The sequence below is a fragment of the Marmota flaviventris genome, chromosome 5, assembly GCF_047511675.1.
Source record: "Marmota flaviventris isolate mMarFla1 chromosome 5, mMarFla1.hap1, whole genome shotgun sequence".
Classification (NCBI taxonomy): Eukaryota; Metazoa; Chordata; class Mammalia; order Rodentia; family Sciuridae; genus Marmota; species Marmota flaviventris.
In genome coordinates this window covers 68544246-68616334 of record NC_092502.1, presented here as the reverse complement: position 1 = coordinate 68616334, position 72089 = coordinate 68544246, and positions in this window count along the sequence as shown.

The following is a 72089-nucleotide window of genomic DNA, read 5'->3' as shown; positions in this document are numbered from 1 at the left end:
ATTTTGTATTTTATTTAGAGACAGAGTCTCTCTGAGTTGCTTAGCACCTTGCTATTGCTGAGGTTGACTTTGAACTCATGATCCTCCTGCTTCAACTTCCAGAGCCACCTGGATTACTCTCATGTGCCACAGCTCCCAGTTTATACTGTATCTATTCCCCCCCCCCCCCCCCCAGTGCTTGGGATCAAACCCAGGGCTTTGTGCATGTGAGGTAAGCACTCTATATATCCCCAGCCCCATATACTATATCTTTTAATTAAAAACAAAATAAAACAAACAACAACAACAAAACTCAAAACCCCCAAAACACCATGACTTCATTTTTTTTTTCTTTTTTCTACAAGTATTTATTGAGTAGCGCTATTGCTATGGATTCCTAGCCCTCATGCTCAAAATCTAGTGGAGGACTCAGAAAAGTAAATAGGAGTGAATATATTGTATAATAAGTGAATCAGGAGGATAAGCAGTGTATGTTGTGGAGCTCCTAGGAGACATATCTACAAGACCTCAGAGGGTAGGTGTCTAGGCAGGAAAGTTTGTCTGATGAGGCTAATGTTTATCAGGTTGTTCTCATAGGTGTTAACTTCAGAGAGATGTCAAGGAGGATGGGGACATGTGTTCCATGGCAAAAGAAATGTTTAGTTCAAAGACTGGGCACTGGAGAAGCTTAGGCTTGAGGAGTAGAGGTGGTGGTTTCAGGGAGTCATTTACAATCTAGAATTTTATACCCAGGAAAACCATCAATCAATGTGTGAGGAATGCCAGATTTGGTGGTACATGCCTATAGTCCCAGCTGCTTAGGAGGTTGGAGGCAGAAGGATCACTTGAGCCCAAGAGTTTAAGCCTGGCCAACATAGTGGGAAACCAAGCTCATCAAAAAGTCAAAAAGAAAAAAAAAAAAAAAAAGTTCTACCTATTCAGGAGTTCAGGAGTTGGAGATAGGACCATGAGAAGTTCATTCAAGTTCAAGGTCAGCCCTGGCAGCTTAGCATAACCCAGTCTCAAAATAAAAAAGGTTGGTGGTATAGCTCAGTGGTAGAATGTCCCTGGGTTCAATCCCCAGTACCAGGGCAGGGGTGGGGGAAATGAGAAAGCAATAAAACTAAAGACATTTTTGGATATGGAATGTCCAAAAATTTGCCTCTTGTATATCTCTTTCCAGGAGTCTAGTGAAGGATCTGTATCAAGAAAACCCCACCCACTCAGATCTGTTTGGGGGTTGGGGACATAGCTAGTGGTAGAGTGCTTGCTTCACACATGCAAAGCCCCGAGTTCAGTTCCCAGCATCGCCAAAAAAAATCCCTAGTTTCTTTATTGGGCTGGGGATGTGGCTCAAGCGGTGGCACGCTCGCCTGGCATGCGTGCGGCCCGGGTTCGATCCTCAGCACCACACACAAACAAAGATGTTGTGTCCGCCGAAAACTGAAAAATAAATATTAAAAATTCTCTCTCTCTCTCTCTCTCAAAAGAAAAAAAAAGAAAAGAAAAAGGAAACCAAGGTGTAAATCAAGAGAGTAGACAATGTAAGAATAATGGCGTGAGCTCAGTTAGGCGGGGCCTGGATCAAAGAGGGTTTATTAATAAGCTTACACTTCACTGTAATGTCAATTTTTTCTCTTTTTTTGAGTGGTGCTGGGGAACAAACTCATGACCTTGCACATGCTAGGCAAGTGCTCTACCCCAGCTATAATGTCAAAGTTACTTAAAGTAATAATAGAATAATATCCTAAAATAGAGACTTCTTTCCCCAAGTTTGAATCTCAGAGGCCCTTTTGAACACAATGTGGTTTACTTCAACTAGAAACAATAGTTTTAATCAATTTCTGTGTGTATGTGTGTGTGTGCGCGCGCGCCGTGCATATATATTTTATATATATATATATATATATATATATATATATATATATATCCTTTGAAAAGGGTTCTGCTGCTTTTTCTTTTTCTTTCTTTCTTTTTTTTGTGGTGCTGGGGATCAAAGCCAGGGCTTTGTGCATTCGAGGCAACCAGCATTTTCTTTTTAAATTTAATTTTCTTTCTTTCTTTTCTTTCTTTCTTCCTTCCTTCCTTCCTTCCTTCCTTCCTTCCTTCCTTCCTTCCTTTCTTTCTTTCTTTCTTAGTACTAGTGATTGAACTTGGACTTGGGGTGTTCTACCACCTATATCCTATATCCTTTATTTAGAGACTGAATCTTGATAAGTTGCTTAGGGCCTCGCTAAATTGCTGAGTCTGGCTTTGAACTTTCGATCCTCCTGTGTCAGCCTACAGAGTTGCTGGGATTACAGGCCTGCAAAATCACACCTGGTTGTTACTTTTGAAAAAATGTTTGGAAGCCCCGATACTAGAAAAACCAAAAAAAAAAAAAGTCTTAACTACAGATGTTTCACAATTTATGATAGGGTTATGTCCCAACAGAGGCATCATAAATCAAAAATGCATTGAATATACCTAAGCTACAGAACATCATAACTTAGCAACACAGCACAATGTGGAGTACTGGGTTTCCTCTGGTGATTTTAAGGCTGACTGGGAGCTTCGGCTTACTGCTGCTGCCTGCACCACAAGAGAGGATCATACTATATATCACTAGCCCTTGAAAAGATCAAAATTCAACATTTGAAGTATGATTCCTATTAAATGCATATTGCTTTTGCACCCTCTCCCAGTTGGAAAAAATCACAAGTCAAAGAATTGGAAGTCTGACCATCTGTACTACTTAAGTAGCCTTGCGCAATCTGGCAGAGCCCTGGGAGATCCTGGGTCCAGAGGTCATAGGAATTTTAAGGTTTATGTAGGTGGCTGTGAGCTATTGAAGTCCCTGGAGCAGTACACTGGAGAAAGGCTTGGAGAGGTGAAAGGGCCAGCTACTGCGTTTTAGGCACATTTTGTTGGTCAGTCTCTCTTTGGCAGCAAAGGTGATCCCTGGAAGAGCATCTCTCCTAGGACAGCTCTGCTCACCACTTAAGTAAGCAAGCTGCCTCTCCAAGGGACTGCCAGCCAGTAAATTTTTCAGCTGCAATCATGGGGTGGGGGAAACACATTATGGCCAAGTCTCTTGCCAAACTTTGGCACAGCTGGAAAAAGCAGTGTGTGCCTGCATGCGCGTGCGCACATTCGTTTGGTGGGCTTAGAAGAAATTTATGAGCATGTTATATTTTAGCAAATCATGGCTGAAGCCAGAACAGGGATCCAGGTGTTCCCTAGATCTGAAGCCAAAGAGAACTGTTTATTTATGGTTCCAATAGACAGACATTTTCTTTTCAAAATCTGCATTTCAAGCACAATGATAAAAGATCTGCACACAAACTACACTGCTGCGTGTTATGTTTACTGGTTTTGCGGGCCATAAAAAAGGGTGTCCTCCAGTTCCCCATCATTTAAGAGGTCTTTCCCCTGCCCTCTCCAGACCTGCCTTGTCCCCCCCTTTCCTCCCAAGCAGGGAGTTTTAAATAGTGCTGCTCTAAAGTTGTTGGCTGGTGACCTGGAAAATTCCTTTTGCTTTGTTAAGCTGTTAATGGCCCATCAGTTCAAACCTCCTATCCATCCCAGAAAGTTCCTTCCTCCTAACTAGATTGGAGAAGGAAGGAGAAGTTAAAAGGGAGGAAGAAATGCTATTTGAAGAAGTTGGGGAAGGGTGGCCTGGTCCAGATGGAAGGGAGGAGTTTCATCTATCTTGATGTGTCTTCAGAGCGGCGCTAGCTCAAGGGCACAGATAAGTAGGGGCTTATTGAATGATTTTAATGAAGGTGATACTTTTGAATGAAGTAATAGCTTAGCTATGTAGGATGTGAATGAACACAGGTCTTTTGGAAGACCTTTAATCCCGGAAGCCAAGAATCAGATTTACCTTGGCCATATGTAAACTAGTAGGTGTATGAACTCAGATGAGCTGCTTAGCTCATTTTCCTTTTTCTCACTTGTTGGGAATTGTTAACTGCCTTGAATCTTGTATTTTTAGTAATAAAACTAGCAATTACTAAACACTATGTGTGCCAGAGTACAGGGCTGGGGACTTTTCATGTGTTTGCTTATTTAATTCTTACCATGAACTCTATAAGGTAAGTACTAGTATCATTTCCATTTTAGAGAAGAGGAAACTGAGCCTCAGAGAAGGAGATGGAGTCTGACCCCAGTTCTCTGTATTCTTAGTTAATTCTCTGAACCTTAACATGATGCTGCTTATAAACTACAAAGATCTAGACAACATAAATAAGAAGCAGCGTAGAATGGCCAATCAGTTCTCAGAGCACACCTGTCACCTTTCGCTGGTGACCCAGGTTATGTATTTGCTAAGTTTTCAGGTCCTTCTTGGAGGAGACTGTTCTGCACTTGGCATTATAAACAGACACATGTCCCTTGCCTTCTGGATTTCTGGACCAAAGTTCTGACCACAAAGCCCTGTTTCTCTTCAGGACGTGGATGGTTACATTCTCTTTCTCAGACTCCAGAACAGGACTTTAGGAAATGAGAGCCTTTGAACACTAGTGCTATTCCCAACATCCACCACTGTACAGCATGGCCATCGAGAAGCACCTGGGACATTTTTCCTTCTCCCATGAGCTTTGTTGTATCATTTGGAGCCAGCAACTCTCAAATCCACCTTCTGTAACCCAGAAATGTCATGGGACACTGGACAATTGGAGAAGAGACGGCTGACCAGGTAAGAGACTGCCACTGGACTAGCCGACCCAGGAGAAACAACCATGAGGGAGGAATGGGGCTGCTGACATCGCTGGAAACCCTAAAAGATGACATGGCCAGGGGTCCACCCAGCATCAAATTCCCAGGGCCCAGCGTCCTGCCTCTGGGAACTGCACAAATGGGAAGGTGGTCAAAGGTGAAAAGGGCAGGGGAGGACCCATATGGGAGAGTGTGGAGGGGGTAATGTGCTCTATCCGGGCTGTTCCTGTGGTGCAAAGGAAGCTCTTTCTCCTCCTTGCCCTGCCAAATGGTTCTTCTGCCTGGCTAAGGCAAAATCTCACGCTTTATGGGAATCATCTTTGAAATGGCCAAGAGGATCAGAAGGGATAAACACAATAGTCTGTTTTCTTTAGACTGTACTCTTGAGACCCCCATCTTGGGCACCCAGGCAAATCCCCTGCCTCGGTTGAAGATGTTCAAATTGTCTAGGTTATGGCATCTTTTCTTGGTAGCTATTTCCTATGTGTTTAATGACCCCATCAGGTTGAAATTTGTTCCTTGTCCCCAGCTAAGATGATACAGGCAAGACCACTTATTAACCATGTGCCCTTAATCAAATTCCACATCCTCTCTGTACCTCAGTTGCATTATCTGCAACATCGGAATAATAATAAAATGCCTCTCATTTAGCAGAGGTTTTCTTTGTAACTTAATTTAGATGAAAAATATATGTTGCCTATTTAGGGTAGCCTGTGGTAGATGCCACATACTCAGTGCCTGAGCTGCCTTCAAACCCAAACTTCAGATCTAGTTCTTTGGCTCTAAATCTTGCCGGAAAACTAAATCTCCTACCCCTGGAGCCTTGCCAGAATGCCGGTGCCTGGGCCCTATTACCAGGGATTCTAATTCCCTTGATCTATGGTGGGTCCAGGAGTCAGTGTTTTTGAACCACTTCCCGGAAATTCAATTTACACCTAGAGAACCACTGGATTTTGTGGTGTTCACCTTTTCCAGATGGGAAGCTCTGAGGCCTGGAAAGGGGAAGAGACCTGCCCAGGTCTGACAGCCAGACCAGAGGAAACCAGGTTTTTTATCCTGGATGCCAACCCCCAGGGCTTCATGGGGGAAATCTGGCCCTTGAACACCATTCAGGTCTTTGGGATGGGAAGAGAACTGCTCCCTTTTGCAGGCTCTTTCCTGAAAATATTATTTGGACCCTTCGATCCAGTTTTCCAGGACTCAGACCTTTTACCCTGCAGGCCTCCCGTCAGAGGGCCACCTCCTCAGAGAGCTCTCCGGTTAGACTGCTGCTGATCTAGAATAAGATGCTCTTTGATGACTGCATTTATAGATGTAAAATACTCCTGTTCATTCATTCATTCCTTTACTTTCGAAATTCTAAGCCCCCTGGGGTCAAGGACCGTGTCTATCTTGATCCTGCTGCACCCGGGCTGAGCAGTGACCAGCACTTAGTAAAAAATACTCATTAAATGACTGAATGAACGAAATCCCGGGAGGGTAGTTGAGTATTTATTTATTTTTTTTGGTCCTAACCATCTGATTCTCATTACTCCTACAGCTCGGGAAGTCTCTCTCTCTCTCTGCCTTGGCATTTTATAAACCTCGTGTGCGTACGTCGACATTTTAACCATAAATCCACAAGAGTTTTCGGGGCTGAAAAATTCGAGGCGAGGGGACTGGGGGAGGGAGATAACGACGACCCGGAGGTCCGAAGCCAGGGCGGCGCTGCCGGGGTGGGGGAGGGAGCGAGCAGTCGCCGGGCGCCCCTCGGCTCCGTGCCCGCCCCCTCGGCGGGAGATGGCCCCGGGCTGCGACATCTATCAAGGGGTGGGCCGCCGCCGCCGCGGTCTCCGCCCGTGGTGGTGGTGGTGGTGGGGCGCCGCGGGGGAGGGGACGCGATCCGGGTCGTGGCCTGGGGCGGCGGAGCAGTAGCCCCGCATTCCGGCCGCGCGCTCCCGGAGGTGGCGCCTGGGAGAGGCTGTATTTTTTTTTTTTTTTGAGCCGCTGGGAGGGGTGGGGGAGGGGCCCTGTGTGTGTCTCTTTAAGAGCCGAGCGCTGCCCCCGCCTCGCAGGCGCCCGGAGCCTCACAAAAGAACAGGATGTTGTTGATTTGTCACCAAACCACAGAGAGGAAATGATTGTAAATTTCCTTTAAACATCCCCACCGCGCTCAGGCCGCCCCCGCTTCCGCCTCCGCCGCCCCCGCCCGGCCCGGCGCAGCAGGGCCTCGGCGCTCCCGCGGGGCGCCCGCTCCGGCCTCCGCCGGCCTCCCGGGCCAGGACAGGCCGCGGCCCCCGGCCCCGCGAGAAGCCCGGGCCGCCGCGCCCCCCGCCTGGCCGCGGTGGCTTTAGTGTGATTTTTTTTTTTTTTTTCCAACTGCTGCAGCCGAGGAAGGTCCTCGGCCCCTTGGAAGCGCGCCGCCCTTCGCTTCTTGGACGGAGGGGAAGCGTGCCGGCTGCCCGGTGCCAGGCCCGGGAAGAGTCGGCCGGTGCGCGCCACCCGCCGCAGCCTGCGCCTCCCTGCAGAGGCAGCGATCCTTAGCTCGGAAGTCCAGGGGGAAACTGAGGCCCGGAGAGGTCACTGCAGTAGGCCAAAGTGACCAGCTCTTGGAACTCGCTGGGGGCTCTTGGAACACTCCCCTACCCCTCCCTTAAGTAGGCTAAACTGAACTGTACTGATGCAGGAACATTCTAGAAATCCCAAGTCTTAAGCGGTGGCACTTTTCCTTGGGAAGCCAAAGTAACAGTCCCTCAGTCCAAGGAATGTCATGGGGAATATCCCTCCCTCCTCCAACGTGCACCCTCCTCCTCAGGAGCTGCCTTTCTGCACCCTTACATATGCTGGGCTCCCAACCCCAACCCCAACCCCACCCACTCACTTCCTAAGATTTCTGGAAGCCTCCGGTGGAGTTAATGCTTGCTCCAACCTGTGGCCCATGGCGGAGTGGTCTGGTTTGGTCTGTGGTCTGGGAAAGAGCTGCCTTTGCTGTACACAGTGTTCTTTTGGAGCTATTAATGGGTATGCCGGCGTTGACTTCACTGCGCTTCTAGAATATTAAAGGCAGCTGCTGATGTCCTAGGCACTGTGCTGAGCCGAATTCTCTCTTTTAATCCCTTAGCCCCCAAAGGTAGACTTCGTTATTCTGTCTATACAGAACTAAGGTTCAGAGAGGTTGAGGAACTGGATCAACTCACAGCCTAAGCACCAGATTCATTTAGTCACCACGTTCACCGGCCTCAATATTTTAGATTTGATTATTTGGTTAGTGGAATGGACACAGGATATTTTTGTTGGGTATATTATCTCCTCAGTCTGCAGTGAACTCTGGTCTAGACCTCACTTTCTGGAAATAGACTTGGGTGACTGGTGCACTCAAGCTGAAATCTGCCTTTTTTGGGCATGTGAGGTACTGAAGGGCCATGTGAGGTCCTGAATGGCCATGTGAGGTCTTGAGTGGCTTGGGGCCTGTTATTTCTTCCCACTCTACTTGAATGAAATAATGGGGAATCTTTGAAATGTGTGTGGTGCTAGATTTCTAAGGCGGAATAGCCCCATCCTCTGCAAGACCCTCTGTTTAATAACTCTAGGGGGCAGTAGTTGGAGTGGAGAGTAGATGGCGGGGTTGACTCTGATTATAAGCGATGTAATACATCAGTGTTGTCCTGTGCTTGCTAGGTACATGTGGCGTGTCCAGCTATATCCTAAGAGATGAAAGTTGGTGCCCGGGGAGATCGTGCACCTTGGAAGAGTAAAGTTGGGGGTGGGGTTTGTTCCTATGGACTTACACAAGAGCAAGTCATCCAGGAGCCCCAGAAATAGGACTGCAGTTGCTTGCCTTCAATCAGTGCAGGAAGCTAAGAGGTTTGTGATGTCTGTGGGTTTGAGAGAAACTGAGTGGCCTTTGCCTCCTTTGTGCTGCAGCTGTCTGTAGATCTCCAACTCAGAGCGTTTGTTGATGGAACTGGCTTTAGCATCTCCACCTGTGCTGTTTTGCTTTTGTGGAATGCCAGTCACAGGGGCACCCAGGTCCCCAGCACTTGGGAGGGAGGGCTGTCTGGTTGTTTCCATTCCTCAGAGGGGAAGCACTGGGTACCAACCTCTATGATTGGTCTATGGTCACCCCGAGTGGGATGGCTCAAGGCAGAGCAAAGTCACCAGGAGTCAGGGTCCCCAGCCCCTGCCACTCAGTTCTGGGGAAGCAGGAACCAGAGGGCAGATCGTCTGATGTCTCTGGTCTCTATTTCCTGAACTGTGAAGAACTTTGCTCTTTGCTGGCCCTTCCAGCCATTATATGAAAAATAGCTTCTGTTTATTCATTGCCTTAGCATTTATTGTTAGCCTTTAGCATTCCTTGCATTGCCATGCACCACTGTTACCAGCATTAAAGATAACAGCAGTCAACAAAACCAAAGCTGTGCCTTCTTGGAGTTTACCTTTAAGGTGAACAAGACTCCCAAATTAAATAAGAATCTACTTTAGGCATATATAAAATATGTGTATGTGTATGTTTGTGTATATGATGTTCCCTGTGCGTATATGTGTAAAATATCAGGTAATGCTTAGGTTATGGACAAAAATGAAGAGTGTTAGGGGAGACACAGTTTTATGGGTGGGGGGGCTATTATTTATTTAGGGTGGTAAGGAAGGCACACTGATAAGATAGAATGGAAGGAGTGAGCCACACAGCTTGCAGGAAGAAGCTTGCTGTAGGTAGTTGGAATGGCACAGATAAAAGACCAGGGAGGCGAGTGTGCTGCATAGCACTTAGTATATATCGGGCAATGTGCTAAGTGCTTTATATTGTTATCTATTTAATCCTGTCACCGTTTTTTTAAGTATGAGGCTCAGAGAGGTTAAGTGATTGACCCAAAGCCACACAGCTAGTAGATAGAGGAGGTGATATTCAAATGCCAGTCTTAATCATGCTGTTTCTGTCTAGGGACTCTTAGAGCTGAAGCTGGTATTTAATTCATAACGTGGTTCTTTTGATTTCTTGAGGATTAAGTGTCCACAGTGGCCAAGGTGACTCTAGGCCCCTGAGTAGCCCGGTTTGGACAGGAGCTCAGGGACTGAAGTTCCTTTTTGTGAGTGGGGGAAGGTAATATGTTTGATGCTGAAAACCCCATGTTGTGTTTATGGCATAAGGGGGAAAACACCTTCAGATTAGCGTAAACAAGAGAAATGGGGAACCGGGGCAGCCTGCGTCCCTCCACCCCACTCCTTTCCTTTTAATTTCCCCATGATAGGTCCAGCACAGCATGCCATATTATACAGCGATAATTAAAACACTTGGATTAGTGAACTGAGATTTATAGGGCAAACAGGAGCCAGAGGAGAAAACGACAGTCATCTCTTTTATTTGCAGGCAGATATCCAAATTGCCAATTGCTTGCATTTTCTTCCTGACACTATCACCTACTCTGCTTAATTAGATCCTTTTTTCTCCCCATATCCTTCCAACCGCTGCCCGCTAGCTCAGCCTGCTGCATAGCAGAGCTGGTGAAGCCACATACTCAACACTTTCCCACAGCCCAGGGAAATGTGAGTCAGAAACACAGCAGCAGACCTGAGGGAAGGAGGGTACCTTTGCCTGGGGCCATCCAGCTGGCCTGTCCACCAGCATACTGGAACAGGGACAGGAGCTAAGCACAGGAGCAAGAAGGGCATGCCAAGCCTCTTCCAGCCTCCCAAGACAGTTTTCCACTAAAGGCTAGTTTGTTGTGGGGAAAGGAGAGTGAGTTTTGAGTTTCCCAAACATCAGGCCACCCCCAAAGCACCTTCAAAAAGCAAGTATTGTATTTTTCTACTGTGTTCAAAGTTATCATTCTCAACGCTGGCATTAGGGATGGTAGGGACTGAAATGAATGAAATGCTGTTAAATTTCCAGGCTAGTAGAAGGAATAGTAAAAAATGGCTAATGAAAGTTTGGGGCCCAAATTAATTTGTTTTGGCCAAAATATTTATTGAGTACCTACTATGTGCCAAACTTTTTTTCTAGGAACTGAAGGGATACTGCAGTGGTCAAATACCAAGACATCCCTGCTCACATGGGTTTACTTTTTACCCAGGTGAGAGAGGGTTGTGACAGCAAATTTGTTTGTAAAGAGTAGAAGAACTATGCAGAAAAATGAAGTGGGGAAGGGACTGGGGAGTGCCGGGACCACTGGGGAGTGAGGTGAAGAGGACATAGTGTGGAAACCCACATCTGGTCTTGAATCACATCTGGACACCTACTGATCTGAACCTTAGTTTTCTCATAAAGGATAAAATGAGGAAAAAATATGAAATATACACCGAATCAGGGCTCCACGAATGAGAATCATTATTAACATTCAGTGCTTCTGATGGGGGAAATGTAGAAGTGATTGCATTGGTAAAAGGGTGGCTATTCCTGTTGCCTTTCTTTTTCCCAGCATTCCTGGTTTGACTGTATTTGGAGAAGGCAGCAGGAGTGCCCTGGACTCTTGCAGCTGGAGTTCCCACTGGAGAGGATTCAGATACCGGCTTGGTATATGGGCTGTAGCTTGGAGTAGAGAATTGTCAGCATTTTGCATTTGATTTTCAAGATTATTTTCCACTTGCTTTGTGTTCACCCAGATAGTCCACTGTAAGCTTGGTGGGAGGCTGGGGCTGCCCACTTGACAAATGGGAAAACAGGCACCGGATGTGAGTGCCCAGCCAAGGTCACCTCCAGTCTCCAGAGGAGGACTCCTGCCGGCCTGGCGATGAGTCATGCTGGAGCTTGCTCCGGGGTGAAATCACAAAGGAAGGGAGGCTTGGATTGATTGCAGGCGGCAGGGGAAGTTTCCTGTTCTGGAGCCACCTCAGCAACGAGGCCTCCTCCACCTGCGGGGCCTTGCTGTCCCCAGGTCAACCTCCTGGGTGAAGATACAGGGACTGCTTTGGGGTGAAAGAGAGGAGATCAGAGGGCTTTTGGCATTTAGGGAGGAGAAGCAGCAAAAGGGAGAGACGGTGCGGTGGAGAACTTGGGGCGCTGGGGCCAGGCAGACTGGCTGCCGCTTAGCAGCTTGGGCAGATCCCATCACCCTCTCTGAGCCTCAGTTTAACAGTAAGTGCCAGGGTTGTTGGGAGAATAAAGTTCCACGGTGTGTGCAATATGTTGAGCACAGTTCCTGATGATAGGAAGCTGTGAACATTGGCTGTGGTTCTGAGAGAGGAAAGGGGAGTTAACCGGTTCAAGAATCAGTGGAGGGGAGAGGGCTTCCTGGTCACTCTGCTGGACCACTCAGATGAGATTTCTAGTCAGCCACACAGGGGAGTTGATCTTGGCTTCTAGGAGTTTACTCCGGGACCAGCAGAGCAGGGACAGACCAGCGTCTGACATCTCCCTGTCCCGCCTCATCTTCCTTGGCGGCATGCTTCAGTGGGCCCTGCGGGCCTGGGAGTGCCCCCCCAGTTCCCTAACTCCCCCTCATCTTAACCTTTGCCTCTCTGGCGGAGACTCATTATGCCTCCCATCTCTGTTGCCTCCATATAATGAAAATAATTGAGCCTGTCTCCACCGATCACTGTCCAGGAATGCATCAAGCCCCGCTGCAGTCCTCTCTGCAGGCCAGTGCACCCGGCACAGCAGCGAATGGCCTGTGGGACGCTTGCTCCTAAACCCTGGCAGGGGAGCCTGCAGGCTGCATGCACACTTAGAGTGAAAAACAAACTTGGGAGGGAGGGTTGCAGACACCCCAGTGGGCGTCTAAAGATTCTGGGACCCAGGCTCAAAAGCCCCTGAGCACCTCTTAAGTATGGATGCAAAACATTGCTGATGGTGTGTTTAAATTTTGAATCTGTCTTTCCTCTTCCAGCTGGGCTTTGCTACCAAGAGCAAATGTTATGCCTATAAGAATAGCACCTCCCAGCCTGAGTGACCAGATAGGGCTGCAGATAAGAGGAAACTTACTTAGTTAGAATCTTAAATTAAAAAAAAAAAAAAAAAATTAAACTATCCATAATCTTCCCATCTCTAAAATAACCCGACCTTTTGCTTGGGATCCATCTGCATCTTTATCCTTTATGTGTTCTGTAGGCCTGAATTGTGCTAAATTTTTCACTAAATCTTTGTAGTAACTCTGGAAGGAAAGAATTATCTCTGATACTTTGATGGGAAGACTGAGGCTGTGAGAAATCATGTGGTCACAGTGAGCAAAGCTGGGATTCAGACCCAGGTCTGATTCCATTCAAAGTTGACCAACTTTGAGGTCATTGTGATTCTGTGTCTTTCTTTTTTTTCCTCTTAGCATTATGTTATATATATTTTCCTGTGTCCCTCTCTAGTTATTATTATGAATAACATTATCATTATTAATTATTATTATTATTGTTTCTGTTTGTTTGTTTTGTTTGTTTGTTTACTGAGGATTGAACCCAAGGACACTTAGAGCTATATCCTTTTTGAGACAAGGTCTCACTAAGTTGCTGAGGCCGACCTTGAACTCATCCTCTGGAATCACTGGAATTACAGGTGTGCAGCACCATGCCCGCCTTCTTAATTATTGTCTAAAATGGGAACATAGAATTCCCTAAACCATAATTTGTGTCATCATTTTCTTCTCTGGGACATTTTCGTTATGTTCAGATTTTCACTGTTACGAACAAATTTGAATTTAAAGCTTTTCTTCTCCCACTTTCTCTGCCTCATCCTGCATGTTGAGTGACTTTGCAGCCCAAGTTCTTGATTCCATTCCCAGCCCCAGGCCTGGGGACCAAGGGAGCACATGGTTAAGGTTCAGTTCAAGTCTGAAGGTTCAAGAATCAAGAGTATAGTTGTTAGAGGACAGGAGAAGGTGGATGCTCAAGAAGACAGAATGAACTTTCCCATCCTCGTTTTTTTTGTTCTGTTTAGGTCCTTAACAGATTAGATGCCAACTCACATTGATGAGGGCGTCTTTACTCAGTCTATGCATTAAAATCTCATCCAGAAACACCCTTCCAGACTACTCAGAAATGATGTTTTACCAGCTATGTGGGCATCCCTTAGCCTAATTAAGTTGACACTAAAATTAATAATCACATACACCCTAGTTCCCTCTATAGGAGCAGCTGTTTATTACTAAAAATCTGTTATCTTTTCAGATACCCTGATGCACACAAATATTTAAAATTCTTTCTACCCCTTCAAATTCAAATAAGAGAAAACTTGGGCTCATAGAAGCTACACAGTGAATTATAATAGTAGCATCTATTCCATGCATGAAGAACTGCCCTGGTGCTTGTGTAATTTTGTGTCCCTGCTGTAGTCCTGCAGAATGAGTTTTGTTGTATAAATAAATGCTTCAAACCCTAGTTTACCTCAGTGGGTTGATTGGAGATTAAATTAGATAATTCATGTAAAGACTTAGATCTTGGCACATGATCCAGGTTTTATGGGGGTCCAAAGTTTATACAATTTGAGGGCCATCTTTAAAATAAATACTACAGAATCATGAATCCAATACTAGAAGTCTAGTGAATATTTAGAGTGAGAAAAGAGCTCTTACAATTCACACATTTAGTTTCTTGTGGTGCTGGGATTGAACCCAGGACATTGACTTGCCAGACAAGTGTTCTACTACTACTGAGCTTCACCCCCAATTCCATTTTTATTAACTGCCTAATACACCTCTATAATACTCTTTATTCTTTTATCTTCTGGCTTCATACTCTTTGATCACTTTATAATAATGACAATGATCCTCTAAAATAATTTTCTATACAGAAAATAAAAGATTATTTATTCTTTTCTCTACCGTGTGTTTAGATTGTAAAAATGAGGAAATTTACACATAGATCCAAGCACTATTTATAGATTACTACATGTTTGTGTCTCATGGAGGAATTTTTGTAAATTTTATTTTGTACAATCCTCACCAAAGACGAAAAAAGAGCCTGTGGTGCAACATAATTGTATGTATGTGCTCACAAGTATATTTCTTTTTTTTTTTTTCTTGGTGATACTCTACCACTGAGTTACATCCTTTTTATTTTATTTTATTTTTTTGACACAGGGTGTCACTAACTTGCCTGGGCTGGCTTTGAACTTGCGATCCTCCCGCATTAGTCTCCTGACTTGCTGGGATTACAGGTCTGCGCCATGTGCCCGGCTCCTGATAAGTATATTTCTGACAGAGGAGAACTTCCATTTTGATCAGGGGAGCTGAATCTTCCGTTTTCAATTTTGTGAGTCTAATAAATGGAAGCATTTCTCACAGGAAGCATCTGATCCTACACTTTGAATCTTTCTCTTCCTCCCTCATCATGTACATTGGGGCTGGCAGTATAGGACATGTCCCTGCAGCGACACAGCTGTGGAGGTGGTCAGGACCTAGGTGGTGGGCACATATTCCCGGGACCTGTGCCACCTTCTTGAAGGTGACTGTGAACCACATAGATGTGACCCACTAAACTCAGACTCAGTGTCACCATCACGGCTCCCGTGCATGTTCGTTCCCAGAATGCCCTTGGCCACTTCACCATCACACAACAGGAAGGAAACCACAAAAGAAGGGAAACCAGAGTGGAGAGAAACAGTGGTCCTTCCAGCGTTGTTTGAAAGACTTCACTTTGGCAGATCTAAAGAAGCAAAAGTCTGTGCAAACATATTTTTTTCCAGGCCCCTGGTAGGTAAGGACCCTGAAGCACCAGTTCCACAGGTTTGCAGTGGACCTGGACTGTTAACATTTGTGGTTAGGAGCATTGTCTTGAGAGAGCCACAAAGCACATTGAGGGGTGGCCTGTCCTTATTGGTGTGTTAGCAGCCTCAGTTATCTCCGGTTCCTCGGTAGTAAGCATGACACTAGTAACTGTTACGTTCCTCACTAGGAATAAAAACTTCTCAGGGACAGACACTGATCTCTTGCTTATTGCCATATTGTTGGTGTCTAAGACATAGGCCTCAGTTAGCACATGCCAGGTGTTGTCTGGGTAGCCCCAAGCTCTTAGAGAAAGGGAAACTGAGGCAGAATGGACCAGGTGCCTTGACTTGAAGCATATTGGGAGCTGCCTGTAGTCAGGCCCAAGGGGGACCCTCCGGCTGCCTTTCCTTCCCAATGACCATCTCCCATGAGCCGATGAGAAGGGGAAGCTTAACCCACTTTGAGGTAACCTACAGAGTCCCTTCCTTTCTTAGGATGTGAGCCAGGGTTCCTGGGTATCCCCGCTGGAGCTCACTCTGATTCGTGGAATTCACCATTCCAGGGACTCCGGCCTTCTTGCCCTCCCCAGCCTGGGTCCCTGGGAATGGCCAGGAGACAGTGGGAAGAACAAAGGTGAATGATTTTGAGCCATAAAATAGTGATCCTGAAAAACAAGTTTGGAAGATGAATGGCTTTGTGCCTTGTGGAGCTTAGCAGGGGCAGCCCTCAGAATTACTGACATTCCTGCCTGAGAATTCCAGAGGCCCTCGGGAGCGGAGGCCTGCTCAGCTCCCGTCCATTCCAAGGGGGCAGTGAGTGAAGCGAGAAACCACTGTACCTCAGAACCACTGAGATGAAGCCAGAGGGGCAACCTTCATCAGTCATTGTCTTATCATTACGTATTAGTTGCTGTGGTCGAGGACCTAGTTAGTGGCTGCAGAAGTGCAGAGCAGGTGACAAAACCTCAGCCTGGTCTCCCAGACTGAGCTCACCTCCTTGTCTTCTCTGACTGATGCAGGTTTCCAGCTGAGCTCTGTACATGCTTCCACCTTGGTTGATTTTGCTTCAAAATTGCCCCCATGTGCAGGCCCCAGGCCTGGGATACTTCCCCCACCGAGCTCTGGGACAGGCTGCGGGTACTCATGTCTCCCCTGATGTTTAACATCACAACTGGGATGGTGCAGGCTCTGCTTCTAGCCTGATTTTCCCTCCAGCCCTGGGATAATATTTATATAAAAATGTTGGCTCTGATCTCCACTCAGGAAAACACCAGCTGCTATTGAAAAATCTTTTTGCGTGTGATAGAAAGCAGAGCGGCTGGGCCTCATGCAGGCCTCCTTGAGCTTCTCTGGAGAGTGTTAGGAAATGGCAAGTGTGTTTTATTTACATTTTTCAAAGTCATCCCAGAGCTGTGTCCAGGCAACTGAAGGCCTGTCAAAGAACTGAATGCTTAATTCTATTTAGAAGAAACAAAGGGATTAGGTGTCCCTGGGACTTTAACAAATGCATTGTTGAACCAGTTGAGATGGCCCACGCCTGTAATCCCAGCTACTCTGGAGCCTGAGGCAGGAGGATAGAAAGTTCGAGGCCAATCTCAGTAACTTAGCGAGGTCCTCAGCAACTTAGATCCTGTCTCAAAAAGAGCTGGGGACTTAGCTCAGTGGGAAAGCCCTGCCTGGGTTTAATCCCCAGTCAAAAAAACAAAAAAACCCCAAACACAAATACATTGTTGGTTTTGCTTTAGGTTTCATTTAGGGAAGGCAAGTGCAGAAAGCAGGATGCCAAGGATCCAGGCTGCCAGAGCTGTGAAGATTCCTGGAGACGGGCATGCACAAGCTGTTGGCAGGGACGTGAATCAGTGCAGCCTTTGGAGGGAACGTCAGCAACTTCTTATAGCAAATGAGCCTGACCTTTGATGCAGTTCTTCCATGTTTTGGAAACTATCCTACAATAATAGTTGCACACGTATACAAGGACCTGTGTTCAAAAGTGCTCATTGGTGCAAAAAGTAGGAAAACATCTTCGAGTCTATCAGTAGGGGACTGGCCAGAAAGTAATAGTTCATCCAAAACGGACTACTCTATGGCTATTAAAGAAAAAAGAGGGGCTGGGGTTGTGGCTCAGTGGTAGAGTGCTCGCCTAGCACACTTGAGGCACTGGGTTCGATCCTCAGCACCACATAAAAATGAAATAAAGATATGTGTTCACCTACAACTAAAAAATAAATTAAAAAAAAAGAGGTATATAATAACAATGGCCAGCACACATACAGTACTCATTGTGTACACATCATTCCAAATGTATATTTATTGGTATATTTGCACATTTACAATATTAATTCAGTTTTCTCAATAATCTTTTTGTTACTATGAGAATACTTTTTAGATGGGGAAAGAGGTGTTAAGTAGCTTGGCTATGGTCACGTTGCTACTGAGTCAAGGCCCTCTGGGTTCAAGTCAGTAATCATCATATTACACCTATGTACAGATATGGAAAAGATGTTTATGACATTCAAGGAACAGAGAAATAGGGGATGATTTTGTGAGCATATGAAGACATACCATTAATTTATGAAAGTAATAGTGCAGAATACATATTCAATTAGCAGGTCTCTCTATTTTTAAGTAGTCCCTTAGAAGAGATTTCTACCAGACATGTTGGTGCCTCAGCCTCCCAGCAACTTGGGAGGCTGAAGCAGGAGGATCACAAGTTCAAGGCCAGCCTCAGGAACTTAGTGAGGCCCTAAGCAACTTAGTGAAACCCTGTCTCAAAATAAAAAATAAAAAGAATTGTGGATGTAGCTCAGTGGCAGAGTGTCCCTGGGTTCAGTCCTCAGTGCCCCCCCTCCCCTCAAAAAAGAAGAGGCTTCCTATAATCATGGGCTTAGAGTGACACTCATGATAACTCCATAGCAACAGATGTGGAGCCAAGCCTAGTAGCGAGGCATTACATGAGTTCCATGAGGGTAAACTGAGGAATTGCTCTTCTGATTGGCTGAAAGGCATTCTTAAAGAATGACTCCTGTTCTTATGACCTTCTGAAGTCTTACCCCCTCTTGGAAGCTTGGCCCCTTGTGGGACCAGTAATGGCGATTTTCTTGACACACACAGAGGTGTGTGTCATATTCATCCCCTGCCCCTGTGTCACACGTGTTCACTTAAGTGCATTATTACGCATTCTAAGTGCTTCCTTCAAGTACTTTACCGGGGCCTTTGTTGAAAGCCTTCTTCCTTCTTATTTAGTAAAAATGGACTCCATTTGTAGGTGCTTTGCAATTTGCAAATCTTATTCCCACGTGTTATTTCAGTTAACTGGGGATGGGGCCTTGACACTTTAATGACTTTGTACAATACCTCTTTCGGAGTTAAACCATGCAGGAGCTTAGGAGAGGTTTAGATGAAGAAAATGAGGGTGATCAAAAATTTAACCCCTATTTTAATTTCTCTCTCCTATGGTGTTGGGAATCAAACCCAGAACCTCGAGCATGCTAGATAAGCTCTCTACCTCTGAGTTATACCCTGAGGTTTCCTCCGCCATCAGTCCCAACTTTTAAACCCCAGTTCTCTAGTGTTTAAACGAAATGTTGCCCATCATAGAGAATATAGAAAAATAACAATAGCCAGGTGTGATAACCTACACCTGCGATCCCAGCAAATAGGGAGGCTGAGGCAGGAGGATCAGAATTCAAGGCCAGCCTTAGGAATTTATCAAGACCCTATATTAGAATAAAAAGTAAAAAGGGCTGGGGGTGTAGCTCAGTGGTAAAGTGCCCTGGGGTTCAATCCCCAGTACCAAATAACAACAGCAACAACAATAATAATAACAACAATAATGATAATAATAATAACAACAGCTGGACTTACTATGTCAGCTCAAAAAGCACTCAGTGTTTCCAAGGAATTTTTCATGTTTATTATCAAAGCAAGTTTAGAGGGTAATATTTTTTTAATCTCTCATTATCTTCATATGGAAACTGAGGACCAGGAAATTACAAAAAGTTCTCTGTGTTACATGAATGGAAAGAGGGAGATGGATTTCTCACCCAGGTCTATCAGTCTGTCTGTCTGCAAAGTCCCAGTGCTGAGCCTCTCTGCAGAGGAAAAAAAGTCTCACTTAAATACACCTCCTAACATGCTGTTAGCAATTTAGGTTTATTTCCTTTGTCTTATGTTTGTATCTAAACAAAACGAAATTAAAGAAACACTTTGGTCATCAGAGGATATTAAAATGTTTATATCGTGTTTTGTTTGTTTCACTCACGTCATTGTAAGGGCTTCTTGTGACTGTTTCTTATAACCATCTTCCTTGATGTTCCTCGTCATCATTTTAAATGACCACACACTATTTCAAGGGATTGGTGTCCTGGGAGTGGGTGAGATTCCCTGACGTGGAACTGGCAGGTCCAAGTGTATGAATGTTTTTGTGTTTTTTAATACATATTGCTAAATTGCTTTCCAAAAGAGCTGTATTAATTTGTGCTTCAGTCCACAGTTTTGAGAGTGTCATTTTCATCAAATGCTTGCTGATGTTTGTTATAGTTAAACAATGAAACCAAACAGGACTGGTGGTATAGTGCAGAGGTACAGTGAGTATTTAGCATGTCTGAGTCCTGGGGCCATTTTCCAGAACGCCCCCCCACCCCTAAAATATACCAAACTCTTCATGGCAGGAAGCTTGGAGTGTGCAGTGGGGCTTGTGCGGGGGAGGGTAGTTTATTTTTCACGTTATCTAAAGTAAAAATATTTTACTATAGGCACAAATTATTTTTCTAATATTTGTTTGTTTATTTTTGGTACTGGGGATGGAACCCAGGGCCTTGTGCATGCTAGGCAAGTGCTCTGCCACTGAGCTACAGCCCCATTTTGGATTTTTATGTTCAATTCTCTCCCACCCACCACCCCATACTAGGGATTGAATCCAGGGGTATTCGACCACTGAGCCATATCCCCAGCTCTTTTGTGTTTATTTTGATATAGGGTCTTGGTAACTCCAGCTGAGGCCACTTAGCCCAGCAAACTTTTTATGTTGAGACAAAGTCTTGTTAAATTGCAGAGGCTGGCCTTGAATTTGCCTCAGTCTCCTATGTAGTTGGGATTACAGGTGTATGCCATCATGCCTGGCTTGTGATACGTATTTTAAATATTTTATTTTGAAATAATTTGTCTTTTAGAAAAGCTGCAGAAACAATACAGAGGATTATCTGTATAACCTTTGTAACACGAGCACATACATATATATTTTGTGGTGCTGGGAATTGAACTCAAGGCCTTTGCAACTGCTAGGCAAGTGCTGTACCACTGAGCAACACCCCAGCCCCCAGTTAGGTTTCTTAATTGGTTTGCCAGGGCTCAACAGCAACTTGGGCAGTTTCTTATGAAAAAGGTAGACTCTTAGGCTTGAGCAAAATCTATTGAATTAGCTGGGCACAGTGGCACATGCCTGTAATCCCAGCGGCTCAGGAAATTGAGACAGGAGGACGGCAGTTCAAAGGCAGCCTCAGCAACAGTAAGGCGCAAAGCAACTCAGTGAGACCCTGTCTCTAAATGAAATACAAAATAGGCCTGGGGATGTGGCTCAGTGTCCCTGAGTTCAATCACAGGCACCTGCCCGCCACCACCTTGCAAATCTATTACATTAGAATATTCAGGGATGAGCCTGAAAAATCTGCATTTCAACTGCTGAGGCAGGGGGATGGCAAGTTCAAACCCTGTTTCAAAAAAATAAAAAGGACTGGGGATGTAGCTTAGTGGTGAAACATCTGTGGGGTCAATTTCCAGAACCAAAAAACCAACCCCAAATCGTCCACCCTCATGGCTATTCTGAGGCTCCAGAGGCCCCTTAAAGGCTGAGAATCACTGTCAAGTAGACTCTGAGGTGCTGGGGATTACACCCAGGGCCTTGCACAGGTCAGGCAGGTGTCCTATCTCAGAGTTACACCGCCACACTTAGAGTCCTCTCTTAATGTTTTGATTTCCTCTGGTGATATTGTATCTTTACTTTGAAAGCCCTCCAGTATGCAAGGGCTGGAAAGTGCATGAAATCCCAGCAGGTGAGCATCTTTGTTGCAGCCTTTCACACTAAGCTGTCTGCAGTGACTTGTTTCCCTGCAGAGCCTGGGGTCTCCAAGAGACCCTGCCACAGAGGGAGGGGGGACTGCACGTCCTCTCCTCCTTGGCTCTCCAGCCCTGGACATCCGGGGAGTGGAGATGAGGAGGGCGAAGAGAGGCCTCCCTGTGTCCTAGCTTCCGTAGAGGAGCAGCAGGAGGCCCTGAGATGGGGAGGAGCCCACGTTCTGGCTCCAGCCTCCTGCTGTTTCTTTGTTGGATTGGGGCGGTTTGTTGCCCTTGGACAAGCTGGGCCCAGTTTTTCCAGGAGTGTGAGTGCATGACAGTGGGCATCGCTAGGCCCTCTGTTTGTCTTTTCTGTGGGGACCCTGGGGTTCAGCCCTCACCTGTCCCCTCCCAGCACCCCCCAGGCGTTCTTTCTGAATAACAGATGTGGCAGTGTCACCTCATAACTTTGCTTATTGACTTAACAACTATGGAAAAAGAGTGGTGGGAAGTGAGCTGACAGCTGGATTGTGGAGAGCTTTGGGTTCAAGATGACTGAATGCTTTTTAAGTAATTTTGTCCCAAATGTATTGTTTTGTGGTTTTTTTTTTTTTTTTTATAGTGAAAAGGTAATGTGCCTCGCACCTATGAATATATCACAACAAATTCCACTTTTATGTGTAACTGTAATGTACCAACTGAAAAAAACAATCGATAAATGGAAGGAAGACCTGTAGGATAGAGGGAGAGAATGGGGCAGAGAGGAGGGCAGCGGAAGGGGACGTGGAGCAAGTTATTTTGTGCATTTCTATGAATATGTCAAAATGAATGCCACTATTATGTATAACTATATTGCATTAATAAAAACACTTTTAAAAGAGTTAATGTGACACATAGAGTGTTATAAGCCTGTATTCCTTTCAACATGGAATTAAAATAAAGTTCAAACCAGGGGCAGTACCTGACGTCCCAGCACTCAGGAGGCTGAGGCAAGAACCCAGGGCTTGAGACCAGTCTGGGCAATATAGCAGACCCTCATCTCAAGGGGGATAAAAAGAAGAAGCTCAAAAAGGCACAGTGGCAGTGGCACACACCTGTGAGTAATCCTAGCTATTTAGGAGTCCAAGACAAGAGGATGGCAAGTTGGAGGCCAGCCTGGGCAAATGAGCAAGATCCTGATCCTGTCTCAAGTTTTTTTTTTTTTTTTTTTTTTAAGGGGAGGGGGCTGAGGATGTAGCTCAGTGGTAGAGCACCCTTACTTGGGTTCAATCCCTAGTACCTAAGAGGGCATGATGCAGAATATGGCTAGTATAAACAATTTGGAACATTTGGAATATACACAACAGTACAAACCAGCCGGGGGACAGTTAGTTGCCAGGAGTCCCACCAGCCAAATAAAGCTGCTGTCTGCAGGTGGGTGTGGTATAGTGTGGGCACAAGCCCTGAATTAGGCAAATCTGTGTTCAGCTGTCCTCTTTCCTCTCATTAGCTGTGGGCAACCATTGGGCAGCTTAATCTTGAAGCTTGGGGGGGGGGTATGTATTTACTTATGGCAGTGCAAGGGATTGAACCCAGGGTCTCAGGCATGTGGGGCAAGCATACTATCCCTGAGCCACACCCCAGCCCCTGGGTAATTTGTATACACATAGCAAGGGGAATGTCAGGTATTGTTCTTGTCAATCTCCCTCTTTTTAAAGGAAAGCCAGTGAGAGTGACATGAGGAAGCACGTCAAGGAAGCCTGCCCCTGCCTGGCTAGGCTACCTTTCCAAAAGATGTTCGTGTCCTGAAACCACGGGGAGACAGGGAGGGAGGCTCCGGGGGTGTTGGATCCACCATCTCGGTTGTGGTACTTAGAATGCTAAAACCAGGACAGCCCTTGGCAAAGCAGGATGGTTAGTCACCCTTGCAGCATGTGACAGGGGGTGACAGGATCTGGTAAAGTCGCTTAAGGGAGAGAGAATAAGATTCCAGAGCATTTGAGGAGGGTCTACTTTCCCTGGTAATTGTTTGGCAAATCTACCTGGAAGCTCATTTTACCTGCAACTTTGGGAATGAAGTGGCTGCCAGGGATCTGACCGTGGGAGGCACGGGCAAGGGCACGTTAATGTCTCCCAGAGCTTCTGGAGTCTGCTCTTCTGATCTGGTCAGGTTTATGCTCCCAAGAAGCCTTTTTCCAAAGTTCAGCAGGAAGAAGTCAGAGGAATCTCACGGGACCTCAGGGGATGAGGGCTGATTCTCATATCTGCCCAGGTACCTTCCCGTCCTCCGTATTATATCCAGAGACAGAGGCTGAGGGAGAGAAATGGACCACACTGTACTACAGGCCGGCGGGTGTCAGTAGCTGGCGCTTCCTCTTCCAGCTCTTTGAAAGCATTTCTAATCGGCTTAGCATTTCAACAAACACTTGAAGGTTTGGTCTCCTTGGAGAGGCCCAAAGGCCAAGGAAAGGCCTTCATCTGTATACTTCTCCTTTATGTGGAACCGACTTGGACTCTTTCTACAACCAGTCACCCCTTCCCCAGGTGGCCCCTTCCCCCAGGCTTCTAAACAGGCCTGAATTCACTGGCCATCAGCCCCCTGCAGCTTTCTGGGTCAGCTGAACCCCCATGCCCTCCGGGAGCCCATCTTAGAATGTTAGGGCCCAGGCAACTCTGCTGACCTGAGCTGGGACTCCATCTGCCTCCTGGGGGGCAGCCAGCACCACCTCCTCTGGTGGTAGAGGAAGCTAGGAACAGGGGGCAAAGCTGGACTTGGTCCGTGCCCCAGTGCTGGGGATGAACCCAGGACCTCGTGCATAGTGGGCAAGTGCTCTACCACTGAACTGCGCCTTCCAGTTCTTGGACTTGGTTTTGGATAACACAGAGCTGGCTCTCAGCCCCTCCAGGACTCCTCTACCCTGCTAGGATCCAGGCAAGGTGATACAGATGTGCACACAGATGGATGTACGTAGAAAACAAGACTGGGCCAGGGTGTCATGAAGGTGTGGAAGGGAAGATAGCCTTGTATGCTTTTTTCTATATTTTAGTGTATTATATAGTTAACAAATTAAAAAAGCACGTGTTAAAGTAGAGAATTGGCCCCTGAGATAAATAGGATCACTGCTAGCTGAAGGCCAGGGTCGGGCCTTGGAAGATTCAGAGAGCCTCCCAGAGGAGGTGACAGATAAGCCAAGTCCAAGAACTGAGTGGAGATCACTGGATTTGTTCATTCAACTGATATTTGTTGAAGATCTGCTATGTGCTAGACACAGTTCTAGAAGCTAAGGAACTAGGGGAGGGTAAACACATAAAGATCCCGCCCGCGTGGAACTTACAGTCCACGGAGGGAAATGGATGAATAAAAAGACCATGTGATCTGGTGATATTCAAGAAAAATTACTCTGATGCTTGTCAACATGGCAAGGAAGACTTAATTAAAGACTGTTGAAATAAGGAGCCCAATCTTTTGGAACAGAGAGGAGAGATCGACCTCATCTCTGACTACAGCAAAGACCTGGCTGGAATTTATAATGAACGAGCAAGAGTGAGGGGCTTTAGTAGAAAGGAAGTTTATTAAACACAGACCCCCAAGGGTAGGGGTGTTCGTGCTGGACCAACGTAACAGGATTCTGTGGAAGGCAGGACAAGGACTTACATATCAAAGGCAGAGGATGAAGAACTTGATCAGCTATCAAAGACAGGCCAAGGTGGGTGCTTGCTGGAGAAGAGGCTTCAGAGGAGCCCGATTAAAGTCTGGTCCAAGATTGAGTCTGTCAGTATTGTGAAGAAAATAGGGGAGCCGTGGGATAGTGAGGCCACAGAGAGATGGGGTGCTTTTTAGTAGACAGTAGTAGTAAGGTCTTTGGGGGCAGAAATCCAGGTGATGTGAGAGAGCCAGATTTTCAAATCCCCCTGGGGTAGGTGTTCTAGGTAGAGGGAACAGCCTGTGCAAAGGCCCTGAGGTGTCTGAGCAACAGCAGGGAGGAGGTAATTCCCAGGGGAAGAGCAGAGGGTGGGGTGCAGGTAGATCATGCAGGGCTTTGTAGGGTGTGGGAAGAAGGAGTGAGAGGGCTGGGAGTGAGGACACTTTGGAGATAACAGAGAGGGTAAGAGAGAGCTTTGCTCATCTGGAGGACCACAGGGAATCTGTATTGTAAGGGGATAAGAAGGAGTAAGATACCAAGGAGCCTGTGTGGGGAGGGAGAAGATGGAAGGGTAGGGAAGAAGTGGAGCCAAAGAGGGTGGGGCAGGGCATGCAGGTCCTTTTCCATCTTTTCAGTCGGGGGTTTCTCAATCATTTTAATGAGAGTCTCAGTCCTTGCGTAAAAATCAAGCCATAAAGGGAGGAATGGCTCTCTGGTTAACTTGAAGGAGAACTACAGAGAACGGAAAAAGAGGGTTGGTTGAAATACAGCTGGAGCTGGACTTGCTTGGCTGGTTGCCCTTCCTATAAATATCGCCCTCCCAGTCCTGGAAGTGCAGCCGTCAGGGCTGTTGGGAGCTACTGGGGAACATCCTTCCTGTCCCCGTGTCCAGGGGTTGGCTGCCTGTGCACATCTGCACGCAAAGTGCCTACAAGCTGCTGGGAGGTGGGGGGAGTGGGCTCAATACCAGAAGCGGGGGATTCTGAGCCCACTCCTTTTACCCTGGGGGCGGCCTCACTTCTTCTGGGGGCCCAGGCAGCTCTCTGGCATGTCTTCAGCTAAGAAATCTGCAAAAGTCATCGGCCAGCCTCAAGAAAACTAATCCTTTGTGCCGAAGGGGCTGGTGGTGCGGAGGGGAGGGGAGCGCCTTGCCAGAGCTGGGATGGTCCTCGCTGCTGGGGAGCCCTGCTGCCACTGGGGGGTTTTGGGGAGAGGGGGAAGTGGGTGGAGGGGCTAGTGTAATTTGGCAACATGTGAGTTAAAAAGCAGATGAAAACCCACGGAGTAACCAGACATTCTTCTTTTTGCATGCAAGATCCTGCTGAATGTTGGAAGAGGAAGGAATATTTTTCTTGCTTTTTAGACATGACATCCTGCAAGGGGAAGATTTGGAACAGATGGGGGCCAGGGGAGCTTCACTGTATTTGCTTGTTCCACGTCTACTTCCTCCCTTCCCACAACCAGAGATGTCTTTTCTCCCCTCTAGTGAAATCAAGAGAGGAAGAGGAAAAAAAAAAAAAAAGACCCAGGGATTAGGAAAGCCAGGTATCAGAGGTCAGGGAGAAAAATCCATAAGGTTCCAGAAAGAATCAACTTTTTATTACAAAGGCTTCCTTTAGGTCCCAAGATAGATAACTAACTCAAAATTCCATCTTAGATTTAATGGCTGTTCCAGTTACGTGTGCCCTAATGAGGGGGAAAGAAAGGACCCCCAGATAGATGGAGAAAGAGACTGACTAGCAGGTAAGGAGAGTTTCTGAGATCCTGGGAACACAATGTGGGAAAGAGCAGAACCTGTGACATTTCATGGGACTAGCTCAAGAGTGCCCACCGCTTTGATTCCTACTTCTGTCAGATGGGGTACACATCAAAGAAGGCCATAAAAGCAGTGTTGTGAAAGGGACTGTGTTATACTTGATTGGCTGTGGCAATGTCCCTGGGGGACCGTGTCCCTGAGGCAGCTACAGGTCGCTGGACCCTGGTGTGGTTAGCCCCAAATCACAGCTGGTTGATTTTGCTGATGAACGTCTGGAGCATGCGCCTCCTTCTCCTGAACCCCAGGCGGGGGCTCTGCCAGTGGAGCTGGCTGCCCAAAGTAGCCAGAGGGCCCGAGCTACTGCTTACTGCTGTTTTATCTGTTCCCCAAAGAGAACTTGGGTTGACCTGATGTGAAAAGGAAAGAGCAGGAAGGAAGGAGAACATTTCTCTATGTTCCTTCTGAGTGTGTGTGTGTGTGTGTGTGTGTGTGTGTGTGTGTGTGTGTGTCTCTAGGTTAGGGTCCCTCTGTTACTTTTGGAAGGGGATTTACAGTCTGGGATCTGATGGAGGAGACAGATGCCAGCTTCCCTCGCCCTTTTTGGCCAGGCTAGCCAGCTCTGGCATGCTGTTTCTGAGGGATGTCCTGGAGACTTGGGGTTCTGAGGCATCTGCTACATGCTAAATGGGAAAGAGAAGAGAAAGGCACCAGGTGGCTGGGTGCTCAGGACCCCCAGCTGAAATGCACAGAGGCACGTCAAGGGAGCAAAATCCAGTGCATCTCCCTCCTCCCCATCGGATGTGTTCTTCTGCAAGAAAGGTGGAGTTTATCACATGACAAAAAAGTAATGTGACCCATGTGCCTAGCCAGGCTGCCATCTCCCACCTTGGCTCTTTATGCTCAACTTGTAGAACTACAGGGTAACTTGGTTTTCTCTCCCTCTCTGTTGTTAAAAACTCCGCATCCATGCTGTCTGGGAAGGGTGCTGGAAAAGTAACAAACATCGCTAGAGTCCTGTCATGTTCTGGGCATGTCTAACCTCAATTCAAACTTCAGAGGACATATCTGTGAATAAAATATAGGTCCCACTCCCATAGCACCTAATCAAACACTAGAGCATTTCACTCATAGTGGGATCACCAGGATCAGGGAAGGAGGTAAGCGACAGATAGGACTGGGGATGTGTCTTAGTGGTGGAGGACCTGCCAAGCATGTGCAAGACTCCGGGTTTATTTCCCAGTACAGTGGGTGGGGGGAGGTAACAGATATAACTACTTAAAATTAGTTAATTCAACAACTATTAATTGGTTCAACATCTGCTGTTTGCTAGTCCTCTGGAACAGGGGCAGATATGGCCCCACCTTCTGGATCTGTAGCTGGGTCAGATGGGTACACTTGGAAACAGGCTTTTGCTTTCCTTGTATTTTCATAATTGCTATTTAATATTGTTGTAAGTAAAGAAAAATTAAAATTTTGAATTATTAGCATGAATTTTACCATTTATCTTTTTAATGTACAGAGATACAGACAGACAGAGGACACAGAGCTGCCGTGGGTAACCTTTCACTGGGAACTTGGGAAGATCTCACCAGAGGAAGTGATATTGAAGTTTACCCTTAAGTAAGAAGAGCTAACATTGATTGTTTACTCTTCATTGGCCCTGTATGAGCATTGGGTCCTGGCAGAGTTTTTGTTTGTTCCATCGTTTTCTCTGAAAAGTGCTCGGTTTGGATGTGAATTCTATGGCACCCTGACAAGGTCCCAAATTCTACTCCAAGAGTTCCATCATCAGGTAAACACTGGCTCATGGGAAATGTGCAAAACTGAGCTATTTACTTGCATCTTACCTGATCCTTCTGACAGTCCTGAACTGGGTGAATTTTTAAAAATACATATTTATTTTTAATTGTCAATGGACTTTTATTTTATTTATTTATATATGGTGCTGAGAATCAAATCCAGTGCCTCATACAAGCAAGGCAAGTGCTCTACCACTGAGCTACAAATCCCAGCCCTTGGGTGAATTTTATTAGTTAGGAATGCTTTTGGCTGCAAGTAAGAGAAATTTCACTTACTACAGCTTTAATCAGAATGGTATTATTATTATTATTATTATTATCAGTAGTAGTAGTAGTAGTAGTAGTAGTAGTAGTAGTACTGGTGATTGAATCCATTGATGTTTAACCACTGAGCCACTTCCCAGGCTTTTTAAAATATTTTATTTTGAGACAGGGTCTCGCTAAGTTGATTAGGGCCTCACCAAGTTGCTGAGGCTGGTTTTTGAGCTTGAGATCCTCCTGCCTTAGCATCCCAAGCTGCTAGAACTATAGGAATGTGCCACCATGCCCAGGTGGTTTTTATTGTTGACTAAACAAGAAATCTGGGTGGTGGTTCACCAATGGCATTAAGGACTCAAGATGTCTTCTGCTGTCCCATTGGGGCTGGCCTACATAATTTGTGGGACCCCCTTGCAAACTCAGTGGTAGAGTGCTTGCCTAGAATATATGAGGCCCTGGGTTCAATCCCTAGAACCATAAAAATAGAAAACAAAAACAGTAGAATAAAATTCCATTAAACATAAGAAAACACAGTTTTTAATTTCTTTTGCAGTCTCTCTTTTGCTTTCCTAGTATTTTCATAATTGCTATTTAATACTGTTGTAAGTAAAGAAAAATTAAAATGTTGAATTATTACCATGAATTTTACCATTTATCTTTATACTGTACAATGCTTGTTTTAAAGCAAATATAAGAGCATTTAACTTGTATAAAGATTACCAAAATTATCCAATTATATTAAAATTAAATAATATTAAAATAATCCTTTAAAAGGGGTTTTCTTCTACAGTGCTCAAGTTTTCATTGGGCATAGTGCTGCATACCTGTAATCCCAGCTATTTGGGAGGCTAAGTAGGAGAATGGCAAGTTTAAGGCCAGCCTTAGCAACTTCCTGAGACCTTGTCTCAAAATAAAAATAGAAAGGCTTGGGATGTAGCTTGGTAGTAGAACCCCTGGGTTCATTCCCAACTTTTGTCCCCCCAAACCAAACAACAGACAAACAAAAAAGCTCAAATTTATCTATTAAAAGTAGAAGACTGGGCTGGGGATGGGTGGTAGAGCATTTGCTTATCTTGTATGAATCCTTGGGTTCAATCTCTCATACGGCTCCCCAAAAGAAAGGGTAGATACCAGGGAACAAAATTGACCAAATTATGTTATGTGCACGTACAAATAAGAACAAATCCCACTATTATATATAATTGTAATGCGCTAATAAAAAGAAAAAAAAAGTAAAAGGCTGCTTGTGTGGTGTGGTATACGCTGGTAATCCCAACTACTTGGGAACTGAGGCAGCAGGATTGCAAATTTGAAGCCACTCTGGGCAACTTAACAAGATCCTGTTGCAAAATAAAAAATAAAAAGGGCTGGAGGTGTAGCTCAGTAGTAGTGTTTACCTAGCATGTGCCAGGCCCTGGGTTTAATCCTGAGTACTGGGGAGAGAATGGTAATACAATGTATGGTTAATGTTAACATCTTTTTTTTTTTTTAAATTTTGTAGTTATAGATGAACTGCATGCCTTTATTTTGTTTATTTCATTTTTATGTGGTGCTGAGGATCGAACCCAGTGCCTCACGCGTGCTAGGCAAGTGCTCCGCCACTCAGCCCCAGCCCCAGCCCCTAATGTTAACATCTTAATCAAATTTATTTAAAAGTTGAAAAATATCATTCAAAAGTGTGAAGATTAAATTTATTTAAAACTAAGAAATATTTAATATCTAAAGTTCTAGTGCTCAATATCTAGTGCTTAATTTACCAAATAAATAATTGGTATTATGCATCATGAAAGCTGTCTTTCACACATATATATTCTTGTCATATGTGCGTGAATGTATATATCCATATGTATATGCAATCTGATATCATTTTTCAAAGTGTTCCTCAGCTGCCATGTGCCACTGTTGCTAATTTAGTAGCACTGATTTCTGAGGACCTTTGGAATCATAAATAGAAATAGAAGCCAGAAAATGAATATTTGGCATTCCTGGTTTTCTAAACTTCATTTTGCAAGAATTCATTGCATTTGTGCTGGGAAGAAGGCTTTGACAAGCTGATTGGTTTTTTTCTCTTACTTAAGGGTTTCTGCTGCTCAGATGTTCTCCAAACCACTGCATGTTGGTCTCTCCTGGTGGCAGCCACCTGAGCCACAAACCTCATTTGGAAGCAGCTACCTTTGTTTTGAGAACATAGGGCAAGAGGTGCAAAGTGTTTCTCCAAAGCCTGAATGGTACATTAGGTGTTAGTCACCAAAGTAGATATTGAGGATTATGGGTCATACTGTGTGACCCTCAATGACAGAGGTGTTCTTTAACCTTTACTCTGTGTTTGTGATAGGCAGGACCTTCTAAAGCACAAAGCCCAGGGCATACTCCTTTCTTGCTTTGTTCTTAAGACAGTATTGTTTTTCCAGAAACCTTTAGTAGACTTTCTCTTTTATTTCATTGGACAGAATTAATCACTGGCAAAAAGAAAATTGGTTTCTGTAACTCACCAAACCAATTGTGATTCATTCCCTGGAATAAACTCTTGGCTACTTAACAAAATAGGGGGTTGAACCCAGGGGTACTCTATCACCAAGCTACATCCCCAATCCTTTTTCTTTTTTATTTTGAGACAGGGTCTCACTAAATTGCCCAGACGGGTCTTGAATTTGCAGTCTTCCTGCCTCAGCCTCCTAGAGTTGCTGGGATTACAAGTGTATGCCATAAGGCCTAGCTGTTTCTATTTTTCTGAAGGGGAATTTGTAGCTTAGAAATGTCTTACACCTAACAAATGGGGGAACTGGTTTGAGCTCAGGGAGTCTGAATGTAGGATCTCCATTGTAACCGTGCTTCTTACTGCTTCCCAGGGCTGATGTTATGGTTTGGATATGGAATGTCCCTCAAAGTCTTGTGTGTTGAAAGCTTAGTCCCCAAAGCAGCAATGTTTAGAGGTGGGGCTTTTGGGAAGTGATTGGCTCATGAGGGGTCTGACCTCATCAATGGGTTAGTCCATTGATGGATTCATCATTTTTTATGAACTCTTGGGAGGTGGTGGAAAGGGTAGGAGGTGGGACCTAGTTGAAGGGAGTGTCAGGGAGTGGATCCTTGGGGATGAGCCACTGAGATTACTCCCCATGCTTGGCTGCTTTTCCTCTCTCCCCCACCCCCTTTCTCCCCCCCTCCTTTTTTATTCCAAGTCTATCCCATACAACATTTGGGATATACTTAGATGAAAAATTATTCATTATGTATCTGAGATTCGGTTTTAACTGGGTATCTTATATTTTTTCTCACAAATTCTAATAGCCGGGCAAATTATGTAGCTAGTGCTGCTGGGGAGACAGGGGGACTGGAAGGTGGTATTACAGGCCCAAGAGGGTTTCCTCTGTGAAGCATCCTGGAGTGGAGATGGTCATGTGGACACCGGGCTGGTGTAGCTCTAGCTTGTGAGGTTGGACACAGCCTCTGAATGTCAGTGCAGGAAAGGCAGACGGCTTAAGACAACAGGGTGGGGGGTCCCCGCCTTCCCTCCTGCCCTCTGCTTTCCTTGCTGTTCCTCAAACACTCCTTGGTCCTTTAGGCTTTGGGACCTCTCCTCTGGCAATCCTGTCTTCCTGGAGTGTCCTTCTTCCTGGTGACCCCAGGCTCATGCCCCTGAGCCTTTCTCTGACCACCGTACTATTAAGTAGCTGCCCCCATTCTCTATCCTGCTCCGTTTTCCTCGTGTCACTTCTCATCTCCTGATATGTTTATTTATTTTGTCTCTTCTCATTAAAATGAACCGTGAGAACAAGGACTGTGTCTTGGTCACTGGTGTAACTCCTGTTCTCAGGCATACACGGGAAACAGATACCTGTTGAGCTAATATATAAAATATCGATCCATTAAGAGTACCCTGTGAGTATCTTAGAGCAAGCTTTTGTAGGTAAACTTTAAAAACCTTGGTTATATGTATCAGTGCTGCTCAGGGATAAAAGGAACATCCATGTACCAACATAGAGGAGTCGCAAATGTACTCTCAGAAGTAAAGGAAGCCAGCGTCCACTGAAGGACGCACCCACACCCAAGTGGTTTCCAGGGGAGGGAGCTTGGGGAGGGGTTGATTACAAAGGGCACCAAGGAATTTCTTGATGTTATAAAAATGTTCTATATCTTGAGTGTGTTGGTGATTTGGTATGTATTTACTAAAATTCATATAACTTTTTACTAAAAAGGATGACTTGGGTACTGGGGATCAAACCCAGTGCAACTTTACCACTGAGCTACATACCCAGAACCTCCTCCTCTCCTTTTTTTTTAAAAAAAAAAAACAAAAACAAAACAACAACAACAAAAAAAAACTTTGAAACAAAGTCTTGCCAACTTGCCCAGGCTGGCCATGAACTTGCAATTCGCCTGCCTCAGCTTCCCAAGGTGCTGAGATTACAGGTATGTGCCACACACCTTGGCCAAAGGATGAATTTTACTTTATGCAAATAAAGTAAAATTATACAAGGACTGTGTCTTGTATAGAGAGGACAAGACTCTAGCACGTGAGCTCCTAAGATCCACCCATGTCTGAAGCTACCTTTGTGCCCTGAACTCCCTGTGATATGAGCTATTGAATTCTGTGTTTTCCCACAGAAGCCAGGTTGACTTGGGTTTCTTGTCATTTATATCTGAGCAAGTTCTATTCCATGCACTTTTATTTTATTTTTTGGCACTGGAGATTGAACCCAGGGGTGATCTACCACTGGGCCATATCCTCAGCCCTTTCTATTTCTGTCTTCAAGACAGGATTTTCTAAGTTGCCCAGGCGGCCCTCATTCTTATAATCCTCCTGCCTCAATCTCCCTAATAGCTGGGATTACAGGAGTGTGCCACCACACCTGGTTCTGACCCATATAGTTGATGGAAAAATTAGAAATTCTTGACCTAAGAAACAACAGGACAGTAGAATGTTAGAGTGAGGAGTGGTGAAAGCAAGTTCTCTGAATTTCCCTGAGTCTGTTTATTGTTGGAGTGGGAGCAAGGGCAGAGGGTTGGGATGGGGATGAAGGCAGAAGATTGAGGGTGGGCTGACAGGCATGGCCTTGGCCAAATGGGGCTGAGGATGCCAGGGCCCCAGCCCCTTCCTAGCTATGGGCTACTGGCCATGACTGAAGAGGGCCTGGAGTCAACAGGCAGCTGGAGTCAACAGGGAGCCAGCTCATCTGCAAGCCAGCTCTGGTCTCCCGCTCTGATTCTGTGTGTGACTTCCTGAGCCTCACTTTCTCTTTCATAAAACCAGAGTGCTAATGGCTGCCTGCCCATCTCACAGTTTGTATGAGGCTTACAGAATCTGACACATGCATCTCCGAAACCGTTATAAACACCATCAGCCCTCCATAACTGCAAGGTGACGGGTCTCTTTCATTAGCTTGAGGGCTGTACTAGACAAGGGCTGGAAAGACCCTCTGGAGATTCAGATGGACTTGGGCAATGATCTGAGGTATACTGCACACTACAGATGTTCCTCGGTCAAGAGGAAGCCTACAAGGGGTGCTGAGTGGACTGCTCTGCTCTGCTCTGCTCTTCCTTGGGGGGTGTGGGTGAGGATGTCAAAGTTTTCTCAAGGGCCATCTGGGCAGGGCAGTCTCTGGCCGGGGGCAGGTTTCTGGCTACAGTTATTAATCAAATGCCTTCTCCTTATTGAAAAGACAGAAAAACGTGTTTTTTCTTTAAAAAAATAATACAGTTTTTCTTAATGTAAGAGAACCACATATCTGTTTAAGAATTTTGAAAATACAGAAAAATGCATCTAAAGAAATAAAAACCACAATGATCATACAACTTCCAGAGAGAGAACATTGGTAATATTTTTGTGTGTCACCTTCCAGTATGTATCTCATTGTGCCTATGCATATATATATTTATCTGTAACCATACATATATCTGTAAATAAATATGTATACAGATTATCTGTATGTGTGTACACACATACACATGCACGTATATGAGAGAAGGCTTATGAAAAAAATTGATTCTTCTGTACAAAAATCATCAGAATCTGTTTTTTGTTTTTCACTTACTATATAATATAAAAAATTTTCTCTATCAATCTATCTTTTTTTTTTTTTGGTACTGGGGATTGAACCCAGGGGTGCTTAACCACGGAGCCGTATCCCCAGCCCTGTTTAATACTTTTATTTAGAGACAAGATCTCATTGAGTTGCTTGGGGCCTCGAAAAGTTCTGAGGCTGGTTTTGAACTCTCAATTCTCCTGCCTTAGCCTCCTGAGCCACTGGGATTATAGGTGTGTGCCACTGCACCTGGCTATATCTTTACCTTTACCTGTAAAAATTCTTTTGGTATTGGGATATGAACCCAGGAACATTCTACCTCTGAATTATAGTCCCATCCCTTTTTGTTGTTGTTTTTATACGAGGGATTGATCTCTAGGGCACTTGACCACTGAGCCATATCCCCAGATCTTTTTATTTTTTTATTCTGAGACAGGGTCTCTCTCGATTGCTTACAGCCTCACTAAGTTGCTGGGGCTGACTTCAAAACTGCCATCCTCCCACCTGAGCCTCCAGAATGACTGGAATTACAGATGTGTGTCACCACACCCAGCTAGCCCCAGCCTTTTTAAAATTCTTTATTTTGAGACAGAGTCTCACTTAGTTACCTAGGGTGGCCTCAAACTTGCAATTCTCCTTCATCACCCTCCAAGTAGCTAGGATTACAGGTGTGTGCCACCACACCCTACTCTATATCTTTACTTTTGGTGTAGCCTGATTTCTCACTGTTACATAACAGTTTCGACTGTTATGTTGTGTTCAATGTATCCCAGAAGACTGTTTCCAATATTTTAGGATTATTAAATAATAATTGTAATTAAAGATATACCTTTGTGCATATCCTTGAATAATCTTGTAGAACAGAGTTTTAAAATGTAGACTTACTGGCTCAAATGGATATTTGTGTAATACTTTTTGTTTCATCTGTCCAAACTGAACCTAAACAAGTAATACTAATCTACCTTCTTACTATGGTGCGTGCGGTGCATCTGAGTTCTCTGAATCCTGGCTCTTGCTATGCATTATTGGATTTTTAGGACCTTGCCAATTGACATGTGGGAAAAACTATCTCATTTTTATTTGAATATGTCCTTTTTCTAGCTAGGCACAGTGGCGCATGCCTGCAATCCCAGGTTCTTGGGAGGCTGAGGCAGGAGGAATGTAAATTCAAGGCCAGCCTAGGATACTTTTGAGACCCTGTCTCAAAATAACATAAAAAGGACTAGAGATGAAGCTCAGTGTTAGAGCACTTGTCTTGCATGCTGGAGGACTTGGGCTTGAGTCCCAGTACTAAAGAAATTATTTTTCTTTTTCTTCCTTTTTTTTTTTTTTTGGTACTGAGGGTTGAATACAGGGGTGCTTAATCACTGAACCACATCCCCAGCCCTTTGCATTTTAAATTTTGAAACAAGGTCTCACTAAATTACTTAAGGCCTTGCTAAGTTGCTGAGGCTGGCTTTGAACTTGTGGTCCTCCTGATTCAGCCTCCCGAGTTGCTGGGATCATAGGTATGTGCCACTGCATCCAACTGAAAAGAAATTAAAAAAAAAAAAAAAAAAAAAAAAAAAAAAATATATATATATATATATATATATATATATATATATATCCTTTTTCTGACTACCAGTAAGATTGACCATTTCTTCCAGATTATTTTAATTATTTGTGTGTTTTTATGAATTGCTTTTCAATTTACGAATTGCCCAGGCTGGTCTTGAATTCCTGGGCTCAGTGATCCTCAGTCTCCTGAGTAGCTGGGACTACAGGCATGTGTCACTGCTGCCAGCCCAATACATTTTTAATAGTGGGATGAAATATTTTGATAGTGGAACTTTAACTGAGAACAGAGGCCTGGATTCTAGATGAAAAAAATTTAAGCTGCTTACCCTGCTACCCACACGTATTTCCAGAAACATGTAGGGTCTTGGTCTTTAAGAACTTGGTCTTAGAGTGTAGCTGATCCCTTACCTTTGTTTAACGGATGGATTATCTGTAGCCAGAGAGAGGTTGCCTACCCACCCCCACAGAGCTGGTCGAGGGCAGAGCTGGAGTGGGAACCTGGTCCCACCCGTGTATGCAGAGGCACTGCTTGTCATGGCCTGGAACTTCTGGCTCCTCTCTCTGGCTTCCTCTTGAACACTCCCTGGAGGCATCCGGTGCCTGGGTGCCATTCGGCTAGAAAACAAAATCTGTTTGAAAGCTGCATTGCAGGTTTTTCCAGAACTTCCAGTTTTTCAGAATCCACCTGCTTCTCTTGCCCCCAGCAATTACCATTTGAATTTCCCAATCAAATCCCTGCTTCCTCTGTACCAGGGCTCACTAGGTGGGTCCACAGGAACCTTCTTCTGGGGATGTGGTTCCTTGGGTAGAGACCTTCCTGTGACCTCAGGGCCAGGTCCCCAAATAGCACCTTCTCTACAAAATAACATCAGGTCAGTTGGATGTGGATTCTAAAGTTTCTCAGAAGTTCTTTCATTTAAATGTGTTCATACATTTTTTTCCCCTCTACTCTTTCTTTCTTGAAAGAATGAAGTTAAAGGATTAGGTTACTAAATTTAGTTCTTGCTGACGCACTCTCCTGTGTCCCAGTGTTTCTCTTAACCTCACTTTTTTGCCGGTAGGACACCATCACATCCTACAGAATGTTTAGCTCTGAGGCCTTTCCAGATGGGAGATGTGTTCCTGTGTTCTCATAGCTCTGTCCTCTGTGTGTGTGATGCTAGGAGCTGGCAGCCACTGGGGCAGGTAGGGGGCCTGGCAGGCAACCCAGAGAGGCAGAGAGCCACAGGGTAGTGATGGTAAAACCATTGTAAGCTTCTGGTGGAGAGGAGAGGGAGATGGCTATTTGATCTGGGGATGGTGTTTGACTGGGATCTGAATGGAGAATCTTCAGGCAAGGAGGCACCCCTACTGGAAGCAACCCCTGGGTATGGTTAAATAAGAAATTATTCTGATACTTGTTAAAATGTTAAGGAAGACTGTTCAAGACCATTGCAATAGGGTTATTGTAATAGAAAGATTGGGTTCAACTCTGATTACAGCAAAAAGAGCTGAGTACTGATAGCCAAGGAGCAGAGTGAAGTGGTCAGTGGATGGAAAATGATTGAGAGGAGAGAGACATCAAAAGTAAGGGGAGCAGCCAGGTGTGGTGGAGCACCTTTAATCCTAGCGACTAGGGAGGCTGAGGCAGTTCAAAGCCAGCCTCAGCAAAAGCAAGGCACTAAGTAACTCAGTGAGACCCTGTCTCTAAATAAAATATAAAAAAGGGCTGGGGGTGTTGCTCAGTGGTTAGATGCCTCTGAGTTCAATCCCTAGTACCCCCACCCCCCACACACACACAAAAGTAGGGTTATTCTTGCTAAAAGCAACTAACAGGATTCTTGCTAAAAGCAGACCAAGGACTTACATATTGAAGGTGGGGTGCAGAACTTGACCAGCTATCAAGGGCAGGGCATTCTGTCTAAACTGATTCTTGGCAGGCTTCTTGCTAAGCAGGTGATGCAGGCCTGTCAAGACAGGAGAAACTTGGAAGGACCAGGACTGAGGCCTATCTGAGAAAAGGTCTCAGAAAAGCCCGTCTAAAGTTTGGTCAAGGAGAGAGTATTTGTCAGTGCTTCCTTTTGTTCAAGGAAAGAAGATGAATTCTTCTGTCCTCTTAATATAGTTCATTTCTTGTCTGGCCACTTTTTATTCGTTAAGGAGCTAAGCCATCTGTTGAGACTTGGAAGAAGAGGACCCTTGCTGGAGGGGGTCAATCAGCAGGCGTTTCAATGAAGGGGATTGTATGGTTTGGTCTGAACGTTAAAGGCTTCACCCCCGATGGCACTTTTTAGAGATGGTGGAATTTCAGGAGGCCAGGCTATAGGTCATTGAGGGCAGGCCCTCAAAGGGAATTATAGGCCTGGTTTCTTTTTCTTTTTTTTTTTTTTTAAGAGAGAGAGAATTATTTATTTATTTATTTAGTTTTCAGAGGACACAACATCTTTGTATGTGGTGCTGAGGATCGAACCTGGGCCGCACGCATGCCAGGCGAGCGCTTTACCGCTTGAGCCACATCCCCAGCCCCGTATAGGCCTGGTTTCTTAAACCCTGCCCTCCAGAGGCAGTACTGCCTACCCTGTGAGGCCCAGGCTGCCATGACCTCAGCACCTACCTCACAAGGAGGAGGCAAGGATTAAGTGCCGATGCACTCAAAACTCTCAGCCCAACACGTCACACGTATTGAGTGCCCACATTTTAACTGTGGCTCATTAACTTATTGATTTGAGTACTGTTTCTTGTTTCTTTTTGGGTACTACTGGGTGTTGAACCCAGGGACTCGTGCATGCTTGGCAAGTGCTGTACCACTGATCTGCATCCCTAGCTCTTTTTATGATTTTAGAGACAGGGTCTTGATAAGTTGCCCAGGTTGGCCTCAAGCTGGAGATCCTCCTACCTCAGCCTCCTGAGTAGCTGGGATTATTGGACTGTGCCACCACACTTGGGTTCAGGTACTGCTTTAGATTCATAGATTGCAAATATGAACACAATAAGGTCCCCGTCCTCACCCTCACGGAGGTCCCTTTCTAGCGGGAAAGAGACAAAAAAACAACAACAACAACATGTGAGCAGACAGATTTGACTATAGCATTAGAGAGAAGAACAATAAAGTGGTGAAGGTAACAGAGTCCCTAGTGAAGTAAGTGTGTCATCATGAGAGTGTTGGAGGGACATCCAGGCAGAGACTTCGAGGTGGGACTAAATCTGGCTTAGTGAGACGCCCCACCCCCATGAGCAGGGTGGTAGGTCTGTGGTAAATGAGGCCAGGATGGAAGCCAACAGACCACATAGGCCCTGCTATGAACTATTCTAAGTGATCATTATTTCTAGATTCTTCCAGACAAGATCAGCTGCTCACTCCCTGGTGCTGTTCTGTGTCACATGTACGAGAGCCACTATAGCAATAATCACACTGTGTTAGGACTGTTTGTTTTACTGCCACTCTGTAAGCCCTTTGGGCCAGGGACCATGTCTATTTTGCTTTTATTAGCACCTAGCAGGCAATATATGCGAATGTGTGTGGTACTGGGGATTGCTCTGCCACTGAGCTGCACCCCCAAGCCCTGTTTGTGTTTTATTTTGAGACAGGGTCTTACTAAATTGTCCACACTGGCCTAGGCTTTCTATCCTGCCTCAGTCTCCTGAGTAGCTGGGATTACAGGTATGTGCTACCATGCCCGGCTTGTGCTTCACATTTTAAATGTAAATCTTAGTGATAATAGGTCCTGACAATTGGTGCAGGGGTTCTGTGGATCCATCTCATTTCAATTACCATAATAACTCCCCTCCCCAAGGTGGTGTCCCCCCTTTAATAGCTGAAGAAATAAACCCTAGAGATTGTGCTGTGCCCCAAGGATACACAGCCAGGAACTCATAGAGTTGGGACTGGAAGCCAGGACTTGAAGAGCCTCGCTTTCTGCTATGCCAAAGCTGGAGCCCAGCTGCACCCAGCCACTTGGGGGTGGTGGCCCTGGGCCTGCCCTTCCTAGGGTGGTGTGTTTCCTGCCAAAGGTTTTGGCATCATTTGGCTCTCTTGCCCCTGAGGGGTCGCCTTGCATCTCTGTCTTCTTGTGTAGCATCCCGTAGAGCCCGAGGGGCTGTCCCTCAGAACTCCTAACCGCTTTGTACGCCACAAATGGAAAAGTGGCACTTAAAATGAATTTATTCAGGTGGGAGCTGTGTAAGACATGAAAATAAGGCTTTTGAGCTGCTGCACATAAACTTGAGTGTCAATGAAAAGCTTTTTATTTGGTTTCCGAGCCAGACTTTGAGAAGCCAGTGGGCCGTGCGGTCTGGAAGCACGTTATAGGCAGTGGGTCGGAACAGGGGCCACTTTGAATGGCCAGGAGGGAGAATCACTCTGGTGAACCTGGAGCGGCCAAGAGGCCGGGATGTCAATAAACACAGGCAGGACACAGAAAGCCTTTTCTGGAAAAAAAAAAAAAAAAAAGGAAGGCAGAGCCTCTCTCCTTGTGCATTTGAGAAGGAAAATGCTTGAGGTAACCATGTTGGCAGCTTTTATAGCTTCCTCTGGGTAATGCGCCGCGCAGACCCTGAACAGGCCGGTGTTCTTTTACTCCCGTGTCACCAGGCGACCGGGGCAGCCCTCCAGTGATGCTTGCCTGAGGCTCTGCCCACGTGAGCCGGCATGGCCAGGGTCCTGGGGCAGCAAGAGCAGACAGCCTTGCTGGCTGCTGGGCAAACCACCGTGAAGGCGGGGAGCAGGGTTCCCAGCTTCGTCGGGATGCTTGCTTGGCAAGCTGGTGCCAACGGAGGAGGTGGCAGGCGGCCGCAGAAAGGCAGCCGCTCTGGGAAGGAAGGTGTGAGTGCATGCTGTCTGCAGGTTGCTGCTTGTGAGCCGCATAGGAACCTTGGCGTGGGGAACCCACAGACCGGTCTTTGTGCCCTGGGCTGCCTTTGCCAAGGCACTTTCCATGGCTAGACCTAACCTGCGTTTATAATCTCTTCTCTCTGGTAACTTGCACACGCGTGTGAAGTATTTTTGGACATGGGATGTGTATATGGTTATAAATATACATCTACTACATTGGTGACCTGCGTGGGCACGGTATGCAATGTTTTTTGAGAGCAGTGGCCTGGAGGGAGACACCCAGATCGCTGCTCTGAAACATTAACAAGGCTCAGAAAATTTCCATTAGGCGAGACTTGGATAGACTGTTTTACATTTTCATTATAGACTCTCCTTGTTATCTCCTTGTATATGGAAACAATATGTGATTTCTGAGAATTTTTAAACATTTTCAATCCTAAGAATTCCAGGGTTTTTTAAAATCCATGTTTATTGTGGAAAAATTAGAAAATATCAAATATCAAAATAACAGTCCTCAGTCCTCTACAATCCCATAATCCAGGATCATTGCGGCTGCTATTTTGGTATTTGTATGCTTCTCCAGGCTCCTTCCTAGTAAATATATGCTAATGTAAAATAAGATGTAATAGTTGATGATTAACATTTGAGTGTTGCTATTTGATAGCACTTTACATTTGTAGACTCATTTCACCCTCAACAATGCAATGATGTTTTTTAAGAATTAAGCCCACTGTACCGATGGGAAAGCAGAATCCCAAAATGATTAGGCACCTTGCTTAAGATGTCATTGGTAATTGTCCAAGCCAGGATTTGGACCCAGGCAATTGGGTCCAGAGCCTATGTTCTTAGCCATTCACTAACTTTCAAAAGGATAGGATAAAACTATCCACACCATTTTGTAATCTGCTTTTTTGTTTTCTACTGAATACTATATATTTTGAAGGCAGATATGGTGGTACATGTCCATAATCCCAGCTGCTTAGGAGGCTGAGGCAGGAGAATTGCAAGTTTAAGGATGACAGCCTGAGCAACTTAGAAAACCCTGTCTCAAAATAAAGTAAAAAGGGCTGGGGGTATAGCTTAGTGTTTGCCTAGCATATATGAGACCCTGGGTTGAATCCTTAGTACTGCAAAAAGAAAAAAGAATGTCGTATATTATTAACCCTTTTCCATATCAATGACCTTAGATATAGAACATCATTTAAATGGCTCTGGGGACTGGGATTTAACTCAGTGGTAGAGACCTTAAGCCTAGCCTGAGAAGACTTGGGTTCATCCCCAACCTTGCAAAGGGAAAAAAAAAAAAAGAAAAGAAAGAAAGAGAAAGAGAGAGAGAGAGAGAGAGAGAGAGAGAAAGGGCTTTGTTACGACACAGAGTGGAATGCTACAATGCTTTTTCCCTCTGGCCATTTTGGGTAATAATTAAATTTTTTAAAAATAGCAAACATTGAGTCTATGCGCCTGGTACTATGCTAAGGACTATATGCATCTCATCTGATTTAATCTTCCTAGAAACTCAGTGTTTTACAGGGCAACAAGTTAGGGAAGAGGACATCTTATTGACGTAAAAGAGGCTCAGGCCAAGGGCATCTTATTGACGTAAAACCTCAAATTTAGATTTTTGAACTTACCTTCAATAAAATTGTATATGCAATAATATTTTTGCGTGTTTATTAATTTTTTAAACAACTTGTTATTTTGAAATAGTTTGACTCATAGGAAGTTGCAAAAATAGTACAAAGAATTCCCCTTGACCCATCTCCCCCCAGTGTCATCTCAAATAACCATAGTGCACAGTCAGAACCGGGAAATGGGCATTAGTATTTCCTTTCTGCTTAGGTTTTATGTTTGTTGTTAATGTTTAAATTTTTCTTTAAGCACTTAAAATATGTCACGCTTAATGATAATCTATTTTGTGTCATTATGTGTACAGGAGCCTTCAATGGAGGTGGCTCAGTCCTCTTTCCTGGCTTCTGAGAAGTAAATGCTATTATTAGTGTCATTCAACAGGAGAGATTGGAAGTTTGGAGAGGTTAAGTCGTGTGCACAATCACACAATTGTGGTAAACTTCTGAGCTGGGACTTACCGGCTCTGGTGCTAAGATCCCCCCTCCAAAGCCCCATGACCCCCAGTCCCTCTCTTGATCTGTTGTCACTCAAGCTGAGTTCCTTCTATGCTGCAGGATGCTGGGGCCAGAGAAGACCCCAGAGATGGGGCATTTAGCCCAACCCATGATTCAGAAAAGGGACTCAGAGGCCGTCTGCGCGGTCCTGTGTTGGCCCAGCCCCGGGGCTCCAGGCCGTCTTCTCCCAGTAACCCTCTGTCTCAAGATCCTTCATTGGCTGCACATGTCACTAGGAATAAAAAAATCAAAGTCTTCACAGGGGCTTATGAGACCTTCCTGAACTGGCCTGTTCCTGACATAACCCAAGGACACTTAAGAACAATTGTTAAGGGCTGGGGTGGTGGCTCAGTAACTGAACGCTTGCCTCACATGCATGAGGCACTGGGTTTGATCTTCAGCACCACATAAAAATAAATAAATAAACAAATAAATAAAGCAAAGATATTGTGTCCCTCTACAACTAAAAAATGGAAGAAGAGGAGGAGGAGGAGGAGTAGCTGGTTTCCCCTAGCCAGTGTGCCCACTCCTAGACCCCTGGCTGGACATTTGTTCACATCCCGCCCATGGAAGCCAGGGCAGGGCTGGGCTTGGCCTGAGCCTTTTGAAGTTTACCCTTAGGTGCTTCTCTCTTCCTCTTGTCCTCTACCTTAGGGCCAGCGGCCAGAGCAAAGAGAAAAAGAAAAGGCCACACATGTACAGGATTTGAACCCAGGCAATTGGGAAAATCCAGAACATAAGCTTTTTCTAAAGTCCTGTCCAGAGAAAGACATTCTGACCTCTGCTCCAGTCACTGTGCCTGACTCCAGTCGGTCCCACTCTTGCTTCTCCTCCACGCTCATGCAGTTGTCAGCCCAGTCCCCTTTGTCACTCCAAAAGCAGATAGAGGTTTTCCCAGCCACAGCCATGGGTGTTGGCTCAAGCAAAGCTGATGTGGGGGATTTAATGCTTCTTTTTCTTTAAGAAACCAGGGCCGAATCTAGTTGACCCCTGTGTGTGGAGAGAGAGAGAGAGAGAGAGAGAGAGAGAGAAAAGTGTGCTCTGTCCATACTTCTATAGGACTTTGTGCATGGGGCTGTGGGGAGTACAGAATTGTATTGTTCCACACCCCCACCCCCCACTTCAGAAACGCCAGATGTGCCTGCCACTCCTAGTTGACCTGGCAGCTGTGTGTGTGTGTGTTTGTGTGTGTGAGAGAGAGAGAGAGAGAGAGAGAGAGAGAGAGAGAGAGAGAGAACACCTGTGGCCTGTACACATCTCCTGAACAGTTGGAACGAAGCTCTCCCTTGCTGAACCTCAGGACTACTTTCGGTTGGGAAGTGCCCGGGGCCAGGCGCTGTGCCTATTGCAGGCCAGGGCTGGGAGTGATTAATTCACAGGAATGACATCTGAAATTGCCGCCAGAGCTGGTCTGTGAATTAAACAGGGGTTGCTAAATGGCATCACCACCCCTAACCTCATTACATGCTGGCTCCTGTCCCCTGCCATCTTCTGAGGAGGCACCCAGAGAGACTATATTTCCTCACAGGAAGCCCCTCAGGCCTGGGAGGAGGGGGAGGAGAAAGGATTAACTTGCTTCCTTGGACCTGTACTTCCCCAGCTCTACAAAGCTCAGGCCGTAGTTGAGATCTCTGGTATGCAGGGTGAACAGCTACCCTCCTTACATATGGGTGGGTTCTGGAGATAACATTCCAGGCCAACAGGTGACAGGTGCCTGCTAGACAGGGTCTTTCCAAAGGGTAGCTAGGTGAGGAAAGTGTCTAGTTTAAGAAATTACCAGCAATTTAGTATTCATTTTTTAAAATTTTTTTGAGTGCCAGGGATTAAACTCAGGGGCACTTGACCACTGAACCACATCCCCAGGCCTATCTTTGTATTTTTTTTTTAGAGACAGGGTCTCACTGAGTTGCTTAGCACCTCGCTTTTGCTGAGGCTGGCTTTGAACTTGTGATCCTCCTGGCTCAGCTTCCCCAGCCGCTGGGATTGATTACAGGCGTGCACCGCCACGCCCAGCTTAATATTCATTCTTTGAAGTTTTATACTACTCAGTGTACAATGCAGAAGTCTTATTGACTTGATCTCTACTCTGCAGGATAGTCCATGTCGATCAGCAGCCCCTGGAAGTGTAGAAATACAGAATCCCAGGTCCTGTCCTAACTTACTAAAGCAGAGTTGGCATTGCCATATGATCTGTCAAGGCTTTATGTGCGCATCGGAGTTTGTGAAACACTGATCTACTCCAAATAATCTGTCCACTTTTTTCCTCCACCCATGACAGGTATCAATAGCTGATCAAAAAAAAAAATTTTTTTTTTCATTAACTGTATAATTACATGGAATGAAATTTTTTGGTCATTGGTTAGGAGGGAATTAAATAAAAAATAATTACAGTATAATGTGATCTGTGAGCTAATTAAGGCATAAGGTGTAGACAGCGAGAGCAGGAACCAGCTCTTTTCTTGGAGAGATATGGGTTGCATTATGTTCTCCCAAACAGTATGAAGCCCTAACTCTCAGTGCCCCAGAACGTGGCCTCATTTGGAAATAGGGTCATTGCAGATGGAATTGGTTAGGTTGAAGTAATAGAGAGCCAGGTGTGGTGATGCACACCTGTAATCTCAGTGATTTAAGAGGAAAAGGCAGGAGGATCGAAAGTTCTAGGCCAGCTTGGGCAATTTAGTGAGATCCTTTCTCAAAATAAAAAATAAAGGGGCTGGGGCTGGGGCTCAGCAGTAGCATACTTACCTGGTAGTACTTATATGTACTTACCTGGTACGTGTGAGGCACTGGGTTCAAGTCTGAGCACTACATATAAATAAATAAAATAAAAATCTATCAACAATTAAAAAAAAACCCAAACACACAAATAAATAAATAAAGGTCGGGGGTATAGCTCCCAATGCTAGACTTCTAGCTTAGCATTTGTGAGGCCCTGTGTTTACTTCCCAGCACTGCAGGTGGGGAGGGGAAGAGGTCATACTGGAGTAGGGTGTCCTGATATGAAGAGGAGTGGAGAGGCACGGGAAGAATACCACATGAAGAAGAGGTCAAGATCAGAGCGTGTAGCTTCAAACCAAGGAATGTCAAGGATTTCTGGCAAATACCAGAAGGGAAAGGTGTGGAACAGATTCTTCCCCAGATCCTGGGGGAGAGCATGGCCCTGCTGACACACTGATTTGGATTTACAGCCTCCAGAACTGTGAGGGAATAAATTTCTGTTGTTTTAAGCCACCTAGTTTGCAATGCTACTATAGGGCGACCCTAGGAAAGGAATGTAGGGGCAAGGCTAGGACAGCTGAGTGAGTTTGATGAGCTCCCTAGGAAGGGGCACCCCCCCCCCCTGCAGAATCCCCTTTCTCCCGCAGAACAAGAGCACATGCAGAGGCTGGGAGGGCAAAGCACACACTTCTTTAAATAGGTGGGTGGTGGGTTCTTGTATTTTCATTAGGGAAGAAACGGATTTTGCTGTTGGAAGAGAGATCTGGAGCCTAGATCAGCCTTTCTACTGCTAAAACACCAGAAGCAAAGCAGAGATTGTCTAGAGCTGCCTCAGTCCAAAGAGGCAGTGCTTTGGGCTGCAGGTGTAGCTCGGTGATAGGATGCTTGTCTAGCTTGTGCAAGACCCTGGGTTTGATCCCTAGCACTGCAAAAATAAGATAAAAACATCCAATGCTTTAAACACCAAAGTCGGAAAAAACTAAAGATGAGCAAGGACCCTCATCTATAAAACAGGTATTAGTACACTCTCTTGATAAGTATTTGGTGCATACTGTGTGCCTGGTGCTATTCTATCAGAGGGGCTCAGCTAGGATAGATAAGGTTCCTGCCCTCAAGGAGTTTGCTTTATCAGGAGGAAGGCAGAAGATAAGCAGCAAAGAAGCATTCAGACAAGGTAACTTTGATGATGACCATTGCTTTGAAGGGACTAACAGTGATTGGAGGAAGTGACCTTAGATAGGGAGTTAGGGAGGCGAACATGAGATGAGATAACCCACATTACTATTGATAAGGTTATTATTCTTCCTTCCAGGATGAACATTTTATCTACTAACTCTCTTCCAGTTTTGGTAGTGGGGATTGAACCCAGGAGCACCTAACCACTGAGCCACGTCCCAGACCTTTGTAATATTTTACTTAGAGACAGGACCTCGCTAAGTTGCTGAGACTGGCTTTGAATTCACCATCCTCCTGCCTCAGCATCCCCAGCCACTGGGATTAAGGTATGCACCACCATGCCCAGCTACTCTCTTCTAGTTTTTATTTTTAATTTTTAAAATATGTTTTTATGCTCCCCTCCATTTCCCCCAAACAAGCATCTCTCTCCTTGGCAAGTTTGGGACAGCTTAATGTTTGCTGAACTGCAAGGGGTCAAATGGATTTCCCAGCCTCTGATCACAGAGTCCACTTGTGCACTGCCTAAAATGAAGAGTCTAAACTGGGTAGACTGGATTTCGGAGCTCTCCTCCATCTCCTCTTTTCCTCCTTTGATCCCAGCCATCAACCCTAACCCTAACCCTAACCCTAACCCCTCTCTCTCAGACTGATCTTGGTTGCCTCAGTCCCTCCCAGCTGTGTGCATGGAGGAAGGACTTCTTGCAGTGTCTTTTGGAATCCAGAATGCATCCTCCCTTCGGAGATGGATGTGCTTCTCATCTCACCATCTCCGTGTTTCTCCCCAGTCACATCAGTGCCGGGGACACAGTTTTTGTGTGTTGCATGCCTGGCCTGCTCCATGCCAGGCCCTGTGCTAGGGCGTGCAGTAAGTCCCTGACCCAAATGTTCCTGTCCCTGGAGATTGCAGGAGGGTAGACTATGATGCTGCTTATACCATCACACCCACACCCAAGGAAAACACCACAGGGCCCGTGCTGGGAAGGAGACAGACCCCTGGAAGAGAGGGTCCCCTCTGCACCCTGTTGGGAAGGCTTCCCTGATGAACTGAGGTCAGGGTTCTGAGCCAGTGGAAACTCAGTACAGAGGGGTGGGGGGTCTTTTCCAGGCAGAGAAAACAAGTTCAAAGGCAAGGTAGCAGAGAAGTGGGGGAAGAAGGGGTGAAAGTTCTCTGTGCCCACACCTCCCTAAATAGCCCAGCTCCTGCCCTCGCTTCCAGCTTCTCTTTACCAAATCCAACAGTCACTTCTCAAACTCATTTTATTATCCTGTGAGTAGCATTTGGCATAACAGACTATTCCCTTCTTGTTGAAATGGTTTTTCTTTCTTTTTTAATGTTTACTTTTTCGTTTTAGGTGGACACAATATCTTTATTTTATTTTTATGTGGTGTTGAGGATCAAACCCAGTACCTCATGCCTGCTAGGTGAGCGCTCCACCACTGAGCCACAACCCCAGCCTTTGAGACGGTTTTTCTTCATGTGACTCCCAGGATACCACACTTCTGTTAGGGCCACCTTACCTCACCTTCAACTCCTTATCAACTTCCTTTCTTATTCTTCTCTCTCCTTTCTTTACATGTTGGAGTGTTCTAGATTTTTGTCCTTGAATCTCATCTTTCTGTCCTTATTCTCTTGGTGACATTTTCCAACTTATGGCTTTAAATACCATTTCCCATCTCTGACCTCTCTGCCAAATGCGAGATTCCTGTATCCAACTACCCTTTCAATGTCCCCTCTTGAATCTGAATAGGCATCACAAACTTAGTAAGATCCAAATCAAATTGGTCTCCCTCTCCCTGACAAATTTGTTCTTCCCCAAATTCAGAAAGTAATTATCCTACAGGGTATCTAGCTTCAGACCTTGGGTTTATCGTTGACCCCTCTCCCTCAATCCATTTATATTCAGAGCACTAACAGATCCTGTCTTTTTTCCTTTTTTTTTTTTTAAATTTTTATTGCCAGGCAGGGTGGTGCAACACCTATAATCCCAGCAGCAGGAGGATCACGAGTTCAAAGCCAGCCTCAGCAACAGCGAGGCGCTAAACATCTAGTGAGACCCTGTCTCTAAATAATATACAAAATGGTGCCAGGAATGTGGCTCAGTGGTTGAGTAACCCTGGGTTCAATTCCCCAGTACCAAAAAAAAGAAAGAAAGAAAGAAAGAAATTTGTTAATAGTTATTCATGACTGCTGAATCTATTTTGATATAATCCTATAAGCATGGAATATATCTTATTCTAGTTAAGATCTCATTCTAAAAGATGTACACGATGGTGGGATTCACGTTTTCACAATAGCTAAGCTATGCAACCAACCTAGGTACCCTTCAACAGATGAATGGATAAAGAAAATGTGGTATATATACAATGGAATACTACTCAGTCAAAAAGAAGAATGACTTTATGACATTTGCCAGCAAATGGATAAATCTAGAGACTATCTTGATAAGTAAAAGAAGCCACTCCCCAAAAAACAAAGGTTGAATGCTTTCTCTGACTTGTGGAAGCTAACCCACAATAAGGAGAGGTGGGTGAAGGAAGAATAGAAATGCAGTAGATTAGACAATGGGGAATGGAGGGAAGGGAGAGAGGGATAGGAAAAGGAAAAATAGTGACATGAATCTGACATAATTTTCCAAGTACATATATGAAATCCTGCTTTTTCTACCTTCTAAATATATCTGGAATATTTCCATTTCTCACCATTTCCTTTGCTGCCATCTTGGTCCCAGCTTTTGCCTAGATTATTGCAGACAACTCCTAACTGCCTTTGTTGCTGACCCTCCGGTTTTTAATATGGCAGACTTAACAATTCGTCTTCTTCTTCTCTTTCTCCTCCTCCTTCTCCTCCTCCTTCTCCTCCTCCTCCCCCCCCTCCTCCCCCCCCTCCTCCTCCCCCCCTCCTCCTCCTCCTCCCCCCCCTCCTCCTCCTCCCCCCCCTCCTCCTCCTCCTCCTCCTCCTCCTCTTCTTCCATTTTTTAGTTGTAGAGGGACACAGTATCTTTGCTTTATTTATTTGTTTATTTATTTATTTTTATGTGGTGCTGAAGATCAAACCCAGTGCCTCATGCATGTGAGGCAAGCGTTCAGTTACTGAGCCCCACCACCCCAGCCCTTAACAATTGTTCTTAAGTGTCCTTGGGTTATGTCACTCTGCTCAAGATCCTTCATTGGCTGCACATGTCACTAGGAATAAAAATCAAAGTCTTCACAGGGGCTTATGAGACCTTCCTGAACTGGCCTGTTCCTGCCTCTTTGACCTTATCTTCTTTTACTCACCCCATGCTTGTTTTGCTTCCGTATCCTTGTTTTTTTTTTCTGGAATATTCCGAGCTTGTTACTTTAAAGAATCTATCAGAGCTGGGTGTGGTGGTGCATACCTGTGATTCCAGTTACTTGGGGGGATGAGGCAGGAGGATCACAAGTTTGAGGCCAGTCTGGGCAACTTAATGAGACATGGTCTCAAAAGATAAAGAAGGGCTGGGGATGTAGCTTAATGGTAGAACACTTGCCTTGCATGTGTGAGGTTCTGGGTTCAATCCCTAGTACCACAAGAAAAATGAGTATTTATTTATTGTGGTGAGGGGGCTTAAACTCTGGGGCCCTGTGCATGCTAAGCAAGCATTTATTTAACCACTGAACTACACCCCCAGCAAGAACTTAAAGAATTTACCTGTTATTCCCTCTGCCTGGAATACTTTGCCCCTAGGCTTCTATAAGCCCCACTTCTACATCTTTATCATTATCTTTGTTAAAGGGCCTCCACCCCACCCAAATTTTAATTCTTTTTCCCAGGACATTCCTGTCCCCTCACCTGCATTTTCCTCCCTCCCTAACACTTATGACCATTTTAGACATACTAGTATATTGTCTGTTTTTTAAAATTTTTGCTTTTGTGGTGCTGGGCATTAAACTTGGGGCCTCCTGCATGCTAGGCAAGTGCTCTGCCATTGAGCCACATCCCCCAACCCTGGAATTTTTTGACAGCTCTTTGAGGTATAATTGACAAAAGTACAAAAGAGTTTGTTTTTGGTTTGGGTACTGGAAATTGAACCCAGGGGTGCTCTACCTCAGAGCTACTTCCCCAGCCCTTTTTCTTTTTTGAGACAGAGTCTTACTATGTTTCCCATGCTGACCTTGAATTTGTGATCTTCCTGCCTTGCGCTCCCCAGACACTGAGACTACAGGTATGGGCCACCACACCCAGGCAAAAATTTAATTTTTAAAGCAAATCGCAGGTGGGCCCAAACTTATGATGGTTTGATTATGATTCTTCCACTTTTTCATGGTGTGAAAGCAATGCCATTCAGTAGAATCTGTATTTGGAGTTTTGGTCTTTTTAAAAATTTTTATTTATTTATATTTTTTTAGTTGTCGATGGACACAATATTTTTATTTTATTTTATTTATTTTTATGGGGTACTGAGGATCGAACCCAGTGCCTCATGCAGGCAAGGCAAACGCTCTACCACCAAGCCACAACCCCAGCCCTGGAATTTTGATCTTTTCCAGAGCTAAAGATCCCCAGAATGATCCTATTGCACCTATGCTCCGCAGCAGGGGTAAAGCTCCCCGTGAGTGTCGCCTCACAAGGAGAACACTCCTTTGTGTGCTGTGTTGCCCAGCTATGGTGTTCAGTAGGTTAAGGTATAAAATTAATTAATTCTTTCTTTCTTTCTAAATGTTTAAATTTAACATTTTTGCAAACCTCAAATACCCGGCTTATCAGAAGTTAGTTGAATATCTCATATCTCCTGTACTCAATCTGTTACAAATATCCCACATCCCACAGCCTCTGGATGTGCCATGGCACACCTGTGAGAAACTTACAGTCAAGAAGGCAAGTAACATCTTTATATTAGCATGGAAATCATTTTGATCTTAAAAATCTCCCCAAGGACTTGAGGGATCCCTGAAACTCTCTGGACCACATCTTTGCTTTATATTATACACGACACATTCATAAACAATCTCATTGAACTCTCCCCAAAACATTTTGAGTTGGGCATGTTTTTAAACAGATGGGGAAGCTGAGGTCCAGTGAGCTTCATCAGTTTGTTTCTATCACAGGCTTAGATTCTCCTTGAGTCCAGGACTTGATTCCAGATAAACAGCACATCTCCCCCTGAAAGGTTTTGGATCACACACCTTTATTCAGGTAAGAAACTGTCTGGAACACTCAGAGAATGTTTGCACAATATTTAGGAAATTTAATATTTAACTCTATAATGTGGTAGAAAATGAAGACCCAGAGTTCCATAAATCAGAGCAGGACATGGAGTGTAGGTGGGTCCTGGGAGGCAGGGGCTGAGTGCTGGCCGTCACTCTGCCACTTGCTGTGGAATTGAAGCAAACTTCTTTATCTTTCGGGGCACCAGGGTCACCTCATCTTCAACATGGAATGATATCATATGTGAACTGAACCAGGCAATTGCCCAAGACCACTGTGGGGTGTGGGGAGGGGTGCTGTCATTTACCAAAGATCCCAGTCAGTATTAAAGGCTTTCTGATTTAGGATATTTTAAATTTATTTTCAACCTTTCAAGGACTTTTATTGGGACATAACCACATTATAAGTTGGGGGGCACACTGGGGGCTGAAGGCATACCTGTAATCCCAGTGGCTCAAGAGGCTGAGGCAGGAGGATCATGAGTTCAAGGTCAGCTGAGCAACTTAAAGAGGCCCTAAGCAACTCAGTGAGACCCTGTCTCTAGATAAAATATATTAAAAAAAGGGCTGGAGATGTGGCTGGTGGTGAAGTGCCCCTGGGTTTAACCCCCAGTACCAAAATCAATCAATCAATCAATCAATCAATCAATCCATCCCTGCCAGTCCCTCTCCTGCAAAGCCGTTTATCATCTCCCATCCTCCTCTCTGCTCCCGTTTCCTCCTTCCTCCAGGCAGAGGTTCTAATGTATGCAATGTGTATATCTTTCCTGTGGATTCCTGTAAAATGTGAATAATGTGTGTGTCAATTTCTAGAACTTTTAATTACACAGCAGCAGCACTAATTTAATGTGTAAACAGTATTGTCACAGATGTCATTCCTATCCTTTTTTTTTTAAACTCAGCTCAATGTTTTTATCTCATGTTGCTAAATATATAATATAACCAGCTACATACACAAGATAAAAAATTAATTTAATACCATAATTGAATTATAAAGGAAAAGTGAGAGGAAATGAGTTTATAACAAAATATCTAATTCAATATGTAAATGCACAGGCACCAATATAGTAGATGACAGAGTGAAATAGGAGCTGTTCAGGAAAAACTTCAGGGTTAAGAGAAGTAAGGAAATATGAACTAATATTGGTGAAACTTTCCTTAAAGATTTTGGTATTTGGAAATGAAAGTTAAGTCGATATCTACGTAATTATGAACAGATTTTTTGTCTACATGGATGTTCAGTGGATCATCTGAAGGTCATATGTATCATGGCGTGTGTTTTCTTGCTCTGCAGGACCTCTAACATTCCTGCCCTGCCCACCCCTTGCTGGTCAAACCTTCCCCTGTCATGGTGACAAACAAAAATACTCCCACATCTGTCCAGGATGCCTCCTGAAGATGGATCATAGGCCCAGTGTATACATAAAACTATAGCACGTTTACAAGAAAACACTGGGAAAAAAATCTTTGTGATCTTGGCTAAGGCAAAGTAGTTTCTTTTTCTTTCTTTCTTTCTTTTTTTTTTTTCATTTTTCCTGCTAAGCAAGCACTCTACAAAATGAGCTGTATTCCTAGCCCTTTTAAATGTTTTTTCATTTCAAGATGGTCTCACTACATTGTCCAGACTGGCCTCAATATTGAGATCCACCTGCGTCAGCCTCCCTAGTAGCTGCCATTGTAGGCATGTGTCATTGCTCTGCATCAAGGACCAAAAGTGGCTTGAATTTTCAACCTTTCCAGTGGGCTCCTTATATCCAGAACTTCTCTGTGACAAAAACTGCAGACTGGGAAGGTACCCTGACGTGCTTTGGTTGCCTGGTTCATCGATCCCCAGCCCACTCTCATCCCTGGGCAGAGAGGATGCAAAGCAGGAGAGGTAATTGATGTGCCATTTAATGGGTCAGTCCCCAGCATCCCCCTTGGGTCTAGCTGCAGAGTGTCCCTAGGTCTCTGGCGATGGCTGGCCAGTGGATACAGACAGACTTCTTACCCAGCCCTTGCAACTGTAGAGACCAGGGTATGGGGCTCCATGAATGTATAATAGGCTAATGAGGCCCAGCTAAGGCCTCAAAGTGTTGCCTCATACAGAGGATGAGTTCTCTTAAGAGAACTGTTTTGTTTGTTTTATGCAGTGTTTTCAATAGTAATGATGGTTGGGCTGGAGATGTAACTCAGTGGTTGAGCACTTGCTTAGCATACATGAGGTCCTGGGTTCAATTAATAGTCCTGTTTAAAAAGAAAATGATGATGATGGTAATAGCTAAAAACACTATGCTATGTTCCAGCCACTGTTCTAATCATTTGTCTTTATTTATATACGTGGATTTATGTATATCTTTTATTCTTCAAGGTAACCCTGTGAGATAGGTATTGACATTATGGCTAATTTTCGTGTGATGAAAATAAGACATGAGGAGGTGAAGTTGTCCAAGGTCACTGGCAAAAAAAAAAAAAAAGAACTAGGATTAGAACCCTGCTTGCCTGGTTTGGTGGCTTCTCACATTTTTTGAGCCTACATTTAAAAATGGGGCATTTTACATCAAAACAAGGAAAGTAGGTTTCTCTTAAAATCAGAACAGAGGGCACAATTGGTCACAATTGTGGTTACAATTGACTGTGCCACGTCAGGTGGCCCCTTAGTGAGGCAGTGTTCTCCTGCTCACCTCTTCTCTATCCTGAGTCCCTGCCCACGGGGCCCAGTTCTTGTGCCCATTTTTACCTTCAATCATCTTATTCTTTAACCTCTGGGTTGAAGTCATATGATAATATTTAGGGGTATGAATTTATAAAAGGACCAGGCACTTTTTAAAAATTTTATTTATTCTAATTAGTCATATATGACAGCAGAATGTAATTCAATTAATATTACACAGATAGAGCACAATTTTTCATGTCTCTGGTTGAACACAAAGTAGAGTCATACCATTCTAGTGGGCCAGACACTTTTCCCCTCAGATAAGGAATATTTTCTATTCAATTATTTTATTTTTAAATTAAATTTATTTTAAACCATAAAACAAAACATTAACATTAAAACATAAAAATTGTACATATTGGGCTGGGGGTGTAGCTCAGTGGTAGAGTGCTTGTTTAAAATGCAGGAGGTCCTGTGTTCAACTCCTAACACTGAAAAAATGAATTTGTATGTATAGGGTACCTACCATGTGATATTTCAATACCTGTATAATATTTAATCAGGTTAAACATCCCTATCCCCTCAAACCATTTATCATTTCTTTATGGTGAAAACATTCAACATCTTCTTCTCCTTTCCTCTTTTATTTTGGTACTGGAGATTGAACCCAGAGGTTTTACCACTAAGCCATACCCCAGTCCTTTTTACTTTTTATTTTGAGCAGGATCTTGTTAAATTGCTGAGGCTGACCTCAAACTTGCAATCCTTCTTCCTCAGCCTGGGATTACAGACGTGCACCGCTGCGCCTGGCACGTCTAGCTTTTTGAAATACGCAGTACATTGTTGTTATCTGTCATCACCTTGCTGTGCAATCTCACACCAGAACTCACTCCTATCTAATTGTACCTTCAACTCCACTCTTCTTTTCTGTTTTCCTCTTACATTTTATACATACATGGAGTATAATATCCTAATTAGGATCCCATTCTTGTGGTTGTACGTGATGTGGAGTTTCAGTGGTCACATATTCATGTACGACTATAGGAAAGTTATGTTTGGTTCATTCCACTGTCTTTCCTATTCTCATTCTCCCTTCCTTCCCTTCAGTCCCCTTTGTCTAATCCAATGAGCTTCTATTGCTGCCACCCCCCGCCCCATTGTGTGTTAGCATCCACATATCAGAGAGAACATTTGGCCTTTGGTTTGGGGGAGTGGCTTACTTCACTTGGCATGATCCTCTCCAGTTCCATTCATTTACCAGCAAATGCCATCATCCCCCACTTAGGATGTTATTCTCCATGTATGTATAATATGTAAGAGGGAAACAGAAAATTGAAGTGATTGAGGCATGGAGCAGGCCCAAGCTCATAAGATCCCAAGCAAAGGCTGTAGAGTAACAGACGGAGTCTGAACTTTGCCTGGCTCTAGAATCTCTTACATTCCTGGTAGTATTTTCCCTCCTTTTCTGGTCGGGGGTTCTCAGATGCTGTTAGAAATTGTTGTGGTAAAGTCTGTCTTGGAGAAGAAGATATTGTGGTACTGAAGGAGCTAAATGATAAGAAGCCAACAGCTTGTGTCTTTGTCTGGTGTTGGGCAGACTGTCCATCAGGAGAATGATGAGAACTATTTGTTGAATGGAAAATAGGTGGGGGAGTCATCTATTAGGAGAGAAATCTGAAGAAATTTTAAAAAGTGTGTCAGGACCCATTCAAAGTTAAAAAACATTTGCTGAGCCTTTTTTTTTTTCCCTTCTTTTTCTTTCATTTCTTTATAATTGGAGGGAATGCCCAGGTTTTTCTAGCTAGTACCATTAAGGATTGCCCCGGTAGGTAGAAAATGATACAATTCTGTCTCATTTCTCAGGCAAATTTATTTGCAAATCCCCAGCATTCTTTTTAAGTGGTTTGGGAGTTGGATCAAGTGATAACAGAAGCAGCTGAGAAATGAGGTTTGGGGCCTGGTTATTGTCTAACCAGGTGGGGTGGGGTCCCTGAACTTTAAGAAGCTTTTGTGTTTCCGGCTGTACCAGGGGGATTAGTGGCTGAGTCTGACCTCATGGGAGCAAGTTTTATTGTTACTTCTTATGAGACTGAAACCATAATGTTATGGTTTTTTCATGCGGCACCATCTGCTTCAGGATCTCAACATGCTTAGAGATTCCCCCGCCGCCCCCCTCCCCCAGTCCCTCCCTCTAAATAAGTTCTGTGTTTGGAAGAGTGACTTCACTTTGGACATAGAAACAGATGTGCACGGTAATGTATAAAATGCAATCAGTTAGTTTCCAATCAATTGCGTGGTCATCAGCATCATGGAGGCAGGGCAGTGTGCTGGGCTGCTGAGATGGAAACACAGATAACTAAAAATGTACTTCCTGCCATACAGGGCGTATAAAACACAGGCATCCAAAAAAAAATTAATAGCTATATGAAATAAAAAAGTTAATGACCAAAGGTAGAAAAAAAAAAAGAATATGCAACTCAAGATTAGTTTCCACGTGAGGGCTGCAGATGTTAAGCTCTGTAGGAAGTCTGAGTTCTCTTTGATGGAGTTCCTCCTGGAGTAGCGGCACAGTCGGGGTGAACGCGCACAGTGCAATTAGAGGGACACTTTGATGGGAACAAAGCTGCCTGTGTAAGTGCAAGAGGAGGGGCACTGGTCTCTCTTCAACATAGTCCGGAAATTCATTCTGTAACAAAGAACTATAATTCCAAGTCAATGACACCTTCCAAATCCTCTCAGACTATGCCCAAAATTATAGAGAAGGAATGGCGAGTCCATTCTGTTCAGTCAGAACGGGAGAGCTGTGTACTGTGCTCAGATGCCTGGGATCTAATGAAGATGGGCCAGCAGCCAGGAGATAAAGCAAGTCAATACAGGACTGGGAGAACTCTGATGCTGGGGAAGATAATGAAGAAAGGGCCAGGATTTGAAAGCACGACCTCTAAGTCTTCCTGTGTAATGAACAGAATATAATGGACGGCTGAGATCTGAGACCTCGGCACACCTGCCTCTGAGGCCACTCAGCCAGTGGCCTGGCCACATCCCTAGATAACCTGGCCTTCAGGCAGCCACTCTTACAGCTTCTTGAAAAGAAGGCAGGAGATTTCCTCTGAAGGAGATAGTTGTGGGGCTTAGTCGTTAAGAACTTGAACTTTGACCACAGGACCTAGCTCCCTCATTAACCAACTGTGTGGTCCTGAGCAACTCATGTATCCTCTCTGAGTCTCAGACTGATTCAGAAAATAAGAGGAAAAAATGATAGTAGCTAAGTGCAGTGGCATGCTCCTGTCATCCCAGCTGCTCTGGAGGCTGGGGCAGGAGGACTGTGAGTTCAAGGCCAGTCTGGGCAACCTAAATGAGCCCCTATCTCAAAAAAATAAGTAAAAAATAATAGTCCATATCCTATGGGATTATTATGAGGATTAAATAGGATAAGCACTTGGCAGTATACATGGTCCATGTGAGTACATGATAAATTATATCTATTATTATTATTATTAAACAAGCTGATCATGGGCTGGTGGTGTAGCTCAGTGGTACGGCACATGCTTGGCATATACGAGGCCCTGGATTTAATCCCCAACACTGAAAAAAAAAAAAAGAAAGAAAAAAGATGAACTTGATCATGAAGCTAAATATGTTTTCACTACTTTTTCCTTCTTTAAGTTTTAGACCCTGGCTTAGAGACAGAACAGGAATTGTCCCCTTCTTCCCCTCAGTTCTCCATATGCAACTTTGAAAAGATGAAGGATAAACTTACATAAATCGGTAGAAGGTGGGATGAGGTTTTCAAGCCTTTACTTGGTACCCTCGAAATTCAAACTTACACAAACCCAAGGGCGGCTCTCTTCTCTGAAGATGGAGGTGGAAAGCTGTTGCCGAGGGACCAGAATCTTTCCCTTTCTCTCCCCGTGGACGATCTTGGATATTCTTGGATGTGCTTCTCAAACTGACATGCGTCCGAATCACCCTAGTGTCTGCATTTCTAACAAGCTCTCTGGTGTGGCCTAGGTGGTCAGATCACATCTAAAGTTGCAGAGTCCTAAAAGGCCTTGGGTCACTTAGTCCAGTGGCCTGGAGGAAACCCCTCTACAACTTCCCTGTGAATACTCTTCCAATTTCTGGATGAAAAGCTCCCTCCACGCAGGTAGACCTTTCTTTCCAGGTGTTCGATGGCCAGGATGATAGGAACTCCTGTCTGTAACATCTATCATGGAGCCTAGTTCCTTTCTCTGGCAGGGGATGGGCATGTATCCTGAGGTTCCTCACCTTGGCTTTGGTTTTTGGTGGGGGGTGGGCTTTGGCGCAGGTGATGGGGAGTGGCAATCCCCTGTAAGCGTTTGCACAGTTTGGTTTTTAACAGTTTTTCAAGGGAGTCTGTTCCCTCTAGAAGAAGAAGGAGCATTTAATTCTGTGTTCCTCACAAACTTTCCATTTGGAAGGCTAGACCCTCTCAGGTTTCCGTTTTTCTCGTCAGTCTGTCTGTTTCCTTTCTTTTACATAATTCTCCATGGAACACGTTTTCAGGCACCTTTGTTATCCTGACTGTTTTTCCTGGTAGTCCCTGTCCCTCTAAGCCTGGCACCTAGAAGCACATACAAGCTGAACCCCAGGAACCATCTGGGTCACAATCTCTCCTTTGTTTGACTTGAGGCTTCTTTAGCTTCTCCCTAGAAGTGCAATACCATCTTTGGAAACCATGGCCTACCTGACAGAACTGTCCATTTGGGATGTTTATGTCGCAGCCTGGTTGCTTATTTGTTTTTGCAGTGTTGGGGTTGGAACCTGGAGCTGCACGCGTGCTAGGCAAGTGCTTTACTACAGAGCCACATCCCTGGCCCTTATGTTGCAGATTTTAAGAAAAGAAAACATTTAAAGGAAATTTATTGGTTTCTGTGTTAGCTGTCACTATAACAAAATACTTGAAATATTCAATTTAGAAGGATAAAAGGTTTTTTGGCTCAAAGTTTTAGAGGTTCTGGTCCATGATCAGGTGGACCCATTTGCTCTGGGCCTTTGGTTGCGAAGCCAGATGGCAATGGCCTAGTGTTTGTGGTAGAGCAAACTTCTTACTATGGTTGGGGAACAAAAAAATAGAGGAAGAGGCTGGGGTCCCACAATCCCTTCAAGAGCATGTCCCCAGTGACCTAAAACTTTCCACTAGGTCCCTCCTCCTAAAGGTTCATAGCACCTCCCAATAATGCCACCCTGGGGACTGAGAGTTTAACACATGGACCTCTGGGGGGACATTAACATCCAAACTATAGAAGTATATTAAAAAGGCTGGTGGCAGTGGGCTTGCAGTACCTTTGAGCAAGGTGCAATTTTATCAAAGACCCAGCTTTTTCTCTCAGTCTTCATAGTCCTGAGTCCCTAGCCTTTTTCCCCATGTACTACATTGAGCCCCGTCTTCCACCATCCTGAATGCTCTGTGTTCGTTGATCTTAATTCTTATGGAGTATCTTATTAGGCCATAGTCCCAATTATAGCATCTCCCCTTTAGTCTTGCCATGCAGCTTAGTGTCATCTTCAAGTCTGATCAGCATGTCAAGGAATTAATGAGGTTGAACTAGATAGATTGGGTCAAGGACAGAGCCAGCAGCATACCCATTCACTGCTGCTGGGTTGATATCAAATACCCTTGATCGTGGATGAGCGTGTCTCAGAACACATTCTAGGACACCAGCCTGTGGGATGGTCTTCAGAAACAGAGCCCTGTGATCTAATATGTTGAGATAGTGCTACATACCATACCCTTTCTCCAAGACTCATGATGCTTATAACTATATTAAAGAAATCTGAGATAAAAATTGTTAGGCATAGTTTTCTAAACATACTTGACCATTAGGCTCTCTCCCTTCCATCCTCCAAGCACCACCTTTAACCTGTAAACAGTGTTAAGTGCTTGTCTAGCATGCACAAGGCCCTGGGTTTGATCCCCAACACCATGAAAAAACAGCAAATGATTTTAGAGAGCACAATTTGAGAAATACTCATGTATATGTTCAACCAATTATTAGTCCATTTATTTGTACAATTTTTGGGCCCAGATCCAGTGATCCTGTATTACTGACCATAAAGGCTAAATGATACACGATTTGAAATGCTTTGCTGAAAACCAGTTTATCTTGCCAGTCTATCACCCCTTCAGAAGAGTGGACTATCTTCAGTCGAGCACGACTTACCTGTAGGTGCTTTTATCCTAAATATGCCAGGTGAGGCTTCAGCCTCCTGAATGGGTAGTTTTCAGTTATTCTGTTAAGAGTAAAACCTAGACATACTTAGTGGCTGTCAAGAAACCCCCAGGCCTGGTAGGATCCTATCATCATTCACAGTAATAATAATAATTGAAATGTAAAATAACTCATGGTTATTGAACTTTCACTTAGTGCCAGACCCTTGCTATATAATATCTCACTGTATCCTCACCAGAACCTTGAAGGTGAGCAATACTGTGAATCTTAGGATATAAACAAGGAGCCTGAGCACACAGAACTTGGAAAAGTTCTCAAGGAATGTGGCTGACAAGAAATGGAGCCAACGTGTCCAGCTCAAATGTAACAGACCCCAGCGCCCATGTGCTCAACAAACTCACCATATTTTAATGCAACCAGTCGGTCACCGGGCATTTGGCTTTGGGTCTTGTGCAGAACGAGATGAAACTGAAGACAACAACAAAATAGACACAGTCCTTGTCTTTACGCAACTGATCCTTTATTTGAAGAACTGTTGTAGCTCAATGAAGAGAAGAGTTATCAAGCAAATAGAAACAAGTGCCTAAAAATAGAATGCCAAATGCCACATAAGTGGCACAGGAGGCACGGGAGGCGAATCTGTGGCTTGCTCAGACCTTGACAGCCACAGCTCCACAGCTTGCTTTTGGAAATCCACTTGCTCCTGGATACCCCCCGCCCCATCTTCAACTTTATCCATCTCACAAATTCCCCTCTGATTCTTACTCTCCCCGTTGGGCAACCACAGTTTGGTCCCAGGGGAAGCCACCAACCACTTGGCTCCCCTGTTCTGGGTCTGTGGTGAATTCTCAGCTGACATGCACAGCACTTGGAGGTGACCTAGTTTGAGTAAAATGCTGGCTTTTCAGTTGTATGTTCAATAGGCTGAGTTGGCAGTGTGTCAAAGGGCTTATGTCACCTAATGACTGTGTCAATTCCCTCCGTGCCCAGCTTCCTGTTAGTAAATATCCTCAGGATGCTCTTGGAACCCAGAAGGTGTAGGAGGCCTGTGAGAGAGCCAGAAAGCAAACAGGAAAAAGACAGAGAGAAAAGCAGAGAAGACCTGCCTCTTCCTACTAAAGAAAAAAATGAATGTCCATAGGTATGGGGGTGGGGATCTTGAGAACCGAGGAGCTCAACTTGCAGTGAGGCACCTTCTTATAGAACGGTTTTGTTCCCAGAAGGACTTTTGCATTTAATTTTTTTCCCCCTTTGTGATCTCCTTTATCCCCCTCCTTGCCCCTCCTTTCTGTCTGATGCTGTTAGTGGTATTACTTCTGGTCCACAGCAGTTACCTGTGGGGACTAAGGCTCCCGTCCCCCTCCCCTCTGCTTCTCTTCATAAATATTTTCTTAAGGCCAGGGAGAAACTTCAGTGTCCCCATTAAGTCCCTCAGATGTTCTCTGTGTTTGGGGACTGATTGCTCCTCCTCCCCACGGGCTGCTGCACCCCTTCTCCTTGCACCCTGACCTCCCTTTTGCACTGTGAACCACAGCCTTGAGTTTGGAAGGCATGTGCTCAGGGCAGTAACTGTGGGAGCTCATTCCCTCAGGAGTCCCTTCTGGGATTCTAGGCTCTTCTAACCCCATTGGAGTTGGGTTAAAGGCTGCAAACAATAAATGGGGATGCATGACTGTTCAGCCTTGTCGGAGGCCACACAGGGTCACCCTGGGAGGCTTAGTGGGTTCCCTCTAAAGACTGCCTCTTTGGAAGGCAAAGTTCAAGTCAGCATAAGCCACCAGAACAGATGCATTGGTTAGAGTTCTTTCTGTGTCACTCTCTCTAAACAAGTGAAAACCAGAATACCCACCAGAATGCCATTGCACTTACTGAATGTGTGTCTCCCAGGGATAAGAAGCCTAAGGCGGCCATTTCTCCATGCGTTGGCCCTTCCTTCCTTTCTTTGGTTGATGAGTTTATTCATTCATCTACTTATTTGCTCAGCATGTGTTGATCACCTCACTGCCAGGCCCCTGCCTTCATGGTCCATGGGGACAAATGCATATCAAGACATAAAACTCTAACACTCTCGACCACCCACTGGGCACCCTGCTGTGGAGGGAGTTGTTGGGATGCTGTGACAGGAGCGCAGGGAGGTGGATAAGGAAGGTTATCAGGCAAGGCCTACCTGCATTGGTGACATTTGAGCCAGATGCCAAGGACGAGGTGGAGCTGGCAGATGCTGGGTGGGCAGGTCCCCCGAGTGTTCCCTGCAGAGGGTCAGCAGGCAGGCAGCTTCCTTGGCAGAAAAGAGCTTGGCAAACAGTTCCTTAAGCATCAATGTGGAATTTCAGGCTAAGTTGTTCTGGGTTGCTGATGCATGCTGTCCTCTGCACACCTGCTGGACCCTGGGGGAAGAGCGCCACATCTCAATTACTTGGCTTGTGAAAACCCAGGGCCCAGCTGTGAGGGTAGACAAGAACAAGAACCGCAGCATCTGCCCCTACTCCGTGGATCCCCCACGAAGCTTTACGCCCTTAACTGGATGCATGATGAACTCCCAAGGGTACTGTGTGATGCCTCTTCAGTGGAATCTGCAATCCCCTGGCAAGCATGTTCAGACTCTTCTAGTTCCTTCCTGTTCCTTCCTGCATTCAAGGGAATGGTTTTCCTGAATCTTATCACAGCATCATAGCACTTTGTGCCTAAAGTTATTTTAACAAATGTTTGCATGATGCATATCATTTACTATGTGCTTGATTATCTAGATTAAAAGGTACAGTAGTTCTCTTTATCCGAGGTTTCGCTTTCCAAGGTTCAGTTACCTGTGTTTAGCTGCCTTCCAAAAATATTAAATGGAAAATTCCAGATATAAACAATTCTTAAATTCTATTTTCCTAAAATTTTATTTATCTATTTTGCAGTGTTGGGGATTTAACCCAGGGGTTCTCTACCAGTGAACCACATATTTAGCCCTTTTTATTTTTTATTCTGAGACAGGGCTTGCTAAGTTACCCAGGCTGGCCTTGAACTCACCATCCTCCTGCCTCAGCCTACTGAGTAGCTGGAATTACAGGTGTATCTAGCTAATGATTCACAAGTTTTAAATCACTTTTTTAAAAAAAATCACTTTTATTATAATATATTTTTATAATTATTTAGTTTTTCTATTAGCTATCATTATTAATACCTTAGCAGGCCTAATTTGTAAATTAAACTTTCTCATAGGTGTCTGTGTGTGTGTGTAAAACAGTATCTGTAGAATCTGATACTATCTGTGGTATCAGGCATCAACTGGGAGTCTTGGAACATGTCCCAGTGGATAAGGGGGCACTACTGTATGGACCATCAATCATAGAGAATGAAACTGTGACTCTAAGAGGTTAAATGCCCCACCTACCCCACAGGCTTGCGGAGGGAAGGAGCTTGGAATCAAATATGTAGTTTTTGACATTGTGACCATGTTTTTTTCTTTCCATGTGCAGTTGTTACCTTTGCAGATAGCAGTGAGGTATTAGTTTTGATTTTAGTTTGGAGTCTTCTTGGGAAGGGCTAGAACAATTGAAAACCTTCTCTATAATCAAATCCTGGGAATTCATATAATTTGTGTCCCCCAGACGTCCTGCTGAAACCATTCTTCTCCTCCACCCTGGCGAGACCTGAGAGCTGCTGCCTGAGCAACTGTGCCTGGATGCGCCAGCCGCGGGAGTCCTGTCGTTATGATCTAATAAAGGGCGTGTTGTTCCCCGCTTGGCAGCAGGGCCGGTCGCTGTTCTAGCAGGTGGTGGGTAACTGGACCCAGGCCCTGGTCTTCCCACAGGAACTCCCTGGTCAAACCTTTGATATCAGAACAAGAGGAGAAAACAGTGACACAGGACACTTCCTGTCCCAAAGGGGACATGGCACAGGACACCTGAAACAACAGGAGGAAGAAAAGTTTCATTAGAGCTGCTTTGGGAAGGCTGGCCTCAGCCTGCCCTCCCTGTTACTGAAGATTTGGGCCTGGTGGGTAGTCAGTGGTAGCATGCTTGCCTCGCATGCCCGGGGCTCTGGGTTCAGGCACCAGCATTGCAGGAAAAAAAAAAAAAAAAGATTTGGTAGGAGTGGGGCTGGGCCAGCTGGTTCAATGAAATTGTTTGGTGGATTAGCTGAGTCCTCTATGGCCTGGGATAGGTTTGCCACTGCATCTCCATTCCTGTCTTTGGGGAGGGTATGACCCAGTGATAGAGATGGACAAGGTGGGCAATAAAAATTTGTGTTAGTGAGGTTTAATTCTGAACAGAGAAGGTAGAGGGATATGGGAGCCCAGATGAAGGGCTGCTCAACTATCCTAGAGACGTCAGGGAAGGCTTCCTGGAGGAAGAGGAATCTAGGGCAGGACTTGAAGAATGTATAGGAGCTTGACCTTGCACAGTTGCACAGGCCTCAAATGTTCTAGGTTAAAAAGAAAAAGGAATGTGTAATATCAATTGTAATGCATTCTGCTGTCGTATGTAACAAATTAGAATAAAAAATTTTAAAAAGGAAGCCTAGGCTTAAGAATTTTCACAAAAAAATAGAAAATTAAAATGTCATGCTAGCCTTCTCTCCCAACCTGTCTCCGTCATCACGTTGTATGGGGCATGTGGAAAGGACTGAGATTTGATTGCTTGTCTGAGGGCTAGATGCATGCAAATGAGAAAGCTTTTATCTTATAAGGTAAAATGCCTGGAAGCAAGACTCCCAGATTAAAATCACCCAACAGGTTTCGATGTTTTTAAGCTGATGCATATCCCAACCAGTAATGCACTTCAGAGCCCTGAAATGTACCTACCTGAGAGCTGCAAGCGCCCAGTGAGTTGTTTTAAGCAGTGGAAATTTCAAAAGATCTGGAGGTTTGAATATTTTAGTCATAACCTCAACTCTGCCAAAGACTATCCATAAGATCTTAGATAAATCACATCATTTCAACCAAAAACGAGAAAGCATTCTGACGTTTATCTATTTATCCATCCATTATTTTAATTGTATTTCCAACCTTTTACTTTGAGAAATTAAAAACCTATAGAAAAATTATAAGAACAGAGAGCAGTGTCGTGTGTGGACATGTGCAGATAAATGCACTTGCTTTCGCTGGGCCATCTGGGAGTAAGTGGCAGACATGACATTTCCTTCCTAAAGTACTTCAATACGCAGCTTCGCATTCTCCTGCCCAACCACAGAGGAAATACCAGCTCAGGAAGGGTAAGATCGATCTAGTACTTTTTGCCAATATACAGTCCATATTGAAATTTCACTTAAGGTCTCCATCATGTTCTCAGTTATTATTAGTTTTTATTTTAGATCCAGGCTGATCAAGGATAAATATGACATTAACTTGTCATGTTTCTGGTGCCCTTTTATGGAAAATAATTCTCCAGCTTTTTTTCTTTTTTCTCTCAGGAGTTAACACTCTGGAGGAGTCTGGGATAGTCATTTTGCAGATTATGCAGTTTGCTTGTTCCGTGGTTGGCAGTGTCTGGGTGCCTCCTGGGTGCCGGGCTCTGTGCTGCCTGTGGAGACACCTCGGAATCAAGGTGGCCATTTTTTCTTTTGGCACCAACCGTCTAGTGGGAGAGCCTGAGGGTAAATAAGAAAATTATAGTAAAAAACACTATGAGGACAACAGACAATTCCTGGTTGGACATGCATCTGCTCTAAAACATAAATAAAATAGGGCTCGAGATGAGACAGGAGTGGAGAATCATGTAACTCTGGGTGGGAGGCGGGGGGTGGTGGGGGAAGGGGGTGGGGGGGAGGGGGTGGCTGGGGGGTGGGTATCTTTTTCTTTGTTCCGATGCTGGGATCAAACTCAGGGCCTCGCACATGTTCAACAAGAGCTCTACCATAGGCCCACCTCCAGCCCTGTGCTAATTTTGATGGGGCAACTAAGGACCATCTCTCTTTGAGAAGGTGATAGTTGACACCCAAAGGATGAGAAAGTACCAACCAGGTGGCAGGGGTGATGCAAAGGTCCAGAGGCTGGATGTGATGGACCTGGAGGAGGAACTGGGCCACTGGGACCTTCTGACTGTGGACAGGGAGGATGGAGTGGGGGAGGAGTGATATGAGGCTGGTGTCATGGGCAGGGCTAGATCATGGTGTGACTTTTCCCTCTAGTTTTAGGTGCAATGAGAAGCCCCTGGAGAACTGATAAAGGGGACAGTTAAGGGCTGAAGCACACTTACTTTATAAGGATCTGACTGATGGAGGTTTGAAGGATCTCTCAGGGTGATTGCCAGGTTGGAATGAAATCTTTAAAAAAAAAAGTTTTATAAATTCAAAGGAGAATTTGCAAGAATTTAGAGAAATCACAAAAGATGATTTAAACATCCTGATTTAGCCGGGTGCAGTGGTGCAGGCCTATAATCCCAGTGATTTAGGAGGTCGAGGCAGGAGCATCACAGATGCTGTCTTAAAATAAAAATAAAAATAAAAAGGGTTGGGACAGAGCTTAGTGGTAAAGTGCCCCTAGGTTCAATCCCCAGTACCACAATAAGCAAACAAATAAAAAATTCAATAAAATTTCCTGATTTATGTGTGTATTTGGGGTTACACCTGAGTAATTCCTGATGTGTGAACCTCTTGGCCTTCCCGAGGGGTTGGTGGGGACACCTCTTGTTGTGTGTCCCCCCCCCCCCCTTTGGTGCTGGGATGGAACCCAGGGCCTTAGACATGACAGGCAAGACCCTACCACTAACCACGCCCCCTGCCCCTGTTGTCTCTTCTTGTCTAGGGTTTGTGCGCTTTTTCAGTGACATCATCGTGACCCAGAAACAGCACAGTGGTCCCATTGCTTCCCAGACATTTCTAATTTGGTCCTGGGCTGGCCTCTAGGGAATTGTGCCGCCTGCATCTGTGGCTCCTGCCTCCCACCCACTCTCCCTGCAAACTTCTCCTGTAGGGCCCACCTACATTTTCTTCAGATCCTTCAAGTTGACTGTGCTGGAACTAAATCAAGCTTAAGAGGAAACAGGTCATCAGGCCCAGTGGAGTGCCCACCTGTTCCTGGGCAGGCCTGCTGAAGCCCCAGGCTCATGGCCCCAGGGCTGGTGCTAGTTGGCTTCCTGCCCGGGCTCAGCTGCCCAGAGACTAGAAGGGTGTTCTCCAGGTGTGGGAGGGCCACCAGGAGGCTGGCAAACAGCTTTAGACTTCAGAATCAGAAAGGAAACAAAGCCAGTTTGCAGAAGGAAGTCCTGGGGCTGCCACAGTGCAGGCATCTTTCCCCAGGGGCTCCAGCTTTGGGTGGGTTGTCGCACATTTAATTTCCACTCTTGTGTTAATTCCTGCGTGTGTGTCCACCGTGAGGTGTGTCTTCCTCACTGTTCTTCTCATGCTTTTGTTCAGCCCATGCTCACCCAGTGCTTCTTATGTGGGGAGCAGAGAGGAAGGCCCTGAGGAGGGGGTCCCAGGGGTTGAACAACCACAGTTCAGCCCTGCACAGCTACGACATGGCCCTGCAGGCCCCGGGTGCTCATTGGTGCCTCCTCATGGGTCACCTGGCCTCCATGCACAGCAGGCCTCTCTCAGGCTCTGGAACGTTCTGTGCTTCCTGCTTCTTTACAGTCTTTGCACCTGTTGTTCCCTCTGCTTCAAAACTTTCCCTGTCACACCTCTTTCAACCGCCAGTTGCTATCCCCAGAAGCCTTCCTGCCTGCCCTCCCTCTTGTCCGACAACCTCATTCTGCACCTGTGTGAAACTCTGTCCCCTTCCTTCAGGGTCCCTAGTTCCATTCTGCAGGATGCATGCCTGTGTTAGGTGTGTTTGTTTGGTTGTTGTTTGTCTCCCCTCCTTGGCTGTAAACTGCGACAGGCAGGAGCATGTCTGTGGTTGCTCATCTCGTAACCCCGGTGTGCCCTGTGCCTAAACTCTGGGGGTAGGCCTCTCTGGAGGACCAGTTACAGATGGAAGCTCAGGAAGGGTGTGCAGTGTGGGTGGGGGGTGGGGTGGCTTCTGTCAAGTCTGGAAAGCAAGGGCGTTTCCAGCTGGCACGAGCAGGTCTGTGCTACTCACCCATGCTTGGTAGACTTGAGATCATCCAGGAGAAGCTGAGATGCTGAGCATCTGAGAGTGTTTGGAGAGACAAGGCATTTCCTGTCATCCTGAAAAGCCAGGATGCAGGACATCCTAAATAAAAGCCACCTGTTTACCTTCAGACCTGGCTGAAGAGTCTTCCTCTTCATTTTTACTGACCATCTCCGACTCTTCTCCTTTATATCTTGGGTCATACTGAGATTTTTCTGGAGAGATGCAAGGGGTGCATTTCATTTTTCTGTTCTATGTCAAACCTCAGCTAGAGAGAGAGTTCTGCAATCAGAGTTTTCCCTTCTCCGTTCCCTTGTCAGCACATTGCTCTGAAAGAATGTCCCATTTCATTGGAGACCCCAGACAGCCTCAGCATGAGCCCTATTCCACATGGATTGTATTTATTTTGAAATGATGCTAGGCAAATACACCTCTGTGTCCCCATGTCCCTAGCAGGTCCTGCTGAACAAACTTTTGAATGACAACTTAGGGTCCATGTGGCAGCAGGTAGGTTGCTCAGGAGCTGGCAGGGGATGTGGTAGCTGCCGAGTGGGTGGAGAGACTATTTTGGGGTGGTCCCAAACTGGAATCCAAGCATCAGTGTCCAAAGCTCTTCTCCTTTACCTTCCCATAAGAATAAAATTCAGCAGCATGGATCAGAGGTCAGAGACCCAAATGCTGCAAAGACCAGGAAGGCGGGGTTCCCTGTTAGTTGAAAATTGCACTCTGTATTTAACCCAGTCCAGAGAATTTTTGATGTCCCCAAGAAAAAAATGATGACTGGCTTTCAACAACAGACTTCCTGGGTGGTCACACATCTTGGTTTCTATTTGGGTTGTTGGATGTTTGGGAGTGGGGGCTATGTTGGACTACACCAAAGCTTGTGCCCACCTAAGAGGGCAGCTGCCTCTCTGAAGGCCACTGTGGCCAGAGGAGGCTCCAGACCCAATACCACCAGATAACCTGCTTATTTTCATTTTTGTGTGTCTTTTGAGATAGAGTCTCAAAGTGCTGCCCAGGCTGGTTTTAAACTCCTGGGCTCAATTGATCCTCCCAGATCAGCCTTCTGAGTAGTTGGGCCTTTGGGCATGCAACTGTGCCTGGCAGTAATCTGGTTTTTGAAAGAGTAGTCACATATCTGGATTTGTGTGTAAAATCTTCTGATTTTTAAGTGTCAATGACCAACTTATGTATTGAAAAATTTTTGTGTCAAACAAAACTTGTTTGTGGATTTTACTTTGCCTGAGAGTTGAAAGGTAGCAGACCCTGGGCCCCTGCAGGATAGGGCATCTGAAAGCTTTCACCTTTTAGACGGCAGAACATAAGCCAATGCAGAGGAGCGGGAGAAGGTTTAATCCCCAAGAAGAGCTCAGGGAAGCTGCATGGGCTGGTGGAGGGACGTGGGCTTTGGCCCAGAGAAGCCTTAATTTGGACCCCAGCTCTCCTGTGCCTGAGCATATGAGTGGCCGGATTCCTTCATCTCACCAAGACTCAGCTTTCCGTGTGTTAAATGGGAAGAGTGGCAACTGATTGACAGAGCATACCAAGGTGCGTCACAGAGGGCTCAGCATCTGTCACCCCATCAGGTCTCATCTTTAATGTGCTCAAACTGAACTTGCCCTGGTCCCCAGTCCTGCTGGCATTATATAGCCCCGTGTCATTCCCAGTTGTGACTTGGCTTTCTCCTTTGATATATAGGCTGGCTAGGTCCTGTGCCATCTCTTTCTGCTGGTTCTCTTGAATTCCTTCCTTCCTCTTTATTTTCTCTGCCACCCCTGCTCCATACTCAATACATTTCATATGGATTATGTTCATCATTTCTGTAGTAGCAGCTGCTTCCTCCCACATCACCTAACATGTGTCTCCAAGCCGCTTTCCTGAAGTGCATCTCGGCTTGTGGCAATGTTTGGATTGCTCAAACCTGTTCATGGTGGCTCCATAGCCTGGCCCTAGGAGCACCCCACCACCTCACCTCTATCCCCTTTCTCTATCCTCTCAGACTCCCTGCCTCCCGGCCTCACCCAGGGCGCCCCAGTCCCTCCTGCCTTCCTTCGGCTCCTCTAGCTTGCTGTCTTCTTTCCAGGGTTGCTGCGACTGTTGCTCCTGATTCTTACCACGTTTATGTCCCCCCTTACACCCAGGAAGCCCTCACTCCTCCACTGGGTGTCTGTCTCAGAGAAGCTTCTGTGGTTCCTTCTTCTCTGCTCTCATCCTCCCTTTACCCAGAGGTAATGGATTATTTCTGTATAAACCTTGTGTCTGTCTGTCTTTCCTATTATACCACAGTTCTGGAACGGCGGTGTCTGTGCATGTCGTGTGTTTATACCCGTGTGCAGAACACGTGTACAGTGTCTTCTGATACAACCCCTGTCCCGCCTGGTGTGCTGTGGAAGGCTTTGCCATGTAACATCCCGGAGCTTGCCTTTTCCATCAGTAAAATGTGGATGGAGATCATGATATCCTCATCCTCCCTGTGGAGGGGATTAGACGAGGAAGTACATGGCCTGGCGCCTGGTGCCCAGTGCCTGGTGCAGAGCTGTGTGTATGAAATGGGTATTGCCGTTATGATTGTTTTTAGTCTAGCAGTGGTTCTGGCACAAACTGGAGAGATCTGTGTTTCTGGTGATGCTTTAGGGCCATCTGGGGGAGGTGTGTTAGACCCCCCTGGGGTCCTTCCTGTGCTAACTTTTACATGGGTTAGTGGTGGAGGAAGAGACTGATTAAATAGGAAGACCCCACCCCCAGTCTCCTCCTTCTTTTGCCTGCCTTGAGTACTTCATTATTGGGTCTATTTGTTTGTTTGTTTTGCTTTAAATATGAGAAATGAGCAAGATAGCCTGCTTGTGTCATGGACGCAGCCTCTGGTCCTGTGCTGCTGTGTCAGGGCAGCT